The following is a 72,089-nucleotide window of genomic DNA, read 5'->3' on the forward strand; positions in this document are numbered from 1 at the left end:
AGGCGAGAAGAATAAACGTGATACATATAAGTGTGTTATGGATATAATGCTCACAAAGTGCAGAATATTGGCATGCAAACTATTGAAGTCGGTAAAGTGGATAGTTAAAGGCGCCCTTTCAAAACAAGTGATATCTGTAACGGGTCCTTGGATGTTGTCAGATAAATAAATCAATAAAATAGAAAATATATTCTTTTTTGTTTTTTTCCGTTACTTCTTCATACTGCGTCAAATTAGTGACCTGATTAATATCCTCTTATTCAAATTAAAATTGGGGGCGAAATGACCAGGTGCGAAACGTCTTGGGGGCGAAATAACTAGGGTGCGAAAATACTTGGGGGCGAAACGTCTGGAATTCAGAACAGGTTAGTTTATGTGACACTGCACATATATCGGCTCGTGTTTACGCAAATCCTAAAACAAGATTGCACAAAGCTGCTATCATTTTCTATTCACAATCATGGATGGACACAAAGTAAAAGGTAACCAGTTTTTCAGTTACAACTATTGCTTCATGTGTGATTAATCAGGCCTATATGCACATGTAGATAAACTTTGTATATGTTTCTGAAAACCTTGAATATTACCTATATAACAAAAAGAAGCTAAGGGCTAAACTTGCAGCTGCTACTACTACTACGCCAACAACGATAACAGCAACGACTAATGCTGTCACTACTTCTTCAACTTATATTACTTTTTCTAAGACAACTTAATATATGACTTCTACAACAAGTACTACAACTTATACGACTACTATTACTACTAATTCTACTACTGCTTCTGTTACTGCTACTTCTGCTGCTGCTGCTACTACGACTACTACTTCTACTACTACTACTACTACTACTACTACTACTACTACTACTACTACTACTACTACTACTACTGCTACTGCTACTGCTACGGCTGCTGCCGCTGCCGCCACCGCCACCACCACCACCACCACCACCACCATTCTATTGCTGCCGCTGCCGCATTTTAATATTTCTAAGACAACGTATATGACTTCTACTACAACTACTTGTACATGTACTTATATGACCTCTACTATAACTACTATTTCTACTACTACTACCACTACTTCTACTACTACAACCGTTACTGGCACTGCTACTGTTGCTGCAGCTGCTGGTGCTACTACTACTACTACCACTACTACTGCTAGTAGAAGAAGTGAAGTCACTCTTTCAACTACTTTAATCTGTCTAAAGGTAGTGGGGGCCTAATTATAAGTACTTTTCCAGATATAAAATTTAATATTATTTCAACAGCGTAAATTGTATATAACAACTTATTGCACAATTTTAAAACTTTTTACCAGCCAGATCACGTTTTACACTTGGTTGGATTCACCTATCCCTGGACTTAGTTGCACGTTTTCTATGGAATGACCCTATATCCAAAATGTTAAGTGCTTTTTTTATGGGATCTAGATATTTTCAGGCAATTAACTTAATACACATACACAAGTGGATTCTGCAAGATGGCACAGCCTAAAGTGTCATAGACAGTTAATGACCTCAATGTGTTCCGTTATACTAAAATGGGTCGTATCGTCGTTTTTGTAAAAGATGAACCCGTGTGTTGATTAAACGATAATAGTATTTAAGAGAAATTTATAATGCTTGAAGTTTTATCGCAAATTATACACTAATGTAATCTACATATTTCGACTTGATAATTGGCGCATACCTATATATAAGAATCTATGCATATGACCGCTTAGAGTTTGATATCATTCATAATTAAGCTGCATGAAACTTATTCTGATATTTTGAAACGTAACGACGATACCGATTCTTAATTGCCATAAAACTGGCTATAAAAAATGCCTATGTAATATAAAGGAAATGTTATTTTAATGAGCCTTAAAAATGATTACTATAGTAAAAAGCACTTGTAATATACATTGTAAACAACACTGGACAGTACAAGCAGAATCGAGTGAAAACTATTTGTTAGTACCGATGAAACCGGAGGGGACTTATGGTTTGCGCTCTGTCTGTCAGTCAGTCACTCTTTTCTGGATCCTGTGATAACTATAATAGTTCTTCATATTTGTTTATGAAAACTTGAAACATGGATAGATGGCAATATAGAGATTATGCACGTCATTTTATTTTGTTCCTACGTCAATAATTATGGTTGCTATGGCAACAAATATATAAAAAAAATACTGACAATGGTGGAGTTTCACCGGTAGGGGACAATATCGCTGGGCAATCTCTTGTTTTAATGGGAAACATTTTAAATAAATAGATCTTAATAGATGCTCATTGATTATAGTAACAATTTATAATAATGTTTCTGCTTTAAAGGCCACATGCTTGTGTAAGATGTCTTCTTAATATATGGCCATATGCTAAATTTATGAGAAATCTTATACAAGCATACTGTAACTTAAATCCCCGTTAACTATCTACTATAACAATTGCATCTAATAGGAAGCATACACAATAGTGTCTAAACTGTATTGTTATTGAACCCAACATACTGTAAACAAAATTAAATTGAACGATATTCTTAACAATAAATTTTTCTTACAAAGATCTTCTTATATAATAAAAGTACCCACGATATCTTTAACGTTTACAAAACCAAATAGATTAATCTATTTTTTTCATAAATAGATTCAATATTTTTTGGTTGTAAGTTAGTTATATCTTTTATGTTAAAACAACAAAAACGGATTGTACGTTTCTAAAGCACGCCTGTACCGTGTTTGTGTCTCTTGTTTAATCTTACTATAGATGGTAGAGGCAACTACTGCTTTTACATTGTTAATCAGTAGTATAGTGGTGGATGCATTACGCACGTGCACACACAAAAAGACAGACGAATAAACTCTTTTTGAAAAGTTGATATAAGTTGTTTGATTGTATTACCCTCTGAAATGATTTGCGTTATTAATGCGTCGATGGCTGGTAGATAAAATAACCTTTGTCCAACAATTAGTGATAGTTGATAGTAAAACCAAATGGTTCTTTTACTTATTTATTGTTCAAACTTATTCTGTGTTACAATTGTGAAAATGCCAACAACGAACATAACACGTTCATTTCACTTAAATTTGAAATTTCCACTTGATCGAAAAAACTAATTCTTAATATATATAGTTTATTATTATTAAACAATCCATCCAGAAGGCCAAAAGCCCAAGTGGACAAAGCAAGCTTACATGATACAGTGTTTACACAATACACAGTTTATGATTATACAAAATAAAGTTATGCAAAGAAATAAAATCGTTTGGTTACAACGGTGCATACATGAATTATTATACATTATGAATTATTATACATTACACTAGAACATAAGTAATTATCGAAAGTATACATGTAATTAAATATATCCTAAGTGCGTCAGAGTGTATGAGGCTAATAAACTCAATTTAATGCAATATACCAAAATACTGTAATTTACATTTATAAGGTCTTCATAAGCAAGATTTTCTTATAAAAATACCTTGTACTAATCCGGATTAACATAGTCGGTTTAATTATGAATATTCGTATGTTACTAGTACATTTATATATTATTATTATTATTAAACAATACATCCAGAAGGCCAAAAGCCCAAGTGGACAAAGTAAGCATACAGTGTTTACAACATAAATAATTCATGAATTTACAAAAAGAAATAAAAAAAATCATACGTTTCATTGCAACAATTCATACATGTATAATAAAATATAGGTATAATTATATTAATAACTATTGATAGTATATATGTAATTGAATAGGTCGTATTACATCATTTGTAATGGAGCTTAATTATGACAACAACATATCAAATAAGCTTATTGTACATATATTGGGTCTTCACAGGACAATTGTCATAATAATAACACGTTTTACTAAAATTTCGTTTCACGTGATAGCACACAGTATTTAACTAAATATCAATTATGCTTTTTTCATGCTTGTATCAATTTCATAAGAATTAGCCCTTGCTTGCTACCTATGCGAAACGAAAATATAGGCAGCTCAAAGGCTCTGCTCATAGTACAACATATTATTTAATTAGACTGATATTATGATATTATGACAAGGTGTATGTAGTTAAACAAACACGAGAAACAAAACGTTTTAACTGGTTGCGTTTGATATTAAAAAAACAAGCATTTAATAAACCTTAAACAGACCACCTACGCAATCAAAAATGTAGATGGTCAAAAGGTCCTGTAATATGCTCTATGAAAATATAGATGTTACAAGTATAGTATTTAATGTGACATAATAGTTGTAAATCAGTGCATAACAGTTCTAAAAATGCAGCCATATTGTCGTAGAATACATCTAGGAACAGATACGATACTATAATATAACTTTCATTAAAAAGATAATAATGGCAATTGATTAAATACATTCAAATACAGTTTTGACAGTCCATTAAAGGCGACCGTTTAAACACAAAGACAGAAAAAAAAAACACGGTTCATATGCGGTACTATCCCAACAATTAATATGCAGTACATAATAAATGCAATTAAAGTTACAACAAGATATATACCACACAAAACATTTCAGAATACATCAAATTGATGACACATATGTATTATGCGTTCGAACCTTAAAAGATTGATAAATATAACAGCTTAATTTTTTTATTAAAAGTTCATTATTTGATGTTATTAGCTCGATAAATTTGTACATGTTTGGTCGTTTTCTGTAATACAATGGAATATATTTTGATCTCAGTTCAGTATATATTGTACATTCAAGAATAAAATGAAACTCATCTTCGAGTTTATTACAAACAGTACACTTTCTTTGGTCAATGGAATTGGTGTAGGTCTAGCCCATCTGCCTGACTCGATATTTAATCTATGTGATGACATACGTAATTTTGATAAATTTACTCGAAACTTGTTGACATTACATATATTCAGGTACGGTTGAAATTAATTAATAAAATGTGTTGTATATCATTCAAAACTATATGTCACGCTCGGATATATTTTCTTGTATATTGCTGTTTTGTTGTTGTAATGCCTTTTCCTTTTTGGTGTACAATGAATCACTTTTACACACACAGTAAAACATACAAATGCATGCATACATGCAAGCAATCACGCTATCTCGAACACAAACGAATTACCTTTTTTTTTCAAAAATAGTTTTCATCATGTTTGGTTGTTGTACCTTATGTTTGTTTCTACTAATATTTTTTTCTTTGTCCCTTTATGTGTATTATATATTTCACAAGATACCGGGACATTTACGCACGCTTACACGCGACCACAAAAAAACACACACGCACACACACGCATACACACACATACTTGTCAAACCTTCCAACCGGGGAAATGTGTTCTAAACCTACCAACCGGGGATCACCATTTCCACATATTCTAGAAAGCTGAAAGTGATAAAGAACAGACAAGTTTCGAACCTAAAATACGATTTTGACATAAAAATTATGATAAATAGGGTAATAAATCAAAGAAAATTTTACATGCACACCGGGGAATTATGTGCGTACCAAATGAGGAACTGCGATGTGTGCCAACTGGGGAACGGTGTATACCAACAGGGGTACTAAGTGCGTACCAACTGTGGAACTTCAATGTGTACCAACAGGGGAATGGTGTATACCAACAGGGGAACTTAGTGCGTTACAACTGTGGCACTTAAATGTGTTCCAAATGGGGAATGGTGTATACCAACAGGGGTACTAAGTGCGTACCAACCGTGGAACTTTAATGTGTGCCAACAGGGGAATTGTGTTAACCAAGAGAGAGACTTAAGCGCGCTATCACTGTGGAACTTCAATAATGTCCAACGACTAACTTGCGTTTACCAACAGGGGTAAATGTGTGTAACATAGTACCGTTGTTAATAGGACAATTGCGTGCACGTTCATGGATAATATTTAAGTTAGTACAAAAATTGAAACCCAAAGACTATGTATGAAACAATATTTAAATTAAATATGTTTATTATATGACCTTATATAAGTTCTACAAAAATGCCTCATTTGATTGACTAAAATATTATTCACATCAAAAAAAGCATAAGAGCCATAACGCAAATCAAACAATACATTTATGACTTTATTAGCTATAAGCCGACTACAAGCATGCAAGTGCTGCATTATACCATAACAATCATGGTGCAATTTATCAACAAATGAATACAATTCGTTCTTAAAACTAAAAACAAATGTTATTTTTGAGGCCACGCTATTTGCCAAACCGAATGAAGGAGAGGGAGAGGCGGCTTATTTGTTAATTCCTTTTTTCCATCAGAAAAAAATATTCACGATTTTCACGTACTATGAAGTTTTTTATCCTAAAAGTAGAAGAACTGCCCATATGCATGTAGATTGAGTAGTGTAAATTAACTTTGTCCTTACTCTGACATTATAAAATAACTCGTGCATTTAATCTCCTGAAACAGGTAAACATCAGAAAATTCATTCGCACGCATGTCAACTTCCACTTCACTTAAATTGTTTTAAATACATTTATTGCATTTTCAAAAATAATAAAATCTGTAACTTTAAACAATCATGAACGTTTCACAACGAATGTGGCGAGGCCTGAAAAACAAAATAGTTTAGTAAACTAGCAAAACGACATAATAACAATGCATTTTGATGCGCCAGTGACTTAGTCTACGGCGGTAGGTCAATCTGAATAATGATCAGTATTTATTGTGATTATATATGAATTCCAATTCTACAACTGTGATACCATTACACATGTTCTGTATTAAAAAAATACAGTATGTATGCACTTGTTTGAGTAGAGAATGCCAAAAAACGGGTTAACGTTAATAATTAACTTACATTTAATTCTACCTGTCGAAATAACAGATTATAGTTTAAGGAAAATAGTCACTGGCAATCGCTTAGTTTTCCCTTGCAAACCAAACACCTTTTTTAAGATTTGAATTCACGTATTTTGTTCAAACTACCTTTACGTAAACCAACTTATGTACCTAATTTTTGCATAAAATATAATGCAAAGAGTGTATTTTAAGCACTTAAAATTTATGCCGATGTGTCAACCAAATATTATTTGTTGAAAACAATATAAAAGTTATAATTAATGTTGTTATACACGTATAATCACCGCTGACTTTGACAGCATTATCATTATATAAAAACACTAATAATTAAATATGTACCAAAGCAAACACTTATCAAACACGTAGTTTAATATTATTTTAAATCACTTACATTATAGTATATATACTTACTGGGGAGTGCACATGTGGATCAATTGCTAGACCCTTGTTGGTGCCAACTTAAAAATAATATGTACCAACAGGAAAATTATAACAGTGTGACTCAATTCTGAATATACCGCACCAAATCGAACAAGATCAATTTCGCATACATGTCAAAACACTTAATTACATTCCAGATGGCAGATAACATGGTTAACATAATGATTAATCACTAAAAACAACCGACATTATAGCATAAAATCGCAAAGTGTATAATCATGATTAATTATTAGCTTTGTGCATGCATTTACATATCACATATCGTCTAGCGAATTGACAGAATTTCTGGTAATTTGTCCACTTTCCATCATCATGAGCAGCTTCTTGACTTTGGCAACCTGCATGGTTCCATCTAGTAATCTGTAGAATTCTCTATGTACCCGAATGTCGTGACCAAGAAATTTAGCTAGAATGTCTAAATCATTGTCAGACAAGTTAAAAAGCTGAGTCATTGTGGCAATATGTTTCCTTAACTTTGTAGAACGGAGCCTTTCCGGATGTTCAGCTCCACAGTCAATTGCAATCGAACGTAATACATCTGTCCCACGAATATGCGATGATGCAGATTTTGTTGGGAAAAGATATTTACTATTGAAACAGTTTGTTAGAGAATTTCTGCTGCGTATGAGGAGGTCGATATTTTCTTTCACCTGTCTTGGAAACAGTACTGCAGCTATTCGACCTGGTTTTGCAATAATCTCTGTACGGAAATAATAACGGCACAGGTCTTTTTCCAGTTTTGTTAAACATCCATCTAATTCTCCATCGTCATTTGTCAATTTGTTTTTTGAATATTCTTCGACTGTCATTTTTGACAGCTCGCCTGATCGTCTTCGATTAAACAGAATAGATTGGCACAAGCAGATTTCAGACAACTTATGCCATGCTTGCCTTTTCTCGCAATCACTTGCTGATCCTTGTAAGGTATTTGCATGTCTTTCTGCTACATGTCGTAAGTATTCAGACATTACTTTGACATCATTTGTCAATGGCAACAGTCCTTTCTGACTGTTCTGCTTAGCCTCATGAAGTGTTCTTAAGGCATTGGAAGACACGTCATCCGTCCAATTAATTTCAAATAGTTTGGAAAGCTCCTCAGCCCTTGTTTGCAGATCCCGGTTGTTTGTTTTGATTCGTTTCGAAATTAGAATTTTTAGACATTTCTGAACCGTTGTGCCAATCTTTAAGGCTAATGATGTACACCAGCCTGCAACGTTTTTGCAAGATTGTGTAATAAATTTGAAAGCATCTGGATACATGAAATTCTCCAAAGACTTTTCAACATTGCCTGAACATTATCGCAAGTCTTTTAGCAATCTACCAACTTCTCTTAACTTCTGTCTAATATAATTGTGTTGCTCTTCATCATGGCCCCTTTTTGTACAGAGTTTTTCACCGAATGCAAGGATTGTACTATCACTTTTGACTATGCGACTTATTTCGTCGTTTCTCATGGACTCGATTACTCGTCTTAAAATAGTGCTTCCTTCTTTTGATTTTGGTAATAGCACGCTGCTCTCTAAAGCGAGTCGTTTTCTCGATCCCGCTGCATTTGTAAACTTACATTTTTGATTGTGCCTCCACAGGATTTTCTTCGGGTAATACCCGTAACAGTAAGGACAAGGTCCATACTCGTCTGCAGCTACGCGTTGATTGTAACGTTGTCTGTATGACACAAACAGCTGTCCTTGGCCATCTCGCAATACTTTAACATTATGGAGATGGTTCCCAACGTTCCATATTTTTTCATACATTTTTTTTATTTTCTGCTGAATTTTCCGTATTTTATAGATCTTTCACATCTTGCTCATCTGTATGCTGCGAAAGCAAATATTTTTTTAGTTTTGTTTGAGCCTTTTCGCAAAACATGCAATAAAATCTCTTATCGTAATGTCTGTATTCACTGTTATTTGTTTGAGCGATGGTGATGTTGGTTTTGTGTGCCTCTGCGGATGATTCGTCACGTTCACGAGATTGCAAGGATTCAACAGGAGGTAGTGTTGACGCTGTCTTCTTTTGAAATCTTTGAATGTTTGGTATGAGTTCGACAACTATCGACTCATCTGACGATGCATCGCCTTCTTCCGGAATATAGTCTTTGTCATTGTCACTATCCTGTAAAATACAGTTGTTTTCCTGTGTGTGAGATCATATAAACATATGAAAATCTTACAACATCATAATTTGTTGTTGGTGAACTACATCCATAAAAATGTGTAAGTGTAACATAACACTTACCAGAATGCATGTCTTAATTACAGTTTGATACTAGGGCCCGTATTCACCAAACAATTCTTAGACTTAAGTCTAAGAATAAAGAAAATTCTTTAAATTAAAATATTCAATAATTTCTTTAATTTTGAATCAAACTCTGCAGTAAACACCTCTTTCTATATTATTTTTCATATAGAACATTTTGTTAATGACATTATCACCAGTGGAGGCCTGTATATATTCAAACACTGAACACATTTTTATTGGTTCTAAGTCTATTCTTTATTCTTAAGTCTAAGAATCGGTTAGTGAATACGGGCCCAGAGCTTGAACAAAATCCGAACTATATATAATCTTAAATAAAATGTTTAAATGTGTGTACTGTATTGCAATCACAAAATCGTAATAAGTTTACGTACATCGATATCCGCTGATTCACTGTTCAACATATTTTCTGCAGCATCTTGTGAATTGTACTCTTGTGCAGTGTCGCTATGTTCTTTAGTTTCAGTACTCTGCAACACAATTCAATGAGACAATAATAGAGTAAGATTCATACATCCACGTTACTTAGTATCAGTTGAAATTGCTATTCTTTATAAGCAGCATTTTCAAGTGATATCATCACTCATGTGGCTTTTTATTATGATGTAGTAAATCTAAGTGACATGAGAATTTTGTGTAAATGTTTGCAACCGATGGTATAATACAAGTTTAATTCACCTTCGTCCAAAATAGTTTACTTTTGCTTATCTTACATCACATGTTTTATTTTTTGCCGTTCACTGTCATTGGGGAAGATTTGAAACAGATTGATAGCTTGTTTTGTCGACATAATAACAAACTGAAAAACACTCATAAAACATTTTTAAAGGTTGCATTTAAATGATCAATTTTAACAAAACGGTTTCAAATTTAACATATCTTTGATTATTCATATTGAACGTATCAAGCTTTATTAAAGATTGGCTGAATTCACCGACGTAGCATGTCTTAACATATACCAGGTTGTTCCAAACATGTTATCAAAGTTCGAAAAAGTATACAAGGAATAATTTTTACAGATACTAATAAGACAAAATGTATGCACGGTTAAATGAAAGGTATTGTACTTCTCTAGACAAAGGTGTTGGAAGAAAAAAGAACTGGCGAACGGACTGTGGTTCACGGTAAATCCTGTATGTATTGTGCGGTGGTTTGTGTAAAATGAACTATATAAAATCTTTTCTTACCCATGTCATAATGAATCGTATAGCAAAATATCGAGTAGACGCTATTGTTTTTTTTGTCGTTAAGATAAAATATCAACCAAAGTTTATAAGTAACACGCAAGTTAAATTTACTAATGTCTCAGAGTTTCATACACAGAAATTGGCAGCGTATAAGTCTTACACTGAAAATTAAAATTAATGATATTACACTTCTTGGATAAGCGATAATTAACGTTTTTGTGATTATGATAAAGTCGATGTTTATAAACTACAGTGGTTAATACACATGCGCACCAGTTTCATTGACAGGTGTAAATTCAAAATTCTTTGTGTATATGAAGATTTTGAAAGACAAGTAGTTCAAAGTCACTTCAACTGGTAAACAATATTTTATTCTTTTAAAATTCGCATAACGTGTGCTATAACATGTTAATATAATGATCATCGACGTACGTGTTATGTTTATCCCAAATACCAATTAGCATCACCCGGAATAAATATTGGCACAATATAATTTAAGGCAAAATTACGCCCATTTCACTGAAGACTAAACCAAACCAGAAAATACGCCTTAGTAGCTTCGACATAGTGAAATATTACAAACCGTCTCATCGACTTCTTCCGTGTGTACGGATGTTGTTTGTCCTGGTTCCTGGCTGTCCGTAGATCTAGTAGTCATTGTGTTGCCTATTCAAAACAACAATAAAAAATGGTATAACACATAATCTAGTCAGAGTTAAAAAGTTCGTTATTCATGAAACCATTTAGTACAACGCATTGGCATTAATTCCTTGTACAACATTTACATTAATTTCATTATGTTCATAATATGTATAAAGGCATGTATAGTTATAACAAAATCACTGTGAAACATACCCTTTTTTGTTCCGTGCATTTCTGAAAATGCAAAAAACAAACACACAATATCAGACAGAACGCATTTCAAGTAGAGCTTGACGACGTTCAATGATTAAACATTTTAATTCACGGCAAAAAGATATTTGAATATCTGTATTTAAAATGAATAACTCATGAATGAACATGAATGTAATCATAAAACTGATTGGCTATGTTTATAAAAATAATAATTCAAAAGACATTTGAAGCTAATTTAAAATGTGATATTTGATAAATATCAGTGATAAATCCATCACAGATGACATTTTTACAATAGAATGTACCTTTAATCCATGGAAGTGTTGGTACTCCATAATCATATCGGAGTTCCTCGCCAATTGCAATGTCTCTGTCGGCGAAAGTGCATAGATGGGGAGTTTGGTTGACTTCAACTATTTTCATTACACAAGTTTGTTTTGCGACTCCATTTTCGGCATCATTTATCATTCGACCCTCATGAAATATATCGTTGGTAGCGTCAATGCTGAATAAGACATTTAAATAAACACTTCTGATGCTTTATACTAAAATAACGCGCATGCCATATTTAATTATTATGGTGAAAAAACTAAAGATAATTCTTCTTCTAATGGCGTGATTTAAACGTTTGATGTGCAAAGTGAAGATAATTTGTAGTTACCAGCAAGATTTGCCGTGCATGTTTTACTCGTGTTATCAGATCCCCTTTGTATTCGAGAAGAAAGTCTCCTTTTTTAAAAGGCTTACTGGCAAAGACTCCTTCGCCTGAAATATTTATATGTGTAGACATTTTATATTAATACTCATTTTGGTCATATAATTGAAGGCTAGATATAGGCGCCAATAGTTTTTTTATTCATAAATAATCAATAAATCTTTATGCTACTTCCATACTTCTGCCCAGGATTAAGTAACCCAATCGTCCATGTTTGTTTTCTTCTTTTTAATGGAAAGGGGCAACGATGTTCTTTTATAATTTCTAAACGACATTAAGCATAACCAGATACAAAAATATTTGTACCTATGATATCATTGACGGTTTTTACTTCAAAACCTGGTGGATCAACGTAATTCTGGCAGTACATTCTTGCGAGATCAAGGGGACTTGTACCCTTTTGCCTACTAAATGTTAAAATGGAAATGTCGATGAGAAAAACAACAAGAGCTGTCAGAAGACAGCGCGCTCGACTATTCAAGTGCTTGACAGTGTAAAGTAAGCCATCATGGGGAAATTGTTCATATTCAATAAGGTCAAGGTACTATAGTTATATTCTAACTGGAAAAGGACCATACTTGAAACATATTGATCGCTTATGTTTTTTTAACATGTTTAAAAAATGAGGAAAAACAAAAAACATATTTATTTTATTTATTTATTTTTATTTTTCTTTTGTGGGGGGGGGGTTCTAGGGTGGGGCGTGTGGGATGGTTTGGGTGAAGTACATTGTGGTATATCAGGTAAGTGTTGTTTTGTCAAAGTATGAATCAAATCTGATCCTAAATAAAGAAGTTATGGCAATTTAATCAAAATTTATTAATTTGACCTTCAGATTCAATGTCAAAGGTCAAGGTAAAATTCAACTTGCCAGGTACAGTACCGTCATGATAGTAAGAAAGAATTTGAAGTTTGAAAGCAATAGCCTTGATACTTTAGAAGTAAAGTCGATGTAAACACAAAATTTAACAAAATATTCAAAGTAACTAAGTGGAAAAAGGGCCATAATTCTTACAAAATGCTTGTTACAGTTGTCTGCTCTTGTTTATAGATTGGGGTCATGGTGGTTAAGAAGTACGCAAAATATGAAAGCAATATGTCAAGGGACAATTAAAATATTTGAGGTGGTACGCAAACTTTAACAAAGATTTATCAATAATATGCATATTTTAAGTGGAAAAAAGGGGCCATAATTCTTACCTTACAAAATGATTGTTACAGTTGTCTGCTCTTGTTTATGTATTGGGGTCATGTTGGTAAAGAAGTATGCAAAATATAAAAGCAATATGTCAAGGGACATAGAAAATATTTGAGGTGTTACGAAAACTTTAACAACGATTTATCAATAATATGCATATTTTATGTGGAAAAAGGGGCCATAATTCTTACAAAATGCTTGTTACAGTTGTCTGCTCTTGTTTATAGATTGGGGTCATGTTGGTAAAGAAGTATGCAAAATATAAAAGCAATATGTCAAGGGACATAGAAAATATTTGAGGTGGTAAGTAAACTTTAACAAAGATTTATCAATAATATGCATATTTTAAGTGGAAAAAAGGGGCAATAATTCTTACAAGATGCTTGTTACAGATGTCTGCTCTTGTTTATAGATTGGGGTCATGTTGGTAAAGAAGTATGCAAAATATAAAAGCAATATGTCAAGGGACATAGACAATATTTGAGGTGGTACGCAAACTTTAACATTCCAACGCTCACGCTAACGCCGACGCCGGGGTGAGTAGGATAGCTCCACTATATATATATATATGTTTAACGTATATTTATGAAATATATTCGTGAAATATGTACCGTAAAACAAGCTTTGTAATCAAATGATATTTATATAAATCGATCTTTAGAATTCGTCTTTCAGTATTACTTTAACGTTTACATCAAAGCGCTTTTAATAGTAATTACAAATTGTAAACATAATTAAAAAAACTTACCTTTGTTTCAATGCGTTTGTTCGCTCGAAACTCCATTTTTCCAACTTACTTTCACTAAATGATATAAATACCGAGTGTATGATTTTTAAACAGCGCAACCGGGGAACTGTTATAAGCCTGGATACACACTCGATTGTAATATGGTCAAGATTTGTGTATATTTTGTGCATGCCACAAACCCGCTAATCGGGGAAGGCGTTGGATTTCTAATTTAAATTGACAGTTTGGTATTTCATACACGTAGATTAGAGATTTTCGCCTAAAACCAACCGGGGAATTCCCCGGTTGGTAGGTGTTCCCCGGTTTGTTGGTGTGTATTCATACGATTTTCCCCGGTTGGTAGGTTTTACAAACTCAGTAACGCACACAAACGTACACACACACACACACACGCGCGCATGAATGTACACACACACATATGCACGAACGTGCGCATATACTTATTAACAATCACATTTTATCAACGAGCAGGCGTACAAACTAAACATATTTATTTCATTGAGATTACGGCATAGGAAACAAAAACACGTACAGTTTAAATACGCGAAAGTCACGCAAACATTGTTGTTTTATTTGCGTGCCAGTGTTTTTTGTGTTTGCGTTGTTCTGTTTGTTTTTTTCTTTCTCTTAAGTATTTTTTTATTTGTTTAATGATAGTGTTTGTTATACAATTTTTTTTGGCGGAATCTTTCTTCCTTTTTGGCATTGTAAATTGTCTTTTTATCATGTGTACCTGTTGCTTTTCGGGGTGCAAACATAACTTTTTTTCTGCTCATTTTTGTTTCCTATTTTTGTTTGTATGTACAGACATATTTTAACTTACAATAGAAACTAACTGGATATGTTTTAAATTTGAAACTAACTGGACAAGCACACACAAATCATCATTAACATCACCCTCCACCCCTTTTAATGAATAAATTATGTACATTGAATGTGAAAGGGCTAAACAATAAAGACAAACGCATAAAAATCTTCAAATGGTTAGACGAAAAAAAAGTATATGCCTATTACAAGAAAGTCACTTGACACATACTTTAGCACAAACCTTAAAAGATAAATGGGACGGAGACATCTATCTCAGTGGACAAAATACTAATAAACAAGGCATTGCCTTTCTAATAAAAAATAATATAGGAATTACAGTCGATAGCTTTAAAGAAATAATAATTGGCAGACTAGCAAGTATAGATATCAAAATACACGAAACACAATTTACATTAATCAACGTTTACGGCCCTAACACAGATGATTCCACTTTTTACGAAACATTACAATCCGTTATTATTAATAACCAAGATAAAAACATCATAGTCGGTGGTGATTTCAATACTGTTCTTTAGCCATTATTAGATAAATAGAAGAGAAACCTTTATACTCATCCTAAAAATAGAAACATTTTAAATAACATAATCGAAAACTACAATATGATAAACATCTGGCGTACAGTATATCCAAACGAAAGCAAATTCACCTGGCACTCAAACACAAAACCAACAATATTCTGTAGATTAGAGTATTTTTTAATATCTGAGTCACTTTGCAACATTATTGACACATGTAGCATAAAACCAGGTACTATGACTGACCACTCTCTAGTTGAACTTAAACTACACAAAATACAATCTGAAAGAGGCCCTGGATACTTCAAAATTAATAACAGCATCTTACTAGATACACAGTATCAAACGCAAATAAAACAAGAAATATAAAATACAGTTCAAAATAATAAAGATGCGAACCCAAACACCTTATGGGAAGTTATTAAAGGAAATAAACGTAACACAACAATTAAATACACATCATTTAAACAAAAAGAAACAAACACACTTGAAACTGAAACTATCAAAACCATTGAAACACTTGAAAAGCAATTACATGAAACAAACACAAACGATACCAAAACCATTGAAAATGAAATAACATTAAAAAACAAGTATTAGAAGATATTTAGCATACACATCTCAATGGAATAATACTACGAGCACGTGCACAGCATGTTGAACACAATGAACAAAATACAAAATACTTCGCAAACATCGAAAAACGTAGAAGTGAACAAAAACTGTACACAAATTAGTAGTCAATGGCGAAGATATAACAAACAGAACTCAAATACTAGAAGAGCAACGTTTATTTTTCGAAACCCTCTATAAACAAAAAAATGTTGAAAATAACAACCTATTTAAAAATACTCATCATGCTTTAAATCAAGAGGAAAAAGTGTTGTGCGACGGATTACTTAATGAAAATGAATTTAAAAATAACAAAAGTCTAGGATCTGATGGCATCACAATCGAATTCTATAAAATATTCTGGAATGATATTAAAACACATTTAATTAATTCACTTAACTATTCATTTAACAACGGAAACTTAACTACGCTACAAAAACAAGGTATAATATCACTCATTCCAAAACCTGGAAAAAAACTTATCAAACTGGCGCCCGATTAGTTTACTAAACAATGATTATAAAATTGCAACTAAAAGTATATCAAACAGAATTAAAAAATATTACCATCAATCATCGCAAGATCGCAATCTGGTTTCATAAAAGGACGTTACATGGGTGAAAACGTACGTTTGATACAAGAATGCATAAATTATTTCAACCAACCAAACAATTCTGGCCTCATTTTCTTTGCAGATTTCGAGAAAGCTTTCGATTCACTAGATCACTCGATTATGTTCTCTTGCTTAGAAAATAAGAATTTCGGTGAAAGTCTAATTAAATGGGTCAAACTATTTTATACCGAGATTAACAGTATAATTATTAACAATGGCTTTTTCTAAAACAGTTTTAACATCGAACGAGGGGTAAGATAAGGATGCCCACTTTCATCTTCACTATTTATTATATGTATTGAGTATCTATCACACTATATCCAATCAAATAAACATATAAAGGGAATATCGTTTGAACCGGACGAAGAAATTAAACAGTCCCTATTTGCTGACGACGCAACTTATTTCTTAAATGACATTGGTGACTCATTCAATAATTTTATAGAATCGCTAACCCTTTTTGGAATGGCATCGGGTCTTAAACTAAACAAAACTAAATGCACTGTGCTACGAGTTGGTAAATACAAACAAAGTAATATTCACCTTAAAAAAGAAATGAAATTCAACTTGACATCAGATGAAGCAACAACGTTAGGAATAACCTTTTCAAACATGAAAATGAAACAATTCTAAAAAACATAATGCCTAAATGACAACAATTTAAAAATTGTTTAAAATCATGGCAACATCGTAAACTTACACCAATCGGAAAAAACACCGTGTTCAAAACGTTTGCACTTCCTAAATTAATTTTTACACTAACGGTTCTCCCAAACCCACCAAATGATATTATTGAAGATATAAAATCAGAAATATTTAATTTCATATGGGACGGTAAACCTGATAAAATTAAACGAACTCAACTAATTCAATCAGTAGAATATGGAGGTATCACACTTACTGATGTAGATTCAGTCCTGAATGCAATCAAATTTGGATAATACCAATACGAGTAAATGGAAATTATTCTACCAGAAAATTCTAAACAAATATGGTGACTCCTTACTTTTTGAATGTAATATCGACAATAATATCTTGGATGAAATTTCAACCAAAAACATATTTCTATCGAATGTTCTATCGGTATGGTGTAGAGTTACTCATAATTTAAAAAAACAAAATAGACAGTAAAATCATTCTATGAAACAAAAAAGACATAACTACTAACAATAAAACGTTTTTCTATAAAGATTGGTTCGAACGAAACATAAAATATGTAGATCAATTGTACGACTACAGAATAAACGACTTCTGTTATTTTGATAACTTTTGCTACATATTCGGAATACCTACTAGTAATTTCCTAATGTACTTCACATTGCTCAAAAGTATACCTACACATATCAAAGCTGCTACCAATACAAATAACACACCATGTACTAAAAAAACATTCATAGAAAACATAATTGCAAAACAAAACAAAACGAACAAAATATTTTACACATTTCAAATTAAAACCCCTGCCGAAATCTTTAAAGCTCAAACTAAATGGCAAAACCTTCTTGGAAAAACAAGAATTAAATTGGAAACAAATATGTGTCATGCCATATAAATAAACTACTGATAGCACACTGAGAAATTTTCAATATAAATAAATAGAACACCTTTTCTGGGAGTGTAAACATATTCAACCTCTGTGGAATCTATTGACAACCTTTCTAGAGAAACATCAATTAAATGTTAAACTATCGCTCTTAGACATCAGTTTAGGAGTAAATACATTCAAAAGACTAGAGGTCAATAACGCTGTGAATTACATAATTATATTAATGAAATATTTTTTATTCAGTATGAAATTCAGAAAACAACTACCTTCAATGAACTGCTTCATCAATTATTTGATACTGAAGATTAAAATTGAAAAAGAAATAGCCCTAAACAATGATACACTTTATATATTTGAACAAAAATGGAAACACATTCAACTTTCATAAACAAGTCCAGTATGCTTTCTACCCACTTTATGCAACTCATCCGTATTCATAACTATTCTGTTTGATTTTGGAATTGTCTCCTTTTTTCTTAAAAACATATATCAAAAGCCACCAAAAAATACATATTATCCTGTTTTTTGGCTTACGGAAACCACTAGGTCAAAAAATTTATATATATTAGCATATCTTGTATAACATGTCTGAACGTTATTGTTGCTACATGGTTTCACTTTGTTTCATGATCAAATACATGTATTTTTTGTATGTCTTGTATTGAATAACAAAACAACTTTAACGATGAATATAACAAATACAAGAGATACCTTTAATGTTCATATTAATATTGCATTGATATTGTTTTTATCATGATTACTCTATTTAAAGTCAGTAAATATGTATTTTTTAGGTTTGGTAGAGCGCCTTAGAGACGGGGAACATGTTCTCATCGCGGAAGGATACATGTTTGAGTTTGAGCGAAGGGGCTATTTGCAAAGTGGTGGTAATGTGCCGGAAGTTGTGCTAGACTACCCAGACCTTGTGCGCAATATGCACAGGGAATTTGTCCACGCCGGAAGTGACGTGGTAGAAGCATTTACGGTAGGCTATACATATTCATTATCGATCATTAATTCGCTCTTCTATTGTATTCAATCCTATTTACAATAAGCCTTTCACAATTGTCATTTCCTTACCTCTTATATGTGACTCATATTTACCAAAACGTTACCTGGAGAAGAAGTTCAGGAAACGAAGCACACACCGTTTTAAGCATCAATGGTTTCATTACCCTTCAATTTCGTTTTAGATACATAACATGTGCTTAAGTGAGTGCAACGCGAGTATTCAAGGGAGAGCAATATTTGGTTTAGAGAATGCAATTGTTGCATTTAAGATAGTGTATTTGTTTTATTGGAGAAAATCTGTATGTTCATGCAGTTTGTCTTTTATGCGAATAAGTGTGACTAATAAATGTGAAATTAATGTTTTTATGGAGAAAATGATACATGATTTTGACATGGTACAGTGTTGAGAGAATACGTAAAAGAAAGTGTGCAATTAAGCAAATTCAATATTAAAAAAAATGAAATTTGTGTTCAAAACTTTTTAAAGGCAGGCAATGTGCTTATTTAAAGGACTGTTTTATTGCTCTGCAAAGATTGTTTTTACGGATATGCTATTGTTTTACAATATTCTGTGATTGTTTACGGAATTCATTGTTTAAATGTTGATCATATGATAAAATAACATGATATCAAACGTACCAAGCATATATTCCCTATGATCAACTGCACAACAATATAGGATGTCCCGTCAAGACTTACATGTGTGCGGATTCCAAATTTTGATCTTTTGCGTTTAAGTACTATGGCCATAGGACGAAGCTCAGGGACATTGGTCGCGAGGATGACCTTGAAAGACTGCAGAAGAACGCTCTCGCAATAGCGCGCGAGATTGCAGACGAGACCGGCGCACTGATGGCGGGAAATCTCTGCGGTACCGGAATATACAGCGCAGATGACAAAGACTCCCATGCGACTTGCAGAGAAATGTTTAGAGTTAGTGATTTGTATTGCGTTTAACTTCAACTGTTAATTCAGTCGCATCCAAATTATGTAAGTAAGACACCACGGCACCCTTGATGTTTAGTACCTAACAATCTGTTCACTCGTCGAACAACAGTAACATTGTAATGATATTATTTATCAAACATGTATTTTAATAATTTAATAAATGCTATAATATTTTTAAATGTAAGTATTTGAAACAGTGTTGGCCTTTGCACACGTGTAGCATTATTTGCTTAATTTTAATCAACATGATATAGTTCTCAATCAATTTACCGCAATTCGAGTTGTTAAAACCCAAACGCAATAATTAAGTGCTATAACTGTCTTAATTCATACAACCAACTAAAATATAACATTTCAATTCCAAACTATAGGGGAAACTGAATATATAGGAATTTGTTCAGTGTAGGAAACAAGGAGAGAGATTATTAAATAATTATTTATTTAAAGCGCTGAAGGCACTGAAGTTGTTCGCTGTTGTCGTCCTTGATTAGCTTGTGCGCATTGCACAGGCTAATCAGTGTGCACAGGCTAATCTTATTTTACGCGCATTAAGCGCCGTTTTCCCTGAAAGCAGCCAATATGTACAGATTTCAATGATAAACATTAGACTGGCCATTGTCGACTTACAAGCTGGTATATAAACTCACTGCTAGAGGGTATATACACTCACTGCTAGAACAGAATCATTTTTCGTCTGCTGCAGATAGGCATCGGTAATCGTCCCTTGCAGAGTGAGTTGTGGTTCTTACCGTACTTAAGGCTTCTAAGCACATACTGATTTGCAAAATATGCTCTGTAAATTTAGCTGACCGATATCGCGACCAACTAAAAACGGTTATTATTATTTAACTATTAAATGCATTCATAGTATTGTAACACACACATTTGACTTTATAACGTCATTGTTTACTTGTAATTAATCTTGGCATTTGTATTCATTCTGATATCGAAACGGTATTGTTGCTTATAAAGGAACAAGTTGTGTGGGCTGTTGAAGGAAATTGTGACTACATCATTGCCGAGACTTTCTGTAACCTTGGTGAGGCATTGCTGGCTCTTGACATCATCAAACAATATGGACATGGTACGCATGCGCTTGCAGATCTTCAAACGCATCCGTTTTAAGTATAACTTTAGAAAGGCTGATACAATTACAATATTCTGTGAATGCTTAATCGTATTTACGTGGGATACGTTTTGTCTTACCACCAGCATTCATCGTTATATTCAAATAAATCAACTATGATATTTTTATTGATACAACCTCACTAACAGTAGTATTGTTTCAGTACTTCTACCATGTTCAACCATTTTCATTCAGACAAACGATAATATTTACTAAATAAAAAAACCCACACATCTTGCAAAATAGTTATAACTTCAGTAATCATTTTTGTTTTGTATAAGGCGTTCCGGCCGTGATAACACTGACACCATACGAAACCAACGTCACAATGGACAACGTACCGTTTCCCGAGGCCTGTAAACTACTAGAGGACGCGGGGGCAGAAGTGGTTGGACTCAACTGCTCCAGAGGACCTGCCACAATGCTTCCCCTTTTAGAAGACATACGGAAGGTCTGTAAGGTCGGTATCGCATTGGAAAGAATCCTAATCGATGAGTACGACGACATTTGTGAATCATTTGGTCTTGTTATGCGTAAGCCCCGATATTAGAGATTGATATCTATATGAATGTGTGTGTCAACATGTATGATTATAGCGCGTCACTCGTAATAATTTAGTTTAATTGTACTGATACACTAGAAAAGATGAAATTATCAAAATCGACAACAACAAAAATAAAACCTAAAAACCAGGCATATTCAAGCATTTTTCTCATCTGGGTTATTTGGAGCAGTTTTCCTGTCATCAGTATAGTTACGGTCCTTTTTAAGGAAAACAAAAATAATTAAAACTATTATTAATTGGCGAAATCGATTAGTTTGGTGCTGTTCTACCGGATTAGATAATTATGTGGGATCTTTTCTGCCATACGGACACACGACTGTTTAAAGGTTATTTTGATAATTTAAAGGTAAATGCCTTTTTTTAAACCGTTTTGAATTCTCAATTTTACTTTACATGTTATTAATAGACTAAATGCATAGTTGTTAAAAAACAACACGTTATGTATCATCAAAGCTGGAAAGCTAAATCAATGAAATAAATGTAATTGTATCATTCAAAGTTAGAAAAAATTGCCTCATTTTAAAATATTACTATTTGATTATATAAAGCAAATTAAAACCGGTAATGCAAGAGATGCAATATAACGCATTGTTGACACTATTCAGGGCCCTCTAGCCGCAGTGCCAGTTCCTTATCGAACGAGCTCGAAGAACCAAACATTCTTCTCCTACAAGGACAAAGAAACAGGTAACTAATGTTACATATCGGTCAGGTTTTGTATTTGTTACTTAAACTTAAACTTTGATTGTTAATGGTTTTCTCAATGGTGAAAAGTTGATTGCGTACAGAACGGTCAGTTCCAGTGTTTTATTAAAATATATAATTTTATTATTTTTACATCCAATAAGTGTTGACAAGTTTGCAAATTAAGTTTATTCATAGTAGCAACTTTATTAACATGTAACTGTTTGCGTATATGCTATTATGTTCATGTATGTGTTTGTTTTTCCTGAAGGAAAAAGCTTGTACCCTCTAGATATCAACTGCTATATGTGCAATCGCAGTGACGTCTATGCCTTTGCCAAAAAGGCGAAAGCGATTGGTATTGAGTACATAGGCCTTTGCTGTGGAAATGCATCGAATTTGATGCGCGAACTTGCAGAGGCTTACGACCGTAAACCTCCATCAAGCAAGTACGCCCCTGACCTCAGCAAGAGCATTATATTCGGAGAGGCAGGGGAGAAGAGCAACAAACAGATTGACAAGATAAAGAAAGCTACTGTGGGGGAATATGTTGCAAGTGAGTTAGCAAAAATGCACATGGGCGAAATGTAAGACATGTTGACAGAGTAACACAAACCACAAGATCTTATCTTAAGAAACGTTTGAGGAATAGAAGTATTATGTTTGAAAGATGTTGGCACAATAAACATTTACAAGTCTTAACTAGAAATTGTGTCGTGTTAACCAATGATGCAAAGTGTTTTGATGATAATTAAATGATAATGTCAATTTATATGTGTTTGCCATTTGCAAAACGAACGTTATCAACTATATGTAGTAAATAGCTGTCGTTTATGTTTACGTTTATTATTTTATATATATATTCTACACATGAAACCATAATACAAATATAATATATGCATTTAAAATACTACCTTATTCAAGCAATCTTATCTGGCTAAACGACACATCAACCCATTTATGCCTAGCGTGTAGAAAAATGGCATTGGCAAACAGCATAGACCCAGATGAGACGCCGCATGATGCGGCGTCTCATCAGGGTCTGCGCTGTTTGCTTAAAGGTATTTCTGTATAAAAATATCTCAATATAGAAATAAATATACTAGACATCCCTAATTTTGGAAATAAATTGATCCAATTTTGAAGGATGGGAGAGTCCACTAGGCATAAATGGGTTAATTAACATTCTACCATGCAGATACAAATCTATTTACAAGTACGCTTCCGATGATAATGTTTCAGCAAAATGTAAAGATAATCAACCATTATATAAACAATATCTCCGTCAGAGTATTGTGCTTTGTGAACGATTAGGGTGTTTATCATTTAAACAATGTAAGCCGTCGGGTATTTAATGTCTAATGCAAGTTTTAATAGTTGTTATTCAGAACTCTCCAGTCTGGGTTTTGCGATATTTGAGCACGCGAGGTAGGTACTAACAAAAGCTGACATGCATATTTTAAAATAGAGTGAACCAATAATTTATGTAATCGCTGACAAGTAAACACCACTTTTTTTGCTCAAACGTTCGTTATAGTTGATAAAAATACCATGATTTAATCATTTTCCTTTGGATGAACTTATCTCGATCGTGTTTAATTTGTAAGAATACTATGTAACGCGATATAAAGCTGCATGTACATGGAAACAGCTTCGGTCACGTAACTATATTATTGCATATACTGTGGGTAGGCCTGGACATTCAGTTTTAATGGACGTTGGTCAACGAAACTACCAAGGCATTGACTCCATCGTATATATATATTATACTATTCAAATATATTTGAAATAATATAGACAAGTACCAAACAACACAAAATTACTATCCTCAGTCTATTCGTAGTACTAGAACTAATATTTCGTTCCATATCAGTTGGATATTTATATGTCTATTGATATAGCTCTATTGTAATGCTTTTTCTTTAATCTATTATTAAAAGTCAAGAAAATTAATCGCTTAAGAATAAGACCTTAAGATTAGAAGTCACATCACTAACGAGCTTTACCATACATTACTTTTATTTGCTATATCTATAAATCATGCCGAAAAAACAACAAAATGAATAATGTTTTACATAAGAAATATTGCATATGTCAGCCGTTTGTATAGGTTGCTTTATTACCATACAGCGCACAAAGTCTGTTTACATGTCTTGTAAGGATGTTAGCTACTGGACTCATTCATAAAGGCGGCTGTACATCTGAACGGTGTATTTGGACTCTAATCCTGTATTTAACGTCTGACATACATGTATATCAGTGTTAGATTTGTTATGTGTAATTATTAATAATAATAGTAATAGTAATAACAACAAAAGTCTTGAGCTTTGAAATTTCCTAAAAGAAACACTTCTGTCGTTAAAATACTTATTACCCACTACTGAATGGGACGCAAATCGGATATCGACGTTACTGGTCATTACTGTATTCATGACAATGTTTGTAACTCCCGTGCGCGCTCAGAAATCGGAACAAACCTACAGCGCTCGAGTTCCGAATTAAATCTATTATCGCACAGTGTTGTTCGGTGAGACAAGTATGATAAAATACGTTCATAACTGTACAATCTAATGAAGACAACTTTAACAAAACACGTGTACAGTCTGATGTAATTGTGATCTCCCTTTGTTTAGAAATAGCTTGATTATACTACTACTCCTACTCCTACTACTACTCCTACTCCTACTCCTACTCCTTCTACTGCTACTACTACTACTACTACTACTACTACTACTACCACCACTACCACTACCACTACTACTACGAATGCGACTACTACTACTACTTCTACTACTACTACTACTACTACTACTACTACTACTACTACTACTACTACTACTACTAGTACTACTACTACTACTACTACTACTACTACTACTACTACTACTGCTACTGCTACTGCTACTGCTACTGCTTCTGCATCTGCTTCTGCTGCTGCAGCAGCTGCTGCTGCTGCTGCTGCTGCTGCTGCTGCTGCTGCTACTACTACGACTACTACTACTACTACTACTACTACTACTACTACTACTACTACTACTACTACTACTACTACTACTACTACAATACAATGAAATGTATGTTCATACCTATTGCATGCGTTGATTTATGCGTGTATTCAATATAATTCAATTATGATTTTAGAATGTCTGGTGCAAAGTGATTATTCAAATAATTATATTTCATTCTTATAGCATATAATAAATGTCAGTTGTAATCATTTGGAATGCATTTGTTACCAGATTCTTGACATATTACTCTGTATATATATTTTTTTTCCACTATGTGTATAGTATTGCAGTTATCGTTACAGCATACGACGCTTTTAAATACAATCCATCAGTTATAAAACTACACATACACACATCGGCGATAACTTAAAAGTGAAATTGTACTTGCAAAATGTATCCTTTATGATTTAAAATAAATATATTGCAGAGAAATGACAGTGCGATACTATTCATTCAAATTTAACACACTTTAGGCCACTAGACCCGCGAAAACCCTCGAGTTTTGAAGAATTTTCTCTACGAATCGATGTTGATCGGGTTACCCTGATTGTGCTACGGTATGCCGCTGCAGTCCCGTTCGATAAAAGAAAGGACACAAAGCAAACGGAAACAACAACGCGTAATACAGGCGTCTGTATACCGACAATTAAATGACTTACACAATCGTGTTTTACCGAAAGTCACGACGATTCAATGAAAAGATATTTTACACACACAAAACAGGACGCATATTAACTTCGGATATTTTGTGACAAACGAGGTGAAATTTAAAGCAGGTATGAAACGAATATGAACACATCTTACTAATGCACCACATTTCTCATTCCAAGGAAGACCACAAAATCAATATCAATTTTAGCAGTATGAACATCGTCTGTCTTATTTGTTAATTGACACCAACTTGATACTAGGCATGACCAGAACTAGGTTCTGATTGTGGAATGTCCATGCTCCTTGGACACAGTTCCATAGACTTTATTCACCAACACAGTCGTCAGTCTCACGGAGAAAAGGAGAAGGGGGGCATTGGAAAGAGCGATTGCATGAATTTAGAGGGCGTTACGTAGCCTAGAATGTGTATTCCCGACTTACACGACACTGAAAGTTGTATTAATTTTTGGGATGCACAGATTTACTCAAACATCCTTATTGATCGAATACAAATAGACAACAAATGTGGAAATCGGCAGCGTGTAACAAAATTGACTTATTTAATCTGTTTTTCTGAATTCAATTATATCAACACACATCTGCAAATCCTAAGAGTAACATTCTAATGAACCACAACATTGCATCAGGGTTGATATGGTCAGTGTCTTTCTGGTGTGGCTCATCAGGTCAATGTCGCCATGGTGTTTTCCGCTATTGTCGTGTTTGACTAGGTACACAAGTCGAGCAGTAAAACGCATTTTATACTGAAAGGTCTTTACTTAAACCGAACGGCAATCTGAGCGCTTTCTAAGTGTTTTTCGCAGATGATATGGGAATAATCAGTAAATCGCCTGGAGCAGTGCAAAAATACTTGGATCTTTTATCAAATTACTGATAATGATGGGGATTAAAGATTAAAGATTTATACTTAAAACACTTAAATAATGGGTTTTCGGCGTAGATTATTTCCATCTGAAACATGGACATTTAAAGGTAAGAAGATATAAGTAGTAAATGATTTAATTATTTGGGAAGTTTTTTTTTTTAATGTTCAGTGAAATCAAGAATACTTATATGGAAAAGAACTTGAAGCTATGAATATATTATTTAACAAATGTAAGAGTTTGACTTTGAACCAAAAACACAATTTCAGCTATTCGATGCCTTTATTGGATCTATACTGAATTACGCATGTGAGCTATGGGGTAAAACAAAGTCAAAGCGAATTGAAAAGGGTACACTTCAAGTTCTGGAAACGAATGTCAAACGTTATGCAAAATGTATGTCATGCTGTAGTTTACGTCAAGTGAGGAAGATACCCACTATTTATTCATAGATATGTTACGATGGTTATATTCTCGTTTAAACTTATTTAAACTGATAACATAATTTTAAAATCAATATATATACACGCGTTAAATGATAACCAAACTAGTCTTTCTAATTGGGTATCTAATATGAACAAATATACTACTCAAAATTTGCTAAGGATCGCTTTTTATAGTATGTGTAATTTGAAGTATACCCCTAGCTAGATTCAGCAAGCGTCACGCATCAACGATAAATCAATACATACACATAAAATGAAAACACACATTCTAATATCAAAACCTGCAAAATAACCATTTAAATTAAATTAAATTGAAAATAATGTGAAAATAAAAAGTTATCCTTAGCAAATTTTGAGTAGTATAGTTTGACACCTACGCCTAAGTGTTTGATAATCCAAGCTCTGTCGACGTTAAAATATGTATACCTCATTTTAAAAATGTTGTTATTGGTACCTATAAACTATGAGTGGGTTCGATCCGTTGATAATAGCTCTATCTTAGATATGGACCGTGTGTTTAAGCTTATGTTTGTTTACGAAAATAATTTAAATTTATTACCTAAATCACTAAGACACTACGTCATAAGCTTCGAATTTCGAGTACGCCACGTAGAATTCAAACTGGAAGATATGCTGGTCATAATTTACAAAAAACGAACGTTATTGCCTTTGACGTAACAAACTAGATGTGGAACATGAGTTAAATTTTGTTTGTAAATGTCGTTTATACATTGATATTTAAAAAAAAAAACTTCCTAAAGAAATGTAAATATAAGGCCGTCTGTTTATAAATTCCACCAATGGCTGAATACAATGCTTAAATATGAACTTGTTAAATTAGCAAAATTTGTAAAATAAAAGCTCTGTTTTTAAGAAATAATATTTGTAATGTTGTTACTTAACTTAAAATAGTTATACTCTATATATGATAAGTACTTTACCTAGTATTTTCGTAACCGCATACGATATTGCTTATGTTTATATGATTACTATGTTGTTGTCTGTGACAAAATTGTACGTGTAATATCTTGTGTTTAGATGATGTACACTGCAAGTCTGAATAAATATTTGTCTTGTCTTTTTTATTTTGACTGAATTAATCGGCTGTCTTTTCTATTTGTCTTTCCTACGTGACCCAAGTACCCCTTATGTGCTTCACTTTGTGTTGTGACCTTTTGTGAACGTGTTCAATTAAACACACGGACAATCCCCACACTAAGTGCCAATAAAGGTTGCATAACCACCTGATTTGAAAAATGGCAATTGATTCTTATTATTGATGTAACCAAAACACGCAACAAAGAAGAAATTGTATGTTTTATGGATGATTATTCTATATTGTCCACATTTAATGACAAGGCTTTGCTTTCTGAAGATTGAAATGCACATTGATCACTGCATGGAAAACGACCATATAAGTGGGTTTTCGCAACGTACTCCGCATAGACCTATGCCGCTATACAAATTTATTATTCGATCGCGACACTTCGGCATTAATGCAAAGTTCGACGGCATTAATAGAAAAGCTGTCACGGCGTAATAAACCCTTATTTTATGGGAAACCCATTGCCAAGTCAGCGCGCGTGTGATCGGCGACATAGACAATTCGGACGGCTTTTAGTTGGAGATCGGGAAACTAAGTGATCTGAAAAAGAAATTGAAAACTGTTTGAAAAGGGTTGACTGTCGGTTTAGTCTTTGCAACAGATGTGTTCATATTTTTATATAATGACTAATTTGAAAATGATGTGATGATTTACGTGTGTTTTGCTCTTAATTGTCAGACAAAATTTCACTGTATTTAAAAAAAAACAATTTGATGTGATTATTATCAAACTTACGGACATATCTTCATTTTATTATAAGGTGTGTTTTCGTTTGGTACACTTTAAGAATGTATGTATATTAGGTAAGTATTGAAATTATATTCATATGTTAAGTACGGTTTCCCATATTTAATTCCAAATGTTAATATGTAGTGTAATACTCTTTAAAATTTGTCCGATAAATTCCAATATTCGTATGTTGATAGAACGCAGTATCATAACAGTTATATTTTGAACAGTTTATACTAAACTCATTGTCAATATATCGGACGTATGCGTGTGTTATCACTACTTAGTAATTGTTCAGATTGTATTGAAGACATTATCTCAAAAAGCGCGGAACGCATTTACAAATCATTAAATTAAATAACATACCTCAGTGACTGGTTCCGAGTTTTACAACATTTTTTACTGAACATACATGAATAAATACAAAATGCAATTTGGAAATAATTTCAACAATATACACCATACCTTTAATATACTGTTTTCGCTAAGATTATGTTTTTTGGTCGATCAATTTAAATCAACTACAAGAACAGCATGCTAATGTAGTAATAAACTATTTAGCCCCAAGTAAGTATTATTGACACTCAGGAAGTACCATATGACTTGAAAGAAATGAGTTCTTATCTTGCTGCCCAAATATATGTTCCAACAATCAAACAGCATAACTTTCAATTAATTTTTGATCAATTGATACAGTTGTGTGCGAAATTCTATAAAAGAATCGTAGGCGTAAATTAACCACACATATCCTGAACTTTGGCGCAATAAATTAGGTTACCACGGAAGAGGTTTTGAAAGCAATCAGTGTAATAAATATCTCTGATAACATGTAACATCCGATTCCGCGCTCCTGTTTCATTTAAACTTTCTCAAATGACACAGAAGCGCAATTATCTATCGTTTCATATTTGAATGTTAGATGTAATGGGCATGTTTCGTTTTTTTTTCTTTAGGCAAACATGGCGTACTAAAATAAAGTTAAATAATTCAGCTTGTCGTTTTTACTTGAAAATTAACATTTAGTTTTGAACCATGTACAACCGTTCGGTTGTATATATGTTTTACTATATTTTTTCCATTAATTAAAAAGTAATGCTTTTCCGGATTTTCAATTGTGTCTGTATGTAATACCGAACTATGTGTTTATAAGAAGTTGCCTGGTCACAACACCAGTGTTCATAACATTCACCAAGCCTTTGGATTTATCTCAACAGTGATTCTGTTCACTTAAGTAAATGCCATCAATTGACGGATCATGTATTATTTATGAGAACCAAAAGGGACGCTTGCAATGGTTAATTCAAAGAGGAATTAGTTATTTATAAAGACCGTCTCTAATTGAAAACGACTGAATAAATGAACAAATTACGTGTATATGTTTTTGAACTCGTACCTAAGACGCAAGACCTTGATATGCTTTCGGTTGACAGAATCTCGTTAATATTCGCAAAGCCTACACAAAGCCCACACGCACGGGGAAAATTGCATTTGTTCAGCGTCAACCGTATGTGCCTTATCTGATATTGAAACCGGACGAGATTCTTGGTGAGGCACGATGTGTTATTAGCAAGCGAATGACCAGTTATACAATATGTTTTCGGAATTGTTTAGAAATACATATATATATATATATATATATATATATATATATATATATATATATATATAATAAATATTCATATTATTTTTAACATGATATTAAAGGGACATATCCACACATTTAGTCATAATGACAATTATTAAACAGCATCATACAATTAAAAACGTATTTAATGCATTAAATTGAAAACAAACGTTATATCTCTTGATGAGAAAAAAGCATGTACGCCTCCAGACGCTCAGGATTTGGCAACCAGCAAAGGAGTTATTTCATTTTCATTTTCGTCCTTACTACTGTTATTATAAACATCAACTACAAACAGTACATATATAAATGAAGCAGGATATTTTAAAAGGTATTTGCAAGTGTAAGCAAAGCTTGCAGTTCTAAGTGACAGGAAGAAAGTCATTTTAATCAACGTCAAGATATGATTCGTGTGAAAATATGAAACAGGAAGAGATTCTGGATCATCCGTGTTTTAAGGGGCCAATTAAAACTGTGTGTTCGTTTTTGTTTCAACATTAATATGCATAATAGTGCACCTAGTGTATTAAAGTACAAAATAAGCGTGATATAACATAGTGCCAATGGGGATTAAAAAAATACTGTGAATTCGTTATGCATTTTAAAACCACAGACTAATGGATTTTCAACACAAGCATTCAATAGTATAACATACTTAATATACTATTGTTACATTTGCTACTGATGATCTAAAAGATGGTTTAAATGTGTTTTAAATAATTTATGGTTACACAGACCTTTGTCCTTTGGTAATTCTAGCAGTTATCTTTTAAAAGAGTCATATAACAATATATGTTTATATTATGTTCTTTATATATTAAGCAAACACTAATTTAGTGCTAATAACCTATATTGAATTATAGTCAAACATGGTTTTATTAAAATCATGTAAGAATTTACAACAAATCTCGTGAATTATACTAATTGCCAGCAAAAACTTAATGTAAACTCACTCACACAGAACAAAAATTCCATTGCAGATGATATTCATTTCAATGACAGAAGATGACTTTCATTGTCTCAATGGCTTTTTACGGTCTGATTTATTATGGTTTTATATCTGGCAGATTGACGTCATTTCGTAGGGTGATTAAACGGCATGTATACATGGATGCGGTCATTTTTCACTGCTATTTCTTTGTCATTGTCCGTCTGTATACAATGAAGTACGATTTCATATTAAAACTACGAGTGTTTAACTTGATATGCATCGATACTTACAAAAGCGACACGTTATTATGAATTTACAAATAGTTCGCCATTACATTGTGTTCATGATAACAAATCCCATTAAATATGCGAAAACAAGAAAATCAAAGAGCATAACGACAATTTCTTGCCTGTTTGCATGGAGCCTCTAGAACAATTACGAATATGCCGCTTTTTTGCTATAGCACGAAAGAACGAGAGAAACATTACAAATATTTTGGAGGCGTTTAGTTTCTGTAAATGTGTATTATAACAATATTACCATAACAATAAATGAATAGAAACATTATTCAAATAAGATCATTGTTGATGATTTTCTATATTTGCTTTATTTTAAATTTCTCCTACGACTAAGATCCGTTTAATGAACCATGCATGTTTACCGTGATACATGATCGCAAAACTCACTCGCCGTTCACCATCTTGATTGCGAAGACAACTTATTTTGATTTTGTGTTTGAAATTTTGACCAGATAGTCTCTGTACACATAATACTGTTTACTCAATGTACAAAACATATTAAATGTACTTAATTATTAAAATAATTAAATGTTTATTTAGATATCGTTACCATTGCGCAAAACGCAATACCATATACTATGCAATTCTTATTGCGGTCTCAATCGTATACATTTGAAGTTTATACCAATTCAATATAACTGACTTTCCTTAACTTAGGATCATATGAAGACAGTTCACATTGTGTTTCTATTTATTTCGCGAACATTAATGAATAGCATTTTGTATACTTATAGATGCATTAATGTTTCTATACTCATTATGTATTAGATGTGTTTATTTCAAATTAAACACTTTGTTTTAATTTGTTTCAGTTAATCAAGACGAATACATGAAACACATCGTTAGAGGAAGCCCCTCTGCAAAGTGGTGCTCGACATCTAACACACACCTCATGACGAATACTAATAAAATGACGATTTAACAAAAACGTCTACTATGTATACGTCTTCATGCACTGATCGTTAACAATATGTAGAACCCAAAATAAACACTACAATAGACCTGCAAGCGAAACACGTAAAAGTTAGAGGGTTTATTATAATATAATATATTCATGCTTATTTCAATAAATGGGAAGTCTATCCATGTCTTTTAAACGGCTGCTGTAGAGATATTAATATTTCAATAAATAGTTTTATTGACCGTAGAACGTATTCAAGGGCTGACGACTATGGAAGACTTTGTAATGAGCGGACACGCCTCTATATCGGACTCATTTACAGATATAATTGGGCAGAACGATACAGAAAAATTGAATGTCACCTATTACAATTACCACAATAATTTCCCGGACCCTCCAACACCGACAGAAAAGATTTTGCAGAGTATTATAAATGTTCTGGATCAATATGGCGTACCAAGTCTTCTAACAATAGGCGTGTTTTCCAACGTATTTCTGTCAATTACTATCCGAAACTCAGAACTCAAGAAGATCGCAGCGTGTTGCTATTTTTATGCATCAAGCATCGTTGACACTCTGTATCTTATTGTAATGGCAATCCCGTGGGTGTCGATGCGAATCGTTGACATCTACAACATGGAGGGTTTCTGTCAGCTAGTGTATTATCTGAATCTACTGACAACATTCCTGTCAACCTGGTATGTGGCAATGCTACTCGTGGAAAGGGTAATTATCTGCTACAGGCCTAGCACAGCGGAGAGGTACTTCAACGCATTTAGGACAAAGTGCTACATCACGACGGTGTCAATCTTTGCGATTGTTGGCCATTTGTATCTTACATGGACTAGCGCCGTATCGTACAATCAGATATATAGGACACGACTTTGCTTTGTGATACCGGAAAACTCACAGGACATCATGGTAATGCGAAAAATAGACACCGTACTGGCGTTTATCCTTCCAGTGGCTATTTGTGTCTTACTGATAATGCCTTTATCAGTGTTTCTCTGTGCATCCAATTTCAAATGTACTGATGGGATTCTACGTGTACGGACAAAAGTAATCACCGTGGAGGTGCGGCTTAATTCTAAGAAAAGACGTCAAAAGTATACCGAATGTCCATCGTGCTCCACTCAAACAGATAAAATACAGAAACAGAGACTGATAATGTTCTCCCAGAGCCGGCGTCTAACGCTTGCAGCCGTTGTTATGGCCGTTGTATTTTTAGTTTTGTCTGTTCCCCAGAATATAATCAAATCAAAGATCACCTTTCTAAATGGTGATTACATACGCACGCCTGGGGATGTGTACATTTTAAAGCTTTTTGAAGAGTTTTATAAAATCAATTTTGTTTACAAGGGAGTTATTTATTTTACAATTTTGCCCGAAATGAGAACTAATATTGTGAACCTCGTACTAAGGATCTGTCGACGTGCAAATAAATCTAAGAGGGCACAAAGGCAGGATAATATTATTGTTACCACTTTATAAACAAATGTGTTTGTCATCAATAACTACATGAAGTTTAGCTTGATTTAAATGCAACTGATTGGCCTTAGTGAACAGTCTAGAATGCATGGTTACGAAGACGAAAGGGATTTCATTCAGGCTATTGTACTGTAAAGGCAATCTGTGAATCGGTTGACGAAAACATGAATTAGAAAAAAGTTTTCACAAAAGAAAAATAGTTTAATGTTCATACCTAGATTGATATATTGTTGAAGCATATCAACTATAAAAGCAGTAAGTAGCCGCTGTTTTGCTTTTTATTAGTCGCAGTCTTTGCCTGACTATGGTTGAATAAAACGGACAACCACGCTGAGTTTATTGGTTCATTTAGAGGTGGGGCTACATGTTCGTTTGTGTCACTTACATATTCACCAAAAACGTTACTCCCTTATAAACGTAAATCAACGTTGGTCGTAATAAATGGTTCTGATGTAACAAATGAAAAACGTTGTACCAATAAAATACTAATTGTAACGTCATAACATCACCGTTTTTTTTGTTCCGTAACAGTTTTGAAAATGATCATAATCAAAATATAATTGTTTGACTCGATCGAAAAGAATGTATTCAGGGAGTGCATCCGTGAGCAATATTATTTCAAATCGTAATTATTGTACTAGTTCATCAGCGTCGTTTCAAATATTGGCATACCAAATATTATAAACTGTTCCATTAACGACAAAACTGTTGTTGTTGTTTTTATTAATCCTTCTACCACTTTGCTATGTTGATATACTTTACCCACTGCGTTGTTAGAAGTAATGCAAAACACTCACTTTAGTGCATACTACCTTGTTGCTTTTGAATTATGTTAATAACGCCGACTCACAAATCAAAAGCATTCATCAATTTTTCCTTTCATATCTATACGTGCATTTCTCACAGCTATAAAAAGGCCGCTCTCGAAACGGTCGCATTTTAATGAATACATATTTTTACTTATATTCATTAATATATTTAAACAAATTATTTGAACATGAAACATAAGTTATTGCATTAGATACAATCCCCCTTTCTTTCTTCCTTTTTTATAAAATCACACATATGCAAAATCCGTGGACATGTGGAACAAACCGTATCCGGAAAAGGTCTTAGAATATGTTGAACAAATATATTATCAATATTTTTATAAGACACATTTAATAAATTACAATTTACAACACGGTCATAGATGACATATGTTGATGTCAGTGTAACATCGTATTATTTATCACGACCGGGTATATAACATATATTCCAACAAGTGCTGTAGACCCGAGTGCACACATCGTACTTTACTATACAATACTTTGTTAATTCAAGCTCCAATAACAAATAGGAATCATGCAATTTCATAAAAGTACGAGTCAAAAACAAGACCGGCGCTTATCCCCGTAGATCTCTGCAGTAAATTCGTATTTCGGTCTTCGTGTTTAGTTAATAGAAGAACTATTGTTTTATTGTTAATAGACTATTTCAAATAGCGGACAGTATTTTATAACTAAATAATGTTTATGGAGTTTTTTTGTGGAGAGTATAGTTATCTTAATCTACGGATTAAGGGAAACATACGATATTAAACTAAAACCTGACGCTCTGTTTCGAAGGACGCATCTTACCCATCGTGACGTGATGATGAATGTATGTTACTATAGCAAAAGCAACACAACACAACACAAATGGTAGTTCAACATGTTCAACTTCAGTCATCGCTAGACTTATTATTCGGTAAGACATATATATATATATATCTATGGCACTCTTAATGTTAAGTCCATAGATGTTAAAATACCATCTGTGATAAATGTATAACTCATACATGTTAAATAATTAAACTATATTATATTTTTTGTATTTAAAGGTTTCTCTGCGATTGGTTATTTTACTTGTTTTTCGTAATAAGAAAATTGAACTGAATTTATAAACATATGCGTAGAGGCCGATGTAGAGAAACCATTTAATAAAGGATAAAGTGGTGTAATATGGCATACTTATTTAAATGTGTATATTTTGTCGTTGTTTGTTAAATCGATGCATATGTTTAGAATACAAGCCGAAAATGCTCCCTTTAAAAAACATTCTATCATGTTTATATGATGATATTTGATAGTAAGTAACAAATTAGGATAAATGTATGCTACATTTTAAAAGCCAATTTCTATGTTTCTACATTGTTAATAGAATATCATCCAGTAATCGGCACGAGGACAAACATAAATATCGGCAGCTATACTACCCAAAGTAGTTGATTGAAAAAACCTCTAAGATAAGAACATATTGTATTATAGTTTAAAATCGATTGGTTAAATGCTTAGAAAACGTTCCAGAATTATCTTGCATGTATGCTTTTTGAAATATTGTTCTCAAAGCGATCTTCTCCAAATGTTTGAAACATACAACTACAACTTTTGTTAAAATTTTGTATTCTAGTCTACACTGTTCGTCAACACTTGTATTGTATATATGTCCTCGTGGGCTTAAATGCCTTATTGGATTGTAGTAAACTGTCTGTCTGTCTGTCTGTCTTATTTTAAATATATTATGACAAATCGAATATACATAGATCAATGTGAAGCATACTTTTTCTATAAAGCTTTTCATATTAACCCAATGGTATGTCTACCTCGTATATGTTCCTTTTGTTTAATACATGCTGATTGGATTAACTTCCGTACATATAACAGCGACGACGAGTGTGTTAACATGTGAGTAATGTATATAACATAGGTCCTTGCATTAAACGACATATACTTAAATTATATAAAAATACTAATTTAAGCAGTATTTTGTCTTACCTTGGTTATTGCTTAATTTTTGTTCAAATTATTTCAGCCTATTGTTTTTCATTTTAAAGTTTTCCGGTATGACTCAGAAAACGTCGTGTCATACCAACATAAATTCTGTGTCCGTCGGAATTGCAACCAATTGTCTGTCAGCGAGGATTACACTTGATGAAAAATCCATTGAATTCCATGTCTCGAAAATAGTAAAACACACCTGTCTTAATGAAACACATTTTTATTCGTGTTTTTATAATGATAATGATAGTGAACTGTTTCCGTTATCGTACATTAAACAAGCGCTGGTAGTTTGTCTACGCAAACATGATGTACATTGTTAAATGTTAAGTATTGAATTCACCATTAACTGTCAAAAGTCATTTAAAAACAGTATATCTGACGTAGCGCTTGTAGGTTTACTATTATGTACCAGATGAATCCCGACGTCATTATCTAACTGTTCAAATCCAAATAAGTCTTTACATATACCATTGTGTTCATTATGATGGAGAATAAAATTTGAGCCTTCGGAACGAATTTCGTCTTTTATTACATAAGATCCTGAATATTTTTCATTAAAGTAGTTCAAATCAAATATCTTGTTACAATTAGTCAAATGAAAAAAATTATATTGCCACGTTTATTAGTATTCATATTTGTGATAATGTAAAAATGCCAATACTTAAAACTGATACTAACTTATAATGCATCACAACACCTGTATATTTTATATAGATTAAAAGCAGTTACATTATGATTTCATTCAATGTCAACGTGAGCACACTCAATCTGTTTTACTTGAATTGTTCAATATTATTACCGGAACATTCCGTGCGCTTTGCATTGTGATGGAGATTTAATTGATGTTGTTTTCAACTGATTCAAACGCTTGTGCCACAAATGCGTTATTTGTGATATTCGATCGGAATATGATTTGTAAAAACGTATTAATAAATCGGGAAGCTATTCGGTGGATTTAACATTCAAATCCAGACTGTTTGAAAAAGTACAAAGTTAATATGAGCTTTTTCATAATAGTGATTTTTCAAAGATACATGCGCCAATTTACAAGAAACGTATAATATTAAACGTTATGATGTATACAAACGCTTCAATCATATGTAGTTGTATCTTTTAAGTTGCTTCAACAAGATCGTATTATTTGAGAACCCATAAGGGAATCATAATAACACACTTCCGAGACGATTGAGATAGACCAGAATTCAGAACTGATTATGAGTTGTAAACGGTCGAGTATTGTATAATTAAAACGAACACATATGGTTTGTGAAAACTATCTTTTACTTCCAACGAAAATTGTTTTTATTTAGCAAGTAAATGAATACCTTTCAAAAAATTGAAATTGAGAGCACGTCTCGATTATCCTTCGGTGACATTTGCTCGTTAATAAACGCGAAGCATACTTTTAGCTGGTTTAAGGGAGTTTACCAGATGCCGTGCGTCTAACGATTTTTGAATATGTTCCTAAAATAAAATTTTACGTTTAAAAAAGAGTGATCTGCATTAACAGAAGACATTTGTTAGCGGATTAACCTACATTCGTGATAGATGAAAAGATTATGTGGTATAACAAAACAACGGTAACACAATCGTATGTTTTTGCTAACATTTCGTTTGAATTAAGTAAACTTGTTTGACAACCATTTATTTAATCAGCAAAGCATTTGCATTGACAAAGTTAAATAGAATGTAGTTACCAATTAGGATTTGTCAAATGTATCAAACTTACTACTACTATAGAAGAGCATTTAATGATAACAAAGACCTAAAACTTGTGATAAATTCCTGAAATTCCCTTGAACTTTTGAAAGGTTCATATTTTCAAAATTACTGATTGAATTGAATGGATAACGTATACATCAAGACAATCGTTATGATTATTTATAATTGTTAATGTAGCACGCGTATAAAATTTTGTTAGGGTCAGCGCTCTTGTTGGCATAATAGTAAACGAGAATTACATGTAAGTGAATATGAAAAAAGCGAAAATAACTAGGATGATGATCGTTCGAAATTCTACATATACAATGGAGACGCATGAACGATCATTACTGACGCATTACCTTTCGCAAATTCCTTGAGAAGCACATTGATGGTATTTGCAATCATAGCATTTTAACATCTTATTCCATTGTGTCAGATATTGTTTTACCATTTATAAATATATGGAGAAGGCTTGAGGTATATATAAATTTCTAAAATGTACACGCAAGCATAATTAACTCGATATGCAGTTTGCGTCACAATTACCACAAGGTATTCAATTTAATTAGCTTTTAAATCATTCAGCGTCAATATGTAAAGGAAAATGAAAAACTGAAATCATGATCACTTTAAATAGAGTGAATTATCCATCTTTTATTACGTTTATGCTATTAACAATGTATCTCAGAAGTGCCTTACGGTCTGATGTTAAATGCTTCATGCATTGGAAATCGTCGCAGTCTTCTTAGCGTCATCACAAGCTAAATAAACTACATGTATATACATTCACCTTCAAACGGGTTGTCTTACATTCCTATCGGATACTGGTATAATTCATTTATCATTTATTGGCAAGTGACTAGAAATTATTGTGTCGACATAATACTTTTGAAATGTTGAATATTTTTTCAATGAGCTTGCAGTCTTGCAATATGTTTCTGCCATTTTTCCAGGCAATTGTACAGACATACTCCTGTGCATATTTTCCTTCTGATGTTGTAGTATTAACACAAAAATAAAACCATTTAATGAGCTACTATTTACTGTAGATTCTAAAACTCCAAATCAAATATTAAACGTATCGCAACATAGTCATCCAGAGCTGCTGTTGTTGTTCCAGTGGAACAAGACCTATACATATATACAACACAATTATATAATAATACATACAATATATGTGGTTTCTTTTCCATAGGCATTCCATGGGTCTCGCTTAGAAATGGATAAATCGCTAAACACATGTAATCTAGATTGCATTAAACCCTTAGAGACACATGAATGACATTTATAACTTTCACGTAGATCTACTTTTCATTAATTGTAGCGCATTACATTCCTCGACAATCTCGAATACGTGTCATGTGTATACAATTTACCATTCGTTTTTATAGAAGTTCTCAAGAGCGCTCTTAGAGCTGTTATTGAACCCGGGACCTCCTGCTCGCAAGGAAAACACATTTCAATGTTGTCACTACGATCTTCCTGAGAAAAGACACTATATTGATAATAAGTAATATATAAAGAAATGATTTACAATGTAAGCTGCGTCATAACGATTTTAGAAATGATAATGCGTTATATTTTGGATATAATACAATTTAAAAAGGTATTTAATTCCGGACTGTCACCATGAGTATTATTAACTTACATGCCATGCTACAAATATGAAAATGCACATTAAAAAAGTCCACATTTAAAATCAAAGCGCTATAGGCACTGAAGGCCTGGGGCTAGATTTAGTGTGACGTAAAATGCATTTAGGATGATTTGTCCGAATTTCTCCCTTTGTCCAAATTTATAGGGATTGACCCTAGCGGTTGAGTGCAGAAGCTCAGAGACTGTAAGAAAAGACAATATTTGTGTTTATGCTACAGTGTACAAAAACGGTGGAGGACTACACGATACTGGTGGTGGGAACGATAACCTTTTGTTCAACTATACAGATATGGAAAAAGTTCGTCTACATAGGCGGTGAGGATATACAAGAAAAACCACAACAACAACACGCAAACAAACTGTTATTGTTGGCGTCAAATAAATCACTTTCAATAGCCTTAAATAGCGTTCTATTACATAGTTAACAGATCAGGAAAACACCCATACTTTTTTGTAATATGTATACAGAAGAAAATCCACTTTCCCTGATAAAAAAGGTGTACAGATTGTGTACTTTGTCTCACGTAGACCTTTTCGCGCTTGATTTGCGCAGTGAAATTCCATATCTGGTTACTTCGTCTATTTCCGAGAATGATCGTGATTTTTTTTTTATTTTCTTTTTTTTCTGGATAGTCTTGTTAACGCAAAATAAAATAACAATATTTTAAAATATGTTTATAAATACCAAATAAAATGTCTTCAAAAAATGTCTCAGAGACAAATTCTTCTTACTGTCACTGTAAACTATCGTATCTTTTCGGCCTAGACCGCAAAGTGAGGAACTTTTTTCGCATGAATATATGTAAACAATAAAAATAATGTCGTATTCAATGCTTAGCAATTTTGCTTCAATAATATTTTTAATACTTTTTATGATACTGTCATGTTTTATAGTGATGGTTTGTATTTACAAGGCGGGTAATTGAGATTTGTGAAGAACTACTTTTATTGCGCATGCATAAAGTGGTAAATTGGACTTTTGGGAATTCGGTTTTTGGCAACCAGCCAATTCGGATAGGCTCAGAAATGTGTATCATTACTATGACCTTGGGACTACACCCCAGGCCAAAAACTATCCTGGACTACAAACACAAGACAATTTCCCATGAAAACAGTATTTCGATTTGTATCATTGATTCCGAAGAAAGGAAACACCACATGATAACAGTTAGTTCCGGTGGCATAGAGGTGACATTCACTTCTTTTTTTTAAATTGCTCTCCTCTTTTTTCTATCTTGTGGCCACGAGTTAGCTATGTCGTGGCCACGAGATAGAAAAAAGAGGAGTGCAAAACTAAATAAAAGCGGCGTACAATTAAAAAAAGAGCGGTGCTTCTCTTTTTTTAAATTGCTCTCCTCTTTTTTCTATCTCGTGGCCACAAGTTAGCTATGTTGTGGCCACGAGCTAGAAAAAAGAGGAGTGCAAAACTAAATAAAAGCGGCGTACAATAAAAAAAAGAGCGGTTCAGTAAATAAAGGCAGAGTGCATTAAATAAAAGAGGAGAGAATTTTCGTCATCCGAGATCCCGAGTTAGTCAGCCAATCAAACGTTGCGTAACATGTGTTAATTTTCTGTACGCATATATATAGCTGGTCAAAGCAGGCAAGGCTCTGATATAACATAACATACTACTATTAGTACTACTATTACTGCTACTACTACTGCTGCTGTTGTTGTTGTTGCTGCTGTTACTACTACTACTACTACTACTACTACTACTACTACTACTACTACTACTACTACTACTACTACTACTACTACTTTTACTACTACTACTATTACTACTTCTACTACTACTACTACTACTACTACTACTACTACTACTACTACTACTACTACTACTACTACTACTACTACTACTACTACTGCTGCTGCTGCTACTACTACTACTTCTACTACTACTACTACTACTACTTCTACTACTACTACTACTACTACTACTACTACTACTACTACTACTACTACTACTCCTACTACTACTACTACTACTACTACTACTACTACTACTACTACTACTACTACTTCTACTACTACTACTACTACTACTACTACTACTACTACTACTACTACTACTACTACCACTGCTACTACTACTACTACTTTTTTAACTACTACTACTACTACTACTACTACTACTACTACTACTACTACTACTACTACTACTACTACTTCTACGACAACTACTGATACTTCTTTTACTACTACTACTACAACTACTACGACCTCTACTTCGACGACGGACGACCAACGGACGACCGACGACCGACCGTTGGACGACGACCGGGGGACGATCGATGTTAAGACGAGGGACGACCGACGGACGACGCTGGATGGACGACCGACGGACGACCGGAGGACGGACGATGGGTGGACGATGGACGACCGATGGACGACGCCGGATGGACGACCGACGGACGACGACCGGAGGACGGACGATGGACGACCGATGGACGACGACTACGACTACTACGACGACGACTACTACAGTAGCAGTAGTAGTAGTAGTAGTAGGAGGAGGAGGAGCAGTAACAGCAGTAGCGATGGTAGTAATCGTAGTAGCAGTGGTAGTAGTAGTAGTAGTAGTAGTAGTAGTAGTAGTTGTAGTAGTACCATCATCCACTACTTAATCCGATCAAATACTGAAGCAGAAACACCTAATTGTCTTCCAGAGTCGGCGTGTAATGCTTGAATCTATCATTATTATTATGTTCTTGGCAGTGTCTTTTTCGCAGAACAAAATAAAAACAATTTTAAATGGCGATTACATTTGTACGCCTGTGGATGTAAACATTTAGTTTAAAGGCTGTTTGAAGAAATGTTAACAATCAATTATGTTTATGAGGAGTCATATATATGAACACTTTTCCGAAATAAGGCCTAGTCTTATAAATCTCAAACTGCGAATCTGACGACGAGGACGTTAATAAGAGGTTACAAAAGACAGGATTAGATTATTGTTTCCATCATTTATCAGAAATTGTTTGTAATGTCAAAACATAACGAAATCAAGTCAAATGTGTCGATCATCTCAGCTTTTTCCGTCAAAATGTTGCCACAAAGTACATGTCATGAATTAATATATACTAGCATATACTTATTGACTAGTGGGCAAAATGACACCTGTACAATATGCTATTTACCTTTGGATTGTTTAGTATATGATCACGGTATCTAACGCATGCAAAATCATTGTACATGATTGACATAATTTATCCGTGTTTTCCAATTCACGAAAAGATTAACACATTACCATCATTTATTATAATTATGGCTGTTCATACAATTAACATTAAAACAATTACAAAAGCTATATAAAATGTTACTTTTTAAACTAAGCAACATGTCAACGTTCTCTCCAGACTCAGGTTGTGTGATGCGTAATCTTTAGCTCTAGCACACACAGCATGTCGTAATCGCCACGTGATAACACATGGGTTTCGAGAATATGCCATGTATTGTTTTATTGCGACCTAAGGTGTCTAGACAAAAGAAAGTGTCTAAATAAATAATATAATTATAATTGAAAATACGATTTTCACAATAGCTTTAATTTTTGTGTTCTAATAATAAGTTATCATTTTTCTAAAATACTAAGATTCAAATGATATTTTTTTAAACATATAAACAAATAAAATAGTATAATACATTTTATTAAATGCCAGTATTCTCAATATCGATGTAGTAGATAAATGTGCATACATTCTCCAATCAAGGCAAATCGCCGTATAAGTTAATGTGACCTCACATAAAGTAAATCACGCATTACAATTAAAAAAATAATACATCTGCAAAACAATCGTTTTTTATCTGAAAATGTCTTTCTCCGCAAAGTTTCAAACGAAACGTCGAATAATATTTCCTAACTGAACATGACTTATGCTTTATCAGAGCATGTGTTGATAGCAACTATTTTATATTCTGTAAAGTCGCACAAGTAGTATTGCGTAGCATGAATCGGACCATTAATTATCATACTATAAACATATATTGAAGACGTGCTATTGTTGGAAGTGTGAAAAAGAATGTGGCTGGTCGGCATCGTGTAATGTCATGCCCATCACATTAAGCGCGTAATGCTGTGTTATAGGGATTAAATTGATAGTATTTTCGACTTATTCATATGATACTCAGAGGACGTATGTCAGACATCCTGCCCGCTGACAAAACCGTTTTTGTAATCTTAGAATTTGGGATTGGTGGTACACAATGAATAGATATAATTGGCAGCCAGTCGGTGCTTTTGTACTTTGAGTCTGTTTCATAGTTTCATAATTGTTCCTAGAAAAATATGTTCTTTTATTCAAAACCATACATAATACTTAAACTTATGCGCATTATATCATTTAACAAACATAAAACATATATTTAATTTAAGCTTGAAATTAACTGAGTATGTTGAGTATTTTTATGTTAGTTGTTAAATTAAATTTTCGCTATCGAACAATTATCTCCATCAGTACAAGTTGTCTTTGAAACGTTAACTTTAATGTAAGATATAAATTACGCACTATGTAGATTTTTTTAATTGTATGCAAAATTATGTCAGGCATATTAGATTGTCAATCATAGTTCTGAATAAAATTAACACTAACATTACTGTTATGCTGAATCCTGGAAACGAAAATCATGTGTGATATCAATTGTAACACAAATTGATAAAATAAACAAAAACTAATCTTACAAGACCGATTTGTAATGAAGTTATTTTTTACAACGGAATAAATTGTGAAACTTGGTACTCCTATGCTGTGATATTGCCATAAAATATTGAAAGACAAAATTATAGCGTGCGCATGTACGATTTGTGGTAATTGCGTTAGGGGGATCGTTTTGGGATAGGCAAATAAGGCTGTAATGGAAATAAAATGGCTTGAAACTCCTTTAAGTGCTGTGCTAAACGTTAATAACTCGAGGACACCATTTTTATATTATTAGAATTATACTTATTACTCGTACATTTGTTACCAAAATTATCATGTAATAAGTACTCAAATTCACCAGATTTATTTTCACCAATCTCGTGGGCGATCAAATGCGAAGAATGCTGTTTTATGTATAACTTCAGTTTACATTGATCTTTAATTACGATCGTAACGTTTGATGTAATATGCTCAATTGTGATATGTGCAGTTCGCTAACTTGAGTATGGGCAATATGTTTAAAATTAACTGTAGTATGTTATAACCGTGTTCATTTTGTGTATTTATTTTAAAAACTAGAATTATTCATTAATTATACAAGAAAAGTTATCCCTTAAATATATTCTGATCTAAAAAAACTTTAGCGATGTATAGCCATTTCTCTTTATTGATTGTATATAGTATGTAGCAACAGTATTATCATACTATGTGAAGCGTTCGCAGAGCTATATATTAGTCAACCTACATACGTTTAATGAACATGTTAATGCGTTTTCCATCAACGATCTGTTTTCATTAAGTATGTTGTTTCATTTGCAATTTTACCGCTGGTATGCTGTTATCGACCTGTATGTCCACTTGAAACGACGTTATTTAAATAAAACATTTTGTTATGAGTTTGCATCTATTTAAAATAAGGTTAAATACATTTTTCTTTTGCGTTATTTATATTTGATTTAACAGATAATAGTTTTGCGCGTCCTTATATCCGGAGACAATTTGGAACAGCCTTCGGTCCAAACATGCCATACATTATATGTGATGACAAAGAGATGTGCTGACTAATATCAAAAGTGTAAAGTGTTATAACGTGTATGTATGCATAACCAGTTTGTGGAGACGCATTCACGTTATTCATTTCAACAATCGATACACAAATAATTCAAAAGTACAGCCGTAAAATGTATAAATACAGTTTACATACAAGTTTTGCAAGAGCTGAGCCGGTAATAGAGAACGCTGACAAACAGCATATATTCTGGATTAATTGCAACTGTACATTTACACAAACACATCGCGAAAAAAAGAACACATCATACATGACACGTTGTTCTTATTTGATTAATTGAACTCTATACGCTAAGCCTCAAACAGAATTATAATTTCAATATCTGAAAGTGACACCCTAAGGCATTTGTTTAAGCATGTGAGCAGTTATTTATACGATCGTTATTGAATCTATAAAGGTCATTTTGTTAATATTTAATCCGCAAAAGCTTAAGTTTTGAACTTGATCAAATTTCATTATCTTTATTGTCTTTGTAAGATGTGTACAAAGATGTTCGTACTATAAACAACTGTATGGTCATTTGCAGTGCCAGATTTTACCCGAATAATTCAGGGGTATATGTGAAATCGCTTTATCTATTAATACAGTTATTTCATATACAGTTCTTAGTACATATATTTGTTTATAGTTTAAAAGAGATTATAGAAATACTGATAACATTCGCAATTCCAAGGTACGTAAACAGATTATTGTTGGAAATAGAAACACAGCCTCTTGTTTCGACTCTAAACCTCCGCGAATTTTTACTTTTTTTATGAAGTACAAGTATAATTAATATGATTAAGACGACGAATTGTCTTGACGTTATACGCTGTTTACATTTCTATCATCGATTGTTGCCTGGGTGAACCGAACGAATGCACAAATAGCAAATTAAACTGCAATAAATTTGCAAAAGGCACTTGTGTCTAGACATTTGTCTTCTGGGAAATGCATGCATTAAGCCTACTAATTATTACACTTGTCTTATCAACAAATCATGACATTTAATACGAATATTTACTATTATTTGCAAGTGCTATGGTTATGTTATCGGTTAAAAACGGTCACGTAAGTACGTATTCTCTTAGCAAATGGAAAGAAAAAACCTATTATTCTGCTAGAAAAATACTAGTAGAGTGTTAGTTGTTATTTCATACAATAACCTGTTTTATATAAAGTGGATAAGCCCATTTGACATATTGCATATGAATTGTACTCCAACACAGTCGACGTATTTTGAAAAGCAGTTTCTTTGTATTTTCCAACTGATTAATAACGCCTTCAATTGTAATACATATGCATTTTAATTAAAATCGTGTAACTACACAATCGTTCCCAAATCAAAGTCAGCGTGGGTACAGTTTTCCGATTATAAATATAGTTATAATAATAAAAATAACAACGTATGTTAATCATAGTAATATCACCTTGGTCGATAAGCAAATGAATTTATATTTTTAATCTACTTAAAACGTTTGAATAACCATTTTTGATAGAAAAATAAGCATAGAATTGCGGTTTTTTGTGTAAATACCTTGATACGTACACGTGAATTAAATTTCACGTTTTTGCATGCAAGATTATTTAGAACAGGAAAACATTTATTGTAAAACTACTGGGATACGTAAAGCTATTTTTAATTGCATTGCATCATGTTCCCTGTATTTCATTATTTTAAACCTGACGATATGCTTACAATTGTGTCATACATTGAACACACAACAAGTAGGTTATAACAATAAAAAAGTAAATATAACGTTACAGTGCATGACTTAATTCACATATAAATGACCCTTTGCTGAGGCAATACATACACCTATCAGTATGTAAGTCGAGCAAGTCGATGTTTTTGGGATCGTCACAATTTCAAAATCTAATCCATAGATGAAAACAAAGCCGATCCGTTTCAGCGATGTGATATATCGGTTGATATGGCATGTGATTTTTAAAGGATTTACTATTGTTTTTACGCAGATACATATATGTGTTTTCCAAAATCAAGCCATTTCGGATAAAGACTTTTATTAGTATCAGCAAGTCCATTATTATGCACATTTTGAAAGCTTTCCAATCGGTACAGTGCGTCTGTAAAAATGAGGGATTATTAAAGCTTTGAAGAGATGCATCGAGCAACATATTTGGCTTGGTATGCTTCTGCAACGCAACATCTAGTGCATGCACAATCCATTTCCTAAATTGCTTATCTGCGTAAGCAAGAATGAATGCCAATATAAAGTTCCACGGACTTCTGTGAATATTTATCTTCTACATTGATTGATTAATTCACGATATTATCATTCATTCAGGCAACTCTGCGTACGGGAATAAAGCAAATAATGCGAATTGAGATTTCAACGATATGTAATTGTCACGGTTGTTAAGATTTGTCTAAATGGTTTTATTCACAATTCTCAACCCATCAAACAAATTAATACAAACATAAGACCATTTTCACTTCAAATGTTGGACCTGAAGTACGTGTATCATAATTAAGGGTTGTAGTTTAACATGTTGTTTTATGATATGGGCTGTGATCTGTGAAAATGGAGTTTATTGCATGTGCGAAAAGGGTCGACCCAGATCAGCCTGTGTAGTCCGCATAGATTTATGAGGGACGACAATTTCCGCTTTTACGATATATTTCGTTTAAAGAAAGTCTATTATTAGCAAATATCCAGTTTTGGCGTAAGTGTCGTCCCTGATTAGCCTGCGAGACTGCGAGGCCTTATCTGGGTCGACGCTTTTTACATTCATTAAACCCCCTTTTCACAGCACGGTCAATATTTAAAGTGTGTAATCTTGAAAATATCATACCCTACATGCTTGTGCTCCAGTGTACATCCGCCTTGCAACAAATATTTACACTCATTTACACGACAATCAAAATATCGTAACATCAGTTTCACAATAATACGCGGTCGAAAAGTAATAACCGTCATAGCGGAAAAATGATATATACGCTATATATGTTATATTGATTGATATCTTATTAACAGTTGCTCCGTAGATTGCACATGCATTTCGTACATTTGTGTTCACAATATCTGCACAAATGCAGCAAACTTGCAGCTTTAGACTAATTGCCAACTTGATAGACTTTCTAGTATAATATGCTTAGTGTTTTATCATTCATATAATCTGTGAACTCTAATCAATTTATCCCGTTACTTAAATCAGATTACGAGACCAGTATATCACTAACTGGAATAAAGGTGTCACATCATCTCGTTCAATGATTATATATAAGGAATTAAAACCAATATTCAATATGCGTATCTTGATAATGTCGAAAATAAAAAACATAAAAACGTTATTGCTAAATTACGTTTGGCGTCTGACAAATAAATTATTGAAACGGGTAGACACCAGAACATTGTCAGAGATCAACGCAAATGTTTTTTTTATGAAACCTAAATGATATCGATGGTGAATATCAATTTGTTATTATATGTCTTTACTAAAGCCATGTTAAGAATTAACTAATTCCAAACTATTATAAATCTCTCGCCACATTTGTTCAAGTTTATCGAACTACTTAATAGTTCAAATAAAAAAGTGTTAAGAAACCTAGCCATATTGTGTTTAAAATGCTATAAAATACGAGAGAATGTCTTATATATGTAGGATAAATTATATATTTTTCACAAAGTCAATAAGCTTAGAATAATGTTATACGTGTTGCAATTATTAAGCTACATTTTTACATTATGTGATCACTATGTATTAACCTCATCCATGTGACATCCTCACTAAAACATGATGTATTTCATTCGTTTTAAAATTGATATTTCTGCGAAATGATGTATGTTTTTTATTTAAGTAAACGCATGCTGTGATTGCATATTTGCTTATTACGATGAGCTGTTTATGTGCTTGTGTCGAAATACACTACTCCGTTCTGTTCATATACCGATAATATACATTTGAAATAGAATTCATATATATGCATTGTTGCTCCTTGTTTGAAAATGAATACGACGCCAGAGCATAAAATACTACTTGATGCATTTCCTGTCTGCTTGCGTTTGCATAACATAACTAGGGACACGCTTATGTAAATTCAGCCTAGATCGGTTATCATTAAAGAAATAATTTATCATGATACAATCATTGACATAAACACATTTTTTAAGAAACACCAAATAATTGAGTAACCGTCTTTTCACGCAAATGCATTTTGAAGCACTACCGATAAGCTATATAATGTAATCAATCCCTTTATTAAGTTGTATCATAAGCAGTTCCAAAAACACAATAACTACCATGAACATATGGTCCCTTACTTGACAGAGAGAAAAAATAGCTTATTTGCTATTTATATTTTGTTTCATGCTTTATCGTGAATATTTGTAAAACACAAACATGTGTTGTCAATTCTGATTTATGATGTATTGCTTTAGATTGTAATTGTTCTTTTTATGTAAACTTAATTCAGACAACATATTTTAGCCTAAATTCATACATGTAAAATTGCATTAATCCACCATTACCTTCTTCAAAAACTTATAACAATTAACATGTTTACTAAATGTCCAAGATAATTCGCAAATCGCATAAAAAACATTAAACTGCAATATTCAGGGATTCAGCGCATCAAGACACGAATGCCGATACGCAACAACATTTTAGTTAAACAATAATTATTGATTAAATTATCTATCCATTGCTGTACAAAAGTCTACCATCGTTTTCATCATAACCAATTAAAATACTTAATATTAATATTTAGTTAACGTGATTAAAAATAAAACACAACTATGCTTAGTTTAAGTTAATACATATTACCCTAACCCGATGACTTAAACTCGCTGTGCTCGATTTTCCGGTAGGCTGGAATCCTCCTCGAAGCACCATTTTGTATTGCTGTTTTTTTCATTTTTATTTATGCCATTTGGCTTAAATTCGCGAGGGTAAAATAATTGAATTGCTTGACTTTTTTCTCAGTCCAGAAAACAATTGTATTATTTTCTACTGTTTGATTAGCTCGAACTCGCTTCCAGTCACAATAAGTTTTCATTAATTAGAAGCGCTAAATAGGGGTCACGCTATACTTGATGTTAAAGCTTTTGCAAACTAATCGTCGACCCGTTAATTGTTCGAGTGAACTGTGCAATCGTTATTGCGTTGAAATAACGGAGGTAGGGGTTTTCTGCCGCATCGATCGATGAAGTAGACAACAAAACACCGAACCCATTTTCGAACACGTCCGTAAATTCCTAGATGAGTGCAAAGATTTGCAAAATGTTTGAAGTCAAAATGATGCAATTGAAAATTCGTATCCAGACAACGTTTCATCAAAACCACATAGACTGACATTATATCATTTTGAAAAAATTAAATGACAAGTGATGTGTATTTTTGTGGTTTAATATAGTTCTTTTTTTTGTGATTTATATAAGTGCTATTTATTACAATAACCCGTACATGGACTTCGTGAAAAAGAGCTTATTCAATGACCATTAACATTATGATATGTGTTTTATGTATGTGTACCTGTTGTTTAATGTAATTTACATTAATATATATTAAAGTTAATATTTCTTTCTTATCAATGCATGAACAGAACGTAGTACGGAGTTTAGGCAGTATGAATACCCCTCTACTGGAGATGAAAATATGTGCAAACTAATGTAAGTAAACACATAACAAAAACACTTTTGACTCGAAAAAATGATGGCTCGAACTTTTCTTTTTGGTCTCCGCGAGTTTGAGCAATCAGGCTTTGAATGTATTTAGTTGAATAGAATGTATTAAACAAGGAGGTTTAAATCATCGTAATTTTACAGACTGCTTAAAAGTTCATTTACCAAGTATGTTTTTATCTACTTGTGTTGTGAATTTATGTTTATAAGCACGTTCCTTTTAGACATATACGTGTAAAAAATCTGGCTTGTGCATTTAGGCATTTAAACGTTTCTTAAATAAGAGTATATACGTATAGATATGACGTCGGTAATATAATTGAAGATGCAGAACAATACCTTCAAAATAGTGGTAACGATGTCATTTTTATTCTTATTAAAAATGAAATATTGACCTTATAAAGTAGTGACCGGATGAATTTCCCTTATCTTTGATCATTATTGCTGTAGTAATTCCTTATTGCCAGATACTGTAATGGCATTGTAACAACTATAAAACACCTTGTATTAACCGAGTCTTGTCACAATAAGATCATTTTTAAGCGTATTTTTCAAGTGATCCTTCCTTATGAGTTGCCTATCCGCAAAAGGTATTTAACATCGGCATATATAAACCAGTTGGAAAATAAGAACCTCAGAAATATATTTGCCAAATTACATGTATTTTCCCACACATTAAAGATTGAAATCAGTCGTCATAATAATGTGCAGAGACAAAATAGAAAATGAAACATCTGCAACGCTCATGATAATGAAGACGGTATTCATTTTGTCCTTTAGTGCTCCATATAATTATTAAAGGAAAAATGTATATCAAAATATGTATATAAACAAACAATTATGCTTAAATAAGTACGTTAAATGTAGAAGCGAAAATAAAATTACTTTAAAAAAATGTTAACATACAGTAAATAACCCTTTCCACAAAAAGACACGTCAATGGCTACAGTTTAAACATGATTAAGTCGGTGACTTATTCAGTACAAAAATTGATCACATTCCCAAATCTTGTTAGATATGCCTGTTTGCGTATGTTTTGTGTTGTTGTTGGTTTGTTTTTCAAATATTTTATGTTTTGTATAATTGTTGCGAAAGTAATTTTGTCGCATATATTCTTATAGATCAGCTATATTTTTTCGCATGATGGTCGACGTTGAGGTATGATCAAATTAAATTGATAAATGTCTGTAGATGGAGATATTACTTTGAGACCTTATGATTTCTCTCTAAATCAAACGACAAATTTACGGATATAAATTCTTTGAGTCAACCATTACATCAACGGTTTATTCGGGAAAATAAACCGTTAATATAATTTTCCTTTTACTATATTAAGATCTCAATTAAGCCCTCATCAACAGAATTACATTGACTTTGTTTGATCAACGGTGTTAGCCATCTAGTAGTTCATTACTGTAATGAACTGCAAAATCCGGGTAAATCTAATTTCAGTACAAAGGAAGTACAAAGGAAGTACCGTACACTCTATAACAAGACTTTGTATTGTACTGTCTGCAGAAAGCAAAGACGGACTATTAAAACTAATACATGTTCAGTTTCCTCCTGTGACTTTTACCCTCGAAATTTATATGTGAATCTCATAATAAGACGACTATTTGTTTGAGACGTACACGAAAATAAAATCTTAATATCTATAACTTAACCATTAATGAAAATGGTTTTAAACACATAAGAAATAGAAACAGAATACGTTAAAAGCACGGACGGTTCCGGGGATGTTAAAGTTTATCCGTTTGTGCATTTTAGCACTTCCTTAAAACTCGCTCTATTATAATTTTCTTAGCCTCATGCAACAAACTTTTCTCGTCCTAGAACCAATCATGTACTCCCATTATCGCCACACACTGTGTTATGTTTTTTTTTTGCAGTGTTTCAAATGAGTATTAAGCTTTCAAAACATAATAATATGCAATTATGAACGTTAGGTCCATCGTTACTTTATGACCATCAGTTGTAAATTATTTTGTATCTACCGAAGGCAGCAGCATTACACGAGCATTACATAAGTAGCATCGCTAAATACTATATATAAATCTACTTAAGCTTTTTAAGTTAAATAATTTCTGATAATTTGAATTTTAATGTTTTTATGTAACTGTGACGCGACAAATCCCCATTCTGAGTAAACAAGTTTACGTGTATATGTAAATTATTTTATATTTTACGAACATCTTTTAGAAATTCGAAGCCTCAAAATAACTTAATTCTGTGTCATTAATTCTTCAGTTTATAAACCCATTTGGGACAAGTATAGTCTTTCACGTCATGTTGTTAGAAATAATTCTCTTTTTTGTTTTTGTGGCCGCTATGTTTAGTCTTTTGCACAGATTATACCACATTCGTTGCTTACTTTTGTTTGTGATTGCATGACTTATTATCGTTAAATGTACCATTCAAAACAATGGGAAAATATGATGATCAAGTTCAAGAACCTTCACGCTGGCACACCCGTTGGCATTTATTCAGTACTTCAGCTGATTTATTGTACTCTCATTAATATCATTTGACTAGTCGTTTGCTGGCTTGCTATATCATTCTTACTTCGTATATATAGGAGTGACTTCACATCATTTGTCTAACCGCAATGCCTGAGTGGGACAGCATGCGTCATGTTGGCAATACAATATGTATCCATTAAATTATTCCAAAAAAGTAAATATAATCCTCATCAAAATGAAAATAAACCGGTATCAAAAACAAAATTATTCTTTAATATCGATCTATATATAAATGTGCATTTTATTCTATACGCTTTTAAAAAACTAAATGGAACATCAAAATTGGCTAAGAAAGCATTTTATGCACAGAGACATCATACGAATATCAGTCAAATAGCATACTAAATAAACGAACGATATGAGAATATTCCTATTCTTACTAAAAACAAATATATTGTTAGCATTCAAACAATAATAACCTCGAAATCACTAGGGCCATGTAGTTGATGGCCGTTGACGACTTTATGAAATATTGTTAAAATTGCTATTATAGTAAAGTTCAATTTTAAGTATTCAAGAATATGCACATCTTGGAAAAAGAAATGACATGTATTGTTCTTTGCAACGATGTCTGTTCCAATTTACAATAAATCATCAACATATTAAATATATATGTCTCTTCAGATTAACAATCTTACCATATCTTATTATTATTACATAGCAAATCATGGAAAATTTGAGAAAAAAAGGAAGTGAACCGTCTGAAAAAGGAAACAATTATAGATAATATTTCTCTTAGTATTCCAATTATTTGAACGTTACATTACAATTACTGCCATTATTCTACAGATGCCACAACGCTTGTCTAGAGGAACGTTTTTGCAAGATATGTATATTCCCTTTATACAGTGTTAAGGCAAAATGTCAAGGCTTTTGGGGAAATGGTATTTTTAATCATCTGAAGGGCCTAGCACAATGGAGATGTAATTTAATGCATCAGGACCCTGTCAATAATGGCTTATTTTGACTGAAGTAAATCACCTGCCCAAAGGCCGTAGCTAACAACCTAAGAAAACGTGTGTACATGGTGTAACAAACCCGTTGTTCAAAGTCTTCATGAAGCAAACTCTACAAATTGTGTATTTACATGCATAATAATTCATATATCAGTGTTTAAGTGTGCCCCAGATTGTAAATTTGCTCATACAAACTGTTGTTCTTAAAAGATTGCGGATAGCAAACGATTTTGCCCCATGCAATTAGTTCTTGTCTAGAAGAGCTAATATTTAGAATTTGTCGAACTACATTTTTGGTTGAACAAATGAAGAATAATACTGAGAAAAGTTTTCCTGACACTGTCACAAACCAACACAAAAATATAAACGATGCTAAATGGTTCAAAACAAAAAAAAGATTAAGGACAATCTACTTAACGCGCAATACGGCACTTAACAATTCACAACGAGACTCGACAACAAAAAATGGCATGTGGGTATTTGTTTGGTTCTCCGCAACCTGTTGCTTGTCTTATGTCGAAATGAATATTGATTTCCGCGTCCCCGTGTCTTCCTTTCGAAAATTCTTTGCAAGTGTGAACTGTCGTTTTATAAATCCGTGATCACGAATCGCGATACTCATCCCTACAGGCGGTATTAAAAAACAGGTGGCGAAAAGCAAAGCTATTTAGATTTTCGTTTGAAGTGTCAAGTGACTTAGTATTGTGTAATTCGTCGTTGTTCAATATCGTATGTCACGCGAAACAGTGCAAATCGAGCTCCACAGTCGGCATGTTTGATCTTTGCAATATATAGTATTGTGTGCGTTTTCAAGAAGTGTGATGTATCGTGCGTCAATTTAGAAAACGATTATACGAGAGGCACCCAGATTATATGGGAACAAAACTGAAGAACTGTCATAAAAACTGCACTCGTGCTTTTATTGGTGTAATTGTTCAATAAAAGATCACTGACATGCGTAAATACGACTGCAAAATGTTTGGCCACGATGAAAGAGTATTGTTACTAACAATTTGATGCAGTTTTCTCTCCTAGTCCTAAAGAGCCTTGTAAGACTATTGCATGGTTATCTTTTTGCTGATGTAGACAGCGTTTATGGATATCTAAGATAACAAAGTCCATTGGAATAGCACCCTGAAACTTAGGCATCCATTGGCAATAGTCAATGAAGTTGTCTTTTTCCTTTTTAAGAAAACCGTTAGTTTGTTTAGATGTTTGACTTTTTTATTATATTAAACTTGCTTTAAACGTCAGTTGTTTTGTTGACAAAGCAAGTCTCGGTTTTTCTCTATAACTGGCACCATCCCATGCCATGACACCCTTTGCGAAAGAATCTATTTTAAATTACCGAATATTGTCGCTAAATGCTAAGCCTATTCTCGTGTAGCAAACTTTGCTTCGCCCGTACAAAACACTAAAATAAAATTACCATATCAGAGATAGCACAGTTCTTCACAATCTATATCTTAGCTTCGTGTATTGCAATGATCAAGGCTTCCTCTTTTTATTTGCGCCATGCTACTATTTTTATGATGATGATATATACAATTCCTATCAAGTTTTCTAGCATAGACGACATCTCAGTTTTGGTCGGTTGATTAACTTTTGCTATCATACTATTAATATCTCTGATGACGTCCGGTGTGGTCACATTTCGACAATATCTAAACTTTGGCATGAGATGTCCAGACTAGATAATTTGGCGTTGACATTTAATATGTACACGGTTTATCTTGATGGAACCTATTTAAACCGAATTTTGCATTGCCTTTAACTCTTTTTGAATACTACTATAAGTTTGTTAAATCTTCAAAAGTGAAATCAAGCAAGCGATGTGTTTGTGAAACATTATGTGCCCATATATTTGACCTTTGACCTTGAATGATGACCATGACCTTTCACCACTCACAATGTGCAGCTCCACGAGATACACATGCATGCCAACTATCAAGCTGCTATCTTCATAACTGCAAAAGTGTACATTAAATTAGCGATTTTGACCCATATATTTGACCTTTGACCTTGAAGGATGACCGTCCCCTTGAGCTTTCACCACTTAAAATGTGCAGATCTATGAAATACACATGCATGTCAAATATGAAGTTGCTATCTTCAATATTGCAAAAGTTATTGCAAATGTGAAAGTTTGCACAAACAAACCAACCAACAAACCAACCAACAGACAGGGCAAAACAATATGTCCCCACTATAGTGGTGGGGGACATAAAAAACGTCCACTCTATCAGTAATTTTTCCCGCACCATTGTAAAATGACAAAAAGCAATCTTGAAAAATAAATTGGTTATGATTGTACAAAATAGTGTACAAGAAATGATCATTGGGCTTGAACGCGAATCTCTCTAAACGTGGACACATATTTTATTCAAACATAATCAGGGCGCCTCTCGTAGCCTTCTCAGAACAATCACACTCTACACTGGCACTAATATTTCGATGCATGTGTTTCTTGCAAAAATCAAGCGGAAGCGAATAGTCAAATGGTGAAGTTGTTCATACTCATGTTTCTTGGTTTCCTAGTTAATTGACATACAGTGCGTCGCACAGATTTTATGAAGATCCCTAGAGCGACTAACGACACTCAATCTGGCAAACCAGACTCTGTATTATATTTCGCGTAATTAAGGCGTTGTGTTATCCCCCTACGAATGCGGGTCATAACTCGGTTTAGCATTCTCTTTAATTAATTATGTTTATTATTGAATCACGTTAGATGTTTCCATGTACATGTATTAATGTTTTTGCTACATCTAATTGCATGATTCATCACTGGTAATGAATTTATTATCATCATCTTTTTTATTCATTTAAGTGATATATTAAGCGTTAAAGTAAACAAAAATGAAACCTATCTTGATACTTGACCGTGTTTCAATATGTGACATTTTGTTAATTTTCGAATATACGCGTTTACAAATAGATAAAAAGGATGAGCGAATGAAATTGGTAATGCAAATAATATCCTTTTTAAATAATCATATTTGAATGCACCACGTCACAGATACGTACAGGATAAATATCGATCAAGCCTAAACTGTGTACAATTTAAATAACGTATTAGTCAGAAAAACAATTTTGCTGTGCAATTTAGGAAAGTATTTGCAACTTTCGTAAATATGTTTAACATATCCAAGTGTGAAAACAATTCTTTATTAAAAGTGAAACTAGTATCTACGTTTCACTTACTTATATATAAAAGGACATATTTTCGCAATTTTGTGTTTATTAAAATACTTGATGTTCATTGTAATATAAAATCACACAAGCACATGCTGAGTAGGAATAGCTGTCTAACCAATGTGATTGTGTGTCGTCGATTTTTGTTTCAGAAAAGGTTACACTTACCAATAATAAATGAGCATGTGTACTTATGCGTAATATGCTTATATTCTATTAAAATTATAATAAAGTGATATTTATTATTGCCCATTGCAGTTAACTATTAAAACAATTGGTATTTGATTTTTGGGTTTTTGTGCGATGAGTAAATATGTATTAACATCTTAAATAATAACTATTTTTACAATTACAAGAAAGAAAGTGGTTGTGCTATAACTGACAAAACCACACTTTTGCGAAACAGTTGGCAGCCATGTCAAAAGTTTACATAATGAAAAAAATTGTATTTCTGTTTTGTTAATTATGAAAATTATAAAGTACTTTAAATATTATTGAAATGAATTGAGATGACATTACACAGAGAAAAATGTGCACATGTCCTATACAGTGCTTAGATTTGTATCATTTTAAAAGTTTTAAAGTAGGTGTACGCCTTAATAAAGTGTAGTGCTATTTCTTAAATATACTATCGTTTAATTGCTGATTACTGTCATATGGATTCATAATATATTTTTTTATTTAACCAGATGAGTACTTACAGGCATCTACTGGTATTGCATATTGTTTTTCGTCAAAACTATTAATTATCCATACACTCCTATGCAACAGTAGAAGATAATGGACAGCCAGTCGGTGCGTTTGGAAATCGATACTTTGGTATTTCCCTGGTGAGGTAACAAGTTTTTGAAGACTGAAAAACAAGTATTTTTGTATAAGTCATGGAAGCAGTAACTTAAAATTAATTACAGATACATATGCTTTATGTAAATGATCAGTTATCTAACGATGGGCGACTAAGTTATATGCAAACACATTTTATAAAGTAAATGTAATTTTTAATATGAAATGATTATACTTAGCAATTACTTGTATTTGGTGAAGATGTATAACTGATGTTAACTTCCACATGATCGATTAAACAAATTAAAGTAATCCTTTTAATTAATCTGATTATTGTCAACGAAAATTTCCAATTCAAATATTGTTAATGTTTTACATTTCAACTATGGGCTTATTACCGAGCCATCAAATGCTTAAGACATTCCGAGAAAAACAATGACATTAGAAAGTCAAATAAAACTTGAATTAATCAAGAAAGACCAAAATGAGCCATCACGCACATTCAATTTATAAATCTAAAATTCTGAATTCAGTTTATATAGACCTCGTTTGAGGACAATTAAATGAAAATTATTTAAACAATAAACGTTAATACGACACTATTATGTAGATGTCTTACAATACTATTGACTTACTCGGAATAATGGTTCTTCAGTTAAAGGGGCCTTTTCACAGATTTTGGCATGTATTGAAGTTTGTCATGTAATGCTTTATATTGATAAATTTAAACATTGGACATAAAAATCTTCAGTAAAAACAAAACAAGAATACAATTAAAACAAGAAAAAATAGTTACCCTCAACTGGGCTCAAACCACTGACCCCTGGAATCCTGGAGTAAAAATTCTTCCGCTTAGACCACTCGGCTATCCGTGCTCATGCTATGAAGGAATGTATTTTTAACTTCATATAAGCATTTCTCCAACCACAGAACTTTCAAAATTATTCAATCGTTTCGCGTCGCAACGCTTTATAACTTTCAGGTTTTCAAATCGTCAAAAGAGGCATTTATTGGATATTTTAGAGCATGGTATATAATAAGTATTACTATTTCCTCACCAATATCACAACTAAAACGAAAATTTGCGAATCTGAAACAACTTTTTTAATTTTGTCAATTTATCAAAACGTGAAAAGACCACTTTAAGATCCTTGTTTCGAATTATTATATATTGTTCCATAAAAAGCTGTCAGTCCTAATTTAAGGACGACGACAGACCTAAAATATTATAGTAAATATGTCTAGACATATTAATACTGTCATCCATATACATTAATAATTTACAGAATGAGTTGTAGAGGACAATGGGATACTAAGTGACGAATATTTAATTAACCGACACGTCTCGAAATTAGAAACGTTTAGAGACATAAGTGTGCATAACACTTCCAACGATTTGACTTTTACATATACCACAATTAATCTTAAGATTGTCAAGATTCTGGCCAACCGCGTTATGAAAATTATGGCGTTCCGTGAAGTTCTTAAGTCATGGATTCTTGCGTAGGAAGACGTGTTTAATGCTAAGGCCACAACAATTTGATGATTTGTTCTACGGATTTGTGCTTCCCAAAAATGGAGCGAGCGAGCGAAATAAAAATATTTTTATTTTTATTCTACATTTTGTTAAATCACAGGCGAGCGAAAAGCGAAAAATAAAAAAATACATATATTGTTTATGTAAATTGATATATTTTGCCAAGTAAATGTATGATATCTGCAAAATACCAGTACAAGATTATTTAGAAGTAATAATTGAGTTTAAGCCCTATTCAAATGTTTGTAAAAATAAATAAAAACAGTCTCTAATAGCTGTTCTGCTTACTCACACCAGGTTGTGATTACTTAAATTTAACATGGTACATGTAGTTTTTATTATCAAAGTTATATAAGAAGCTCAGTTTTCTGTCAATGATGGTTTAATAAACCATGAAATTGGGAATATTGAATCATTATTATTATGATTATAGATAACAGTATACCAATTGTTAATAGTGCATGTTTAACTGCTTTCTAAAATGTATATTACAACGTGCTAGGTCATTAAAGTGCTGTATGATAATCTCAATAAAACAATGATTTAAAAAATAATACTTATTTTTTTGGAAATTTTTGCGAGACTTTTAAAAGAACAAGAGATGTGTTTTATCAGAAACACAATGCCCCCTACTGCGCCGTTTTGATTTATTAATAGTTGTTTTATCATTTGGCAGGTACAAATAATTATTTTCCTTTGAAGCTTGTTACTTTCCTTGGATTTGTTTTTTTACCTTACCTTGAAGGATGCCCTTAGCCATTTACCACTCAAAATGTGCAGCTCCGTGAGATACACATGCATGCCAAATATCAAGTTGCTATCTGAAGGGACATAAAAGTTATGAGCATTTTCGGAACCTAAATGCAGAAACCTAAACGCAAAGTGTGACGGAAAGACAGACGGACGGTCCGATCACTATATGCCCTCCTTCGGGAGCATACAAAAAGTTACTTTTTGGGAAACAGCTTATTTTACAATTTTCAATTTGGACACAGTCGGCAAAAACACTGATACGAAATATCTCGAATTTGTATTAGTTCTAAATGTCATAGGTTATACAATACTCGATGCATTACTTTTGTTATTTTAGCACTGTTAAAATTAGAAATGAGAAGTTTAAGTTTTGTAAAGTAAAAAAACAACATAACTTCCTAATGAAAGAAAAATAAGAAATGGGTAGTTAAAGTTTTATATTTTAATATAAAAAATGCAATCAAATGCAAGTAAGATTGTTTAGGTCCAGAAAGTTTCTTGACTTTCTAACTTATAATGTTAAAATCATGTTTTAGGGGCATAATGTACACTTAGCCATCAACAGTTTGAACTAGTAGATAGGTGGCTCGTACAATTTCGGCGACACTCCTTTGCATGTTAATTTTTTATATTTTAACATACACAATACCAACAAGTTTATTGCAGATTTTTCCCAATCGAACGCATACCGGCGACATTTCACATCCTGATGTAGATGCGGTTGAAATTATAAAATAACTCAAAACATCTGTGATGCAATGACTAATTGACCCGGGGGGGAATTAAAACTTCCATTTTTGTCTTATGCCGACATGATAAGACAGACGAACGACGCTGCCATTTGATTTTACCATAAACCACTCTAAAAACGCAAAGCGTTATAACACTCTATGTCGTAAAATACGTAGGCTAAATAAACTAAATCATTTAATTAATAGGTGCGCAGCAATTTTTTCGCTGCGGGCGCACAATAAAAATAAAAATATTGTTATTTAGTTCTAAGATTTTAAGGTGCGGCGAATCCATCAAACATTTAATCAATTTGTTGTGGCCTAAGGAAGATTAAGTTAATGCTTAAAAAATGTTTATTAATTCCTAGAGAAGATGTATTTAACCCTTATGATCTATTAAATCTTTCTACAGAAGACATACTTTTTCTTATCAGGACCTAATCTGTCTTACATAATAGCGTTTGTATCAAACAAACAAAGTATCAACAACGGCATTTGGAATTTATTGAAAACAGCACATTTATACGAGCTAATCGTGCACAGCGAAAAATAAAAGCTATTGTAATTATATTCGACGCATAAACGCTTTTGTAGGCGAACTATTGTTGAAATCAAAATTTCCAAATGATTTTTTGTTTTTAAAAATGTTAACATTATTTTTAAATGTTGTACATAATATATATGTTGAGTTATATAATATGTTTCCAGATATGATGTAGCGAGGCGGCCGTTTATCATAGGCGTGAACAGACATTAAAGACAAAGTAAATGTTTTAATTCAAATTGATACTGTACTCATAGGGGCAAATCTGTATCACACATTTCTTTTTAGAATAAATCGATTTAAAATCTCCTGTCACTATTTTAAGACCTGTACTTAAGAACACCACTCAAGAAAAAATAAACAGCACCAATGTAAGGCATAATCCTGCATTGGTTAAACATAGTGAAAAACCCTCGTATCTTTTTTGTAACCTTGAAAACAGACAATTGACGACAAAAAATGGCCATTTCAATTAATGAAAGTGAAAATGTATACGATGAACTTTCTGACGTTTAAAAACAAACTGCCTTATCCAATAGAAAATAACTATCCCAGTACCAAAATGTAATCGTGTACGATGAAGATTCATATAGTTATGCTGATGTCATAGAAATACCGAATCTTTTATGTACAACAATAAAAGATTTTAAATAGCAAACCATATTTAAATAGGCCCCTGTTATTTAAGAAAAACATGGCAAATCATAACAGCCCAGGTTCATCGAATTTTACAATTGACTCTTAAAGGCATTTTGTTCTAAATTAGGCATATTTGTTTGCAGAGCGCTCTTTAACACAAATTGGTATATGAAATGTATCAGTCTCTAAAACAGAATGTATGATTACCTGCATTTTAAAAAGTAATAAACATAGACAAAGTTTACAAAATTGGCGGCAAATAATATAACTAAATATTGCACATGAAATCGGTTATTGATGCATCGCATATAAAACTTTATATTTCTACACAAATAAGCAATGACTAAACTGGCATTATCAAAGGAGAGTTCATCGAAAGCCTTTGATTTGCCGTCATGGGCATTTGTTAATCGGACCTTTTCATGGTTTACTATTGGTCCTGAAATAATAAAAGGGTTTTATATATTGTATAAAGAAGGAGTATCGGCGGTAATATTATGTGGATTTTTATCAGATTGTTTAACATTACAACGTGGTTGCAGACAGGGAGATCCCTGTTGTATGTTCATGCTTTTGCTGAAATATCGTTAATTAAATTAAGGTCAAATACTATGATTACCGGAATTAAAATTAATGACATGCATGTGAGTTTCTTTCCATTAATACCTTTCACTATATGATCAATCACATCGATTAATTTGGGGACTGTTGAGTGACCTTTTAGAATGCTCGAATGGTTAGAGTAGATCCTTTGTTATCTATCAGGCTGTTATATAAATGTACATTACCTACTTTCTCCATCAGCTTGCCTACGCTGAAAAAAATATAATTAGACTGCTGGCTGCATTATCCGATTCCCTCTTTTAAAATAGAGGAATTTCAATCACTTTCTTTCCATTGAACGGGATATGTACTTTCGTTACGAGATTTTTTGAAAGGATATACAACGGTTTAGTTATAGAGGTACACGTTTTCAAAGGCAAGATGACCTATAAGGTCAAAACCGACTGCTTTATTGGTTATAAATATTTTATAACGTCTGCGATGTCTGATGCGGATATGGAAAATAATACATTTTTTTTGCTAGCAATATGGGGATAATACACGTTTTCAACGGCATGATCAACTGTGGGCTCTCAAAAAATCCGTTCCCGAGTGCACAGCACGAGAACAGGAACGGATTTGCAGGGCGCCCGCAGATGATAATGTCCGAGAAAATGTGTATTTTCGCTATTATTTCATTAACAAATCACACATACCAAAATAAATAAACATAACATTGAAACAATATGTCTTGTTCATTCGAAATCGACAAAATAATTCGATTATTTCATATGACGTCATACAGTTCAAGGTTGTGTTTTACATATGCCTCACTCGGCCATCATCAGAAATGACGAGGCTTACCTTCGGATAGGCAGTTTTCGATTTAAAATGTGTTTAAACAGTGGATTGATGCAAATTTGAAATGCAGCCGTGCAAAGTAAGAAATGAGGAATTATGTTGGAATGTACTGGTCCTGACAGATAAATATATCGTTAGAATAAGTGATTGTTTTTATAGATATTTCTTTCTTACAGGTCTATCTTATTTCGTTCCAACTAAATTTTCTAAAAATGAATACTGCCAACATATTGCCACCGAAGTATTTCAAGCATACAGCAGGAACGTTGTAGGTATATAAACACTTACATTTACAGCATAGTCTATTGTAAGTGTTGAGTAAATAGCCTTCACCTCATTGACGTTACCAATGAAATAAAACTGTTGTCAAGAGAGTGCAGAGGGTATAATTTGAAAAGTGGATTGAAATATTCATTGCCTTTATCCATGCATGCATGAGGAAACTGGTGCGTATTCAGTTCCCCATTTATACTTGCAAAGTCGTCGAAGGCTGGAGTTATTATCAAAGTTCATAATAACTTCATTGAATCCAGTAAGAAGAACACAAAGGGAAGTAACTGCGCGTGAACCAGTTTATGGATATGCAAAACACATATCAGGGCTTGAACGGCGCGTGAATCGCCTTGTTAATACACGATTTATTCCGTTCAATCGCTCCTTTTGCCATGTTTCTTCACCCCGCCAGGGGGCATAATAGATAGATTTTATGCAATAATATCCAATAATGGTAGACGAACATTCAACGACGTAATGGAGGCAAATTATGTGTTTTAACGGTCAAATACCGTTGACTGTATGGGTTGTAACGAATTCGGGTGATAATTAGTTTTTTTAAGTTGCTTTAGTGTTTTCCAATATTGTTTAGGATTTGAAGTGCATTAATTATCAAGCTATGCTATAAGGTTTGAATTCAGCTGTTCTTTTGCATTTTTAATCATTCTAAGAACTTATTTCGAAGTTGCTAATATATAATCCCAGTTGGCGGTATGTGGATTGTATGTACATAGATACATGTTTTTGTCAAATTTGCGAGTAATTCTTCTTATAGATGAATTATACCATGAATCGTGTCGTTAAGTCGCTATGTTACAAATGTATTTGGATTACATAGTTTTATCAGTTTGATAAGTTCGTTTGTAAACAGAGCAATTGTTTCGTCCACTGCGTCCACTTCGTCCGCTGAAAATTAGCACATTTGTACAATCGAATGTTTCTTTTAATCGCTGCCCTATGCATTTAGGGAATTGTAACATAAATTGCAGTAGCATGGTGGTCACTAAAGGTTTGTAGGATAGGTATATATTCATTGTTCAAACATGAAATGGTATCGAGATTATAATTTGATCAATTAGAGAAGCAGTATTGGCGGTGACCATTTTAGCCTGAGAGATTAAGTTGTGCATATTACACAAGAATTCTAAACTAGACGATAATTGTGTTTAAATTGATCTTCATTTACGCCCAAAGCATAATAATGTTCTGATTTAAATATAGCGCCTTATCAATCATGAGTTCAAAATCCTTCCAATAATATGCATCAGCATTAGATTGACGTTAAAAAATAAGCAAACCAGATAACTGAAAGTATGCTATTTAAGTTCTAAGTAAAGCAAGTGTAGATGGAGATTTCCAATGTCGAGCAGGCGCCGCGATAATATTGATTATTTTACATAGATTATTCGACCGTTTGAATGACTCGAAATACAAACTCATGAGTGATTCAAATCATCAAAACGAATCTGGTCGATGTGATATATGAAGAAAAATATAAAAAAAATGATAAATTTTATTTCGTGCCAAATCGATCTTATAGATAAAGTAGACCCAAGGCCCCATTATGAGGGCATGGATTAAGTTCAACATCACCAGACAGAAGTAAAATAAAACGATTAAGTTCAGCACATACAAGCTACATAATAGCAATAATTTCAGATATGTGTTAATTTCTAAATGCGATAATCTTTGCAGACTTGGCAGAGATTGTATCAATACTTGGGTAAAAATAAATTTGACAGAAGATTTTTGAATACAAATCTTTGAACTTGAGTTAAAAAATCGAACAACCATAATGTATTGAGCTACATCTTTACCCTTTGGGTAGTGAAGATACAAATACAGGGGGGCTTAACCCAATCATGCTGTGGAACAAAAAAGTTTACAACAACATACATGTAGTTTTAATAAATAAATAGGACAGGACTGACACAAAATCATAATTACATCTGAGAAATATTGTGGTTAGAAAGCAGAATGACATTTAAAAAAGAGCTTTTAGAAACAACACAACATTCTACAACAAGTATTCAAAAAGGGGTTGGTTGTAGAGTTGTAGTGCTCATTATTGAAGGTTCATTAAATTTGACATTTATTATAAATGTGGTTCTTTTGCGATAAAGATTTTCATTACAAACTTAGTCTGACACAGATTGGAAGAATTCAAGTAATGCAAACTTTTTTTATACATATACTAGCAATTTATCACTTCTAAACTATGTTAGGTAAAATGTGGGATGCTCTTGACCACCACATACCTATTGACGAGGAAAATATAATATATTTAGCTAGATTTTTTTATTCAAACGAAACGTTATTTGATCCATGAGTAATTGTTTTCATATTGTGTTATAGAACTTGTAAACATGATGACATTATCAGCAGGTTATAACTTGACATCAATTTTTATAAATTATCTATCTATTTTGCAATCTCAAAGTTATCTGTTTCATCATAATTAAAGTGCACATTTCTTTTATGTTACTTCTTTTTATATACAAACAGCTTATTTCTCGCAGAATATCATTTTGTATTTATTTTGTATATTGCTGAATATTGATTTTGGTGCTAGTCATAGGTGACTTAATAGTACGTTTAGGCTATTATTCTCGTATTGACTTTTTGTGTATCAATTGCACTACCAAAACCCTCTTAAACATCGTTGTTGTTGTTTTTTATTCAAGCATGTGCATTTCTTCTATAAATTTAATATTTTAATGTCTTTTTTATTGAATGTTTCAAAGTTTATAATTTCATCTTTATGTCCGCTGGGAAACATATTCCAATCTTTATTTGAAAAAGCATAGATTACTAAAGACAAACATAGCTCAGTTTGAAAAGAAACACTATATCAAGGAAATTCGGAATTCAAATGTAACATATATAAAGGCAAATGCGTTCGAGGTGTCTAGTACGGCATTAATATTCAAAACTTTAATGTCCATAAAACTCATATACTTTAGATTGTAAATGGTAGGTTGGCAAAGAACATGGTTTATGTTATTATTTTATCGTTTTTTCTCTATTGCCGAACAATACGAAATAAAATCGATTCAGATACTTTCGTAAATCATATGAAACATATGATGTGCAACATATATTGTAAATATGAGTTCAATTGTAACATTTAAATGAATGGTCATAAAACTGTCAACCAGGCAAAGCAAAATTCACCACATAACTTACTTTGACGAATTACATAACTAAGTCATGTTATCGAAGAAAGAGTATCATATCCATGTCTTACAGTTGTAAAAAAATCGGTAAAAAAGTTTCTTCTCAATTTTACTTAAGAAGTAATATCGCAAATCGCAAATATAATTCATTCGAATGTGTCGAATATAATATCACAGAAGTTTCACAGTTTTTTATTAAAATATATTTATATTAACATTTAGTTTTATTAGTTTGTTTAAGTGTGCTTCCGTATACAGTAAATAGGTTCACGAGCACAGGTAAGTACACATATGCGTTGAGTAATAAAAATTACTTTTTAACAAGGGGTATGTATATATTTTGGCGTCTGTTATTGGCGAGTGAATTTACTACATAGTACAGTTTATTCATTTAGTTTGTTGATTCATTAACATGTCAGACAGTCTTACATACTTAACACAATATAGTAAAAACTGTCTAACTCTTCAACTATTTGTCTTCTGCGATGCAGAACTAATTGCTCCCCCACAGTCTTCCCTCTAAGCTAAAGTCATGTCCCTGAGCTATAAATGGTTAAATTTGATATAAAAGCCTTTCCTATATTCTTATTCTAGATGCTGAATTAACACTTCATTGTCCTTTGCGCATCTCAATTGGAGACATATTAGCGCTTTTTGCCGGTTTCGGAAAGGGGAATTGTACCAGAAACGTGCAATCTACAGTTATTATATCAATGCAAACGAAGTGTTTTGATTTGATAACATACATATATTTATTCAAATGCCATATGGATCCGCAGGAGCAAATTACTAATAATTATCATAAGTTCGATTTAAATGACACATGCCATGTGTTGAAAACCTTTCTATGCAAAGAGCTATCACATGTACACTGTTTTTTTTCTGTGACTTATATTCATTAAAAGCCGCACAAAATATAGACGACAAAAAGTCGTTCATCAATAAAACAACGTTATTGATAAGAGCGTGTGCTTTGTTCTGTAGATATATCGCTGTTAGACTTCGACTTAATAACTCATTGAACAGAAATTTATGTTATGCCGATAATTTCTATACTGTCTATTATCGGACACTTGGAGTGACAAAAAGGTATACTGCGGTCACTTATTTGTGTGCCTCATGTCATGAACCTCTCACAAATAGACATAAAATGTCAGTTATCATCCACCGACAAACGTATCAACTGTCAAATTCAATCAATATACAACACGCTTAGTAAGGGATAAGACACGGTATCATTCTAATGGTGTATCGTACCATTCTGCCAAATTACACACGTGCACGTGTCGTTGAACAAGAACATTATAATTTTAAAAACAACGACAACGTATTTTATTAATAGAAGCAACATACCCATGCGGGAAACTAAAACGTTTTTGTCTTCAATTCAATAAATTATGTCTTCCTTTTTAATTCGTATAAAAGTGAGACTGCACGATTTTTATATGTGTTAGACTGTAAAAATTGATACATATATGTTACATTGACACAAAATAGGCAAGACAAATTATACATTGAAGAAGAATTTCATAAAATGCAGCAAAGACAAATTAGCGCCCCGAGCCGATTGTGACGATGATATTTCATAAATATTTTCCTACAATAACTGATGCATTCGTCTTTTTATTAGGATCAGAGTTAGTGTTTGTGTGTCATATGAATAGATATCGTTGCAGACAATTTTAATGATCCGTAAAACTTAATTTAGATTCACATCGTACATGCCTGATATAAATGCTGGCGAATAAGAATGTACAGACATTTTCGATTTCAGAATTCAATAGTTTGCTTATTTTGCATTTATCAACACATGTTCTTCTTAAATTTCATTTTTATTTATATTGGAATATATTTATAATAAGTTTTTGACACATTTTATACAAAAAAAAACAGAAATATTTGACAAAATCTTGCAGTCTCACTTAAACCCATTTATGCCTAGCGTCTAGAAAAAAGGCCTTGGCAAACAGCGTAGACCCAGATGAGACGCCGCATGATGCGGCGTCTCATCAGGGTCTGCGATGTTTGCTTAAATGAATTTCTGTAAGAAATACATTATATATACATATATAAATAAATATACTAGACATCCCTAATTTTGGAAATAAATTGATCCAATTTAGAAGGATGGGAGAGTCTACTCGGCATAAATGGGTTAAATTTAACCACTTCTTTGCTGATGATCATTTAAGTTTTATAATTTGGTTTTATTAGGGGCCAGTTAAGTAAAGGTCGTAGGCTAAAATAATCGATACTTGGGCTTAGGGTGTATTTGAGGTCAGGCGATTTATGATCAAAGCCATTTTACCTTAAGAATAACAAGGGATTCTATACAATAACTTGAATAAGGGTGGATTCGATGGAGATATAGTAATTCAATGTTTGATGCAGGTACATTTCGTGCAGATACGGCTAATGATTTAACAAATAAAGTGAAACATGTAAAAGGTTGAAAATCGGTTTGTTTATAAGTTTGTCTACGTCGATATATTTTAGCAACCGACGGATTTGATAACTAAAAGCAATAATGTTACATTCATCAATTTTACAGTATACAATTAGCGATATATATTTGTATATAGAAAAATACGACTTTAAAACGTAACATTGTATTTATGTTTTAATTGCTATTAAACACGAAGTTAATGTGTGTTAACGAGTAATGAGCCACTTACTGAAATCGGCGTGGTATTTGTGTGTCACTGTAAATGTTGTCCAGAGCTGTTTCTTCATTCCTCCTATGCCTTTATTACTACATATTTCTTCTATTCCTTAAAGTGCAAACACGAAACGCGGGAATGCTACACACTAAGATTTGGTTGAGTACTAAGCAGCATGACTTCTGCATACACAATTGAATTGCAATACCTCTATTCTTATTTAAATTAGTATGCAAGTCAGTTACGCACAATACTTAACCATCCATCCATCCATCCATCCATCCATCCATCCATCCATCCATCCATCCATCCATCCATCCATCCATCCATCCATCCATCCATCCATCCATCCATCCATCCATCCATCCATCCATCCATCCATCCATCCATCCATCCATCCATCCATCCATCTATCCATCCATCCATCCATCTATCTATATGTATCTATCTATTGATAGATCTATTTATCTATCCATATGTCTATATACACACAGGAACCTATACAAACAAAGGGATTAGCAACCTCGCGATATCCCGTTACAGCACGCAAAATAAACCGAGATTTGATTATCTCGATCGATTGGTCCCTGTGTAGCGATATTAAACCGGTGCGCGAGATTTGATAATCTCGATTGATTGGTCCCTGTGTAGCGATAATGCGGCTACACGATATCGAATGCGAGGGATTTCGCTTATTGAGCGGGTTACGT

The 72,089-nt window shown here is 32.9% G+C and overlaps 1 protein-coding gene and 1 long non-coding RNA gene across 5 annotated transcripts; one reads left to right on the plus strand and one right to left on the minus strand.

Annotated features, from left to right (window-relative positions):
* The first annotated feature begins 318 nt into the window (after positions 1-318).
* Positions 319-35,280, plus strand: LOC127850097 (betaine--homocysteine S-methyltransferase 1-like). 4 transcript variants are annotated; one of them, XM_052382870.1, is made up of 7 exons: positions 319-482; positions 19,110-19,300; positions 20,065-20,259; positions 21,247-21,358; positions 21,682-21,860; positions 22,571-22,652; positions 22,921-23,483. In XM_052382870.1, exons 1-7 carry the CDS (start codon positions 461-463, stop codon positions 23,238-23,240), a joined length of 1,101 nt encoding a protein of 366 aa, XP_052238830.1. In that variant the 5' UTR covers positions 319-460; the 3' UTR covers positions 23,241-23,483. The 4 variants fall into 4 exon arrangements, with proteins under 4 accessions (XP_052238830.1, XP_052238832.1, XP_052238831.1 ...); XM_052382872.1 differs by having other exon boundaries at positions 21,682-21,851; XM_052382871.1 differs by having other exon boundaries at positions 331-482; positions 19,119-19,300.
* LOC127850103 (uncharacterized) lies at positions 11,137-12,021 on the minus strand. Its single transcript, XR_008035058.1, has 3 exons — positions 11,846-12,021; positions 11,541-11,561; positions 11,137-11,351 (listed from the first exon to the last, which is right to left on the minus strand). It is a non-coding gene; the product is annotated as an uncharacterized LOC127850103 (long non-coding RNA).
* Positions 35,281-72,089: the final 36,809 nt, after the last annotated feature.

The sequence above is a fragment of the Dreissena polymorpha genome, chromosome 11 (assembly GCF_020536995.1).
Source record: "Dreissena polymorpha isolate Duluth1 chromosome 11, UMN_Dpol_1.0, whole genome shotgun sequence".
In the NCBI taxonomy this organism is placed as follows: domain Eukaryota; kingdom Metazoa; phylum Mollusca; class Bivalvia; order Myida; family Dreissenidae; genus Dreissena; species Dreissena polymorpha.

What these genes read in the sequence shown, in the direction of transcription:
- LOC127850097 (XM_052382868.1), top strand. Translation starts at nt 33,498, where the DNA reads ATGGAAGACTTTGTAATGAGCGGACACGCCTCTATATCGGACTCATTT.